The sequence below is a fragment of the Mustela lutreola genome, chromosome 8, assembly GCF_030435805.1.
Source record: "Mustela lutreola isolate mMusLut2 chromosome 8, mMusLut2.pri, whole genome shotgun sequence".
Classification (NCBI taxonomy): Eukaryota; Metazoa; Chordata; class Mammalia; order Carnivora; family Mustelidae; genus Mustela; species Mustela lutreola.
This window is the reverse complement of record NC_081297.1, coordinates 91,430,794-91,502,882: the sequence shown is the minus strand read 5'-3', so window position 1 is coordinate 91,502,882 and position 72,089 is coordinate 91,430,794. Positions and strand designations below refer to the sequence as shown.

At 35.0% G+C, this 72,089-nt stretch overlaps 1 long non-coding RNA gene across 3 annotated transcripts; it reads left to right on the top strand.

The window, feature by feature from the left end:
• Positions 1–25,042: 25,042 nt before the first annotated feature.
• LOC131837968 (uncharacterized) lies at positions 25,043–54,627 on the top strand. Of its 3 annotated transcripts, none has more exons than XR_009356393.1 (7): positions 25,043–25,132; positions 39,416–39,573; positions 40,181–40,273; positions 40,563–40,701; positions 51,544–51,623; positions 53,580–53,688; positions 54,120–54,627. It is a non-coding gene; the product is annotated as an uncharacterized LOC131837968 (long non-coding RNA). The 3 variants fall into 3 exon arrangements; XR_009356392.1 differs by having other exon boundaries at positions 39,416–39,490; positions 51,490–51,623; positions 54,120–54,626; XR_009356391.1 differs by having other exon boundaries at positions 51,490–51,623; positions 54,120–54,626.
• Positions 54,628–72,089: the final 17,462 nt, after the last annotated feature.

The following is a 72,089-nucleotide window of genomic DNA, read 5'->3' as shown; positions in this document are numbered from 1 at the left end:
TGTATGGTCTTTCTTCTCTTTAGTCTATATCATTTCTAATTCTACCAAAGGTGAACGAGAGGTTCCATCATTCTCATCACTGTGTTATATCCAAAGGGTTGAATTATTGTTCTAGCTCTAAATCATTTGTTCAGATTTTCCTAGAAGATACAATCTTCTCTCATTTTATTTTTATTGCATTTCTGCTAAATATGCTCCAATTTTTAATGTTCCCATAAATACGAATTCCCAAATGATAAAGATCATTTTACCTAAAAACCACCATAAGTGATTACTCTTAAAACACTTACTCTTATCAAGTTCACCATTTTGTAACCTATTAAATGAAATTTAACTGAAAAATTTATTTTATATTTTCATGTAAAACAAGTCAGAAAACAAAATCTAAGAGTTCCTTAAAAGAAATGTATTGTAATTTTAGAGGTGCTAGAATACAAATAATTTATATAGAACAAGTTAAAATTGCATTATAAATGAGGACTTATACTCAATAAAATCTTTTGCTAAGTAAAAAATATTTTATGCATAGAAAACATGATTTTATTTTAAACTGATAGAAATTTGCCATGTCTAAGTATATGTAATTTATCAAGTGACTCCTTATAGGTCATCAGAAAGTAGTTTAAAGGACCTGTTGGAGAAAGATTTCTTTTTTTAGATAAAAATGTTTCTTTCTGTGTTGACCTGGTCTCATGTGGTTGCTGAATTCATAGCTCTCATCTCTTTGTCTATATCCATGGGATAAAAGGATGACTTCTACACTTCATGACGCAGACTCCACTAAATGCTTACTGCCTCACACAGGGACCAATTTTTTAAGGCAGTGTGGTCATATAATCTTTGGAAGATTGGATCTCCTTATCTGTTTCACAATAGCCTTTTGAAAATTATTTTGGTTAATTCTTTTTCCTTATTAGATCACTGACTAAAAGAATAAGGTCCCTCTACTCTGTACATTTCTCTTTACCTAGATCAGACATTTATCTATATGATTGGCTATTTCATTATAAGAATATACCAAAACACATTCTAAAAATTAATCAATGAATTATTTTTCTATGTGGCAAAACTTAATTGTATTAACTGTTTTTATTTCTTATTTCACTGTTCAAATATCATGTTCTTAAAAGAGGGACACTAAGAAAAGAAATGGAATGAACCTGTGTTTTGTCAGAAAAATTTCTTCTGCTAAGATATTTTTCTTGGGGAAAAAAAAAAAAAGAAGTCTTGAGGCCTGGGTGGCTCAGTCCTTATGTGTCTGCCTTCGGCTCAGGTCATGATCCCAGGGTCCTGGGATAGAGCCCCACATGGGGCTCCTTGCTCTGCGGGAAGCCTGCTTCTACTTCTCCCACTCCCCCTACTTGTATTCTCTCTCGCTGTGTATCTCTTTCTCAGATAAATAAATAAAATCGTTTAAAAAGTCTCATTAATATGCATCAATTAGAAAGATACTTTGAATTTGTGCATCACCTGAGTAATGGGGTATTTTCAAAGACATCAAGAAGCCATGTGCTCTTTAGAGAGGATAATGAATGAGTCTGTATATCACTTTATCAGGTAAACTAGGGACAATGCAACTAGCAGAATATATTAATTTATGCAAACTTAAGCATTGAGAAACTAATAAAAACTATTTTTAAGAAATGACACTTCCCAGTTTTCTATTCCTAGTCTTTAGCTGTTTCTTCATTATATTATCTGCTTCTGCTACTGGGCAAACATCACCAGTACGAAATTTATAGGGAGGAAAGCATAAAAGAAAAACGTAGGACTTAAGAGAGCATTTACTTTTTCCTGGGAATAAAAAAAAAGAAACAACAATTTTTTTTTTAAGATTTTATTTATTTATTTGTCAGAGAGAGAGGGAGAAAGAGTGAGCACAGGCAGACAGAGAGGCAGGCAGAGGCAGAGGGAGAAGCAGGCTCCCCACCGAGCAAGGAGCCCGATGTGGGACTCAATCCCAGGATGCTGGGATCATGACCTGAGCCGAAGGCAGCTGCTTAACCAACTGAGCCACCCAGGTGTCCCAAGAAACAACAATTTAATTTTATTTTAAGACTACCTTGCGGGACGCCTGGGTGGCTCAGTTGGTTAAGTAGCTGCCTTCGGCTCAGGTCATGATCCTGGCGTCCTAAGATCCAGTCCCACAATGTGCTCCTTGCTCAGCAGGGAGCCTGCTTCTCCCTCTGCCTCTCCTGCCACTCTGTCTGCCTGTGCTCATTAGCTCTCTCTCTCTCTCTCTCTGACAGATGAATAAATAAAATCTTAAAAAAAAAAAAAGACTACCTTGCCTTAATTCAATTCTTAGAAAATTAGCAATTCATGCCAGCAGAGATTTAAAGCAGTTAAACCAAAAATTTAGTTATAAATACACTGTGAAATAGAAACTCCTTTGGAAATGTGATCTAACGTATTGATAAAGAGAACTGGAAATGTCACAAAGAATAACTAGTACTTTTCTTAAATGTCCATGCTTTACTCATATCATCTCATTATATCCAATCAAATATCCAGCAAGATGGGCATTTGGATTCTCAAATATCCAGCAAGATGGGCATTTGGATTCTCATTTTATAGTTGGGTAAACTGAGGCTCAAGATGTACAAACATTAAAATTGTTTATAAAAGATCATTCAAATATTAAAGACCGAAAAAGAATGTGAACAAATTTAGAGAGGAAAAATGTGAGTGATCCATGTATTGGAATCCATTTAATAGGCTAAATAAAATTGATGGTGTTTCAAATATAAGTAGAATCGAAACAATTCATTTACAGACTGCACAAATGGGAATGCCTATGAATCTCCAAAATGTCCATTTAAAATCTTTCAACCAAAAAGAACTCTTCTTAACCATAGCTGACAAGAAGATTCTCAGAGATCTGATGATACTATTAATGAATAGTCAATTGCTACTTCTACAGTTCTAGGCAGTTAAGTTCCTATCTGTAATTGAATACTTTGCCATGAAATCTGGGAATCAGAATTTTGGAATCTGATTATTTTCTTCAAGTGGAATCACGATAATAGCAGTGTGCCCATTACCTTGCTTTATATATCCATTTTATTATTTAACTAAAATTAATAATTTTAAAAACAGGCAATAAGAGAACATTAAATTTTGAATGGAGAGAAAAAAGAATTTGGCTCTCAGCCCCTTGGAATTCATTTGCATGGTCATAGAGTCGAAAGTTTCCTTGAAGTTACTATTCTTTTAACCTATATACCCATTAACCTATGTACCTTTGTCTTGGCCCAGAACCCAACTTAACAATTATGGTTGGTTGAAGTAAAAAATGTTTATGTTTATATTAAATTCCTTGATGAGACAACACTTTGGGTAAGTGACACAGTATTTTAGTAAACAGACACAGTTTACTCCATTACATTTTTGAGTATCAAAAACATCTTTCTTTGTTTCTTATGATTTGAAATTAAAAATATAAATGGAAATGAAGGTAGAGCAAGAAAGTTGTTTAATTACTTTCATGTAAGGATGCATAATGAAAAGCAATGGAATTCTTAGAGTGACTAACAGGAAGTCCCTTTTCTGCTCACAGTGGTTTAGTTTCAGAGCAATGTGATTTTATTAGTAAAGATGATGTTTTAAGAATTTACTCTTAGAATCTTATTTCCATATCTACCTAACACTAGTTTACATGGAATTACAAGATCAACCATCTTTCCTAAACTGAAATTATTTCCGTTTACAAGTGTTTCAAAATCTCTCTATTCCCACTGCTGATTTTTATTTATTAACCCTCTTGTAGGCTATGATGGTAGTGTACAATAATCATCCTGCTTCTCCTCTGCACAACTTCTAGAGAGATTTTCTTAGCAAAGTCAGGGACTATGTGCTACAAAACTGTAACGGATCCCCAATAACTACAGGAAAAAAAAATCACTAATCCTAGGCATGATATTCATATCTTCCTGTGATCTAATCTCAACCTATATTTCCTTTCTTACCCTCTAAGAAGACTATAGTCACTGCTTTCCAATTCTACCATTGACTTTTCTGTCTCAAGAATGTTCTTACACTGGGACGCCTGGGTGGCTCAGTTGGTTAAGCAGCTGCCTTCGGCTCAGGTCATGATCCCAGCGTCCTGGGATCGAGTCCCACATCGGGCTCCTTGCTCAGCAGGGAGCCTGCTTCTCCCTCTGCCTCTGCCTGCCATTCTGTCTGCCTGTGCTCACTCTCTCCCCCTCTCTCTCTCTGATAAATAAATAAAATCTTTAAAAAAAAAAAAAAAAAAAAGAATGTTTTTACACTTTTCCCTTTATGTGGACTAACTCCTCATTTCTATCAGTAATTTAAGGGCACATGATATGATGAACACTGGGTGTTATACACAACTAATGAATCATTGAACACTACATCAAAAATTATTGATGTACTGTATGTTGGCTAATTGAACATAATAAAGAACAAAACATAAAGTAGTTCAAAGTTATGTTGTTCAAAGTTTACATTGGCCATAAAGCCTCCTTTAATCTCCCTTTGTCGCTCATAAATGGAATTTAACTTATGACTATTGTGTTCCCAACATGTTGTTTCTCAATCCAATGATTTAGCTCTTTCTTCTCTGGGTTATATTTATTTATGTACCTTTTATTTCATTCACTAAATTTGAGGATTCCTGAGATTGAGAACTATGTCTTACCAATCTTTAGATTCTCTGGAATATCCAGCAAATGAAGGGAACATGTCATAGTGTAAAGAAGTATGTTTAATTCTGTAATTAAATTTAAATTCATATAATTATTTGGTGTTTTGATAACCTGTTAGCTTCTGAAAGCTTTTTTTAAAATTTTTTTAAATTTTTTTTTCTGAAAGCTTTTTAAAATATAATATTCATAATACATTTTGAGAAAATGTCAGACTATAAGGTATTAATAATTTTCTCAAAATACTGAATTTTTCTCAATGGAAATAACATTACTACTCTCTCCATGACAAATTGCTAAGTATAATTGTGGATAATAGCCATTGGTTGGTAATGCAATACCACATTATATAAAGACCTTTTCAAGTATAATATTCAGTCATACAATAATTCAGTCATACAACTGTGAGTTGTGCTTACATGGGAAAATGAATGTAATAGAAACACAGCTTCAGGGTCTTATTTTTTTTTTTTAATCAAATAACTTCCGTATGGAAGTTTCAGAAGCTTTTACAGAAGCAAAAAATAAATAAATAAATAAGTAAAAGTATTATACAAAAACGAATTTTTTTTAACTTTTTTTTTTAAGATTTTATTTATTTATTTGATAGAGAGAGAAAGATCACAAGTAGACAAAGCAGCAGGCAGAGAGAGGGGGGAAGCAGGCTCCCTGCTGACCAGAGAGCCCCATGTGGGGCTCGATCCCAGGACCCTGAGACCACGACCTGACTGAAGGCAGAGGCTTTAACCCACTGAGCCACCCAGGTATACCACAAAAACAAACTTTAAAGAACTGGATTTGTGATTTATATCTTGTTTTTCCCTTATATATCTTCAGCTCTGTGATGAAGACTGCACTATCAGAGATCCAGTATTAAATGTGGAAGAGGCTTGTTTATCTTATAGGTAGACTGCTAGGAAAGAGTGAATATTCTCAGCTAAAATGGATTTTCTAGCAAAGAGAGCAGTGGTATCAAAATGAAGCCAGGATGGAGAGGTGGAAATCAAGGAAGGGAACAGTCGACAAGGAAAGCAGGAGTGATTTAAAAAGACAATTCCTGTTGTCCATACTCTGCATAGACATTGACTCAAAGTGATCCAATAATAAATAATATTTATACCATCTCTATACTCCATGTGACTTAGAGTAAGACTGAATTTTTGGTCATCTACTGAGCTTATATGTCTTTCTAGTCCCTCTGCTATTAATAGAAGGCTTTTTTTTATGAAAAAGAAAAAGAAAAACAAAACAAAACCAATGTTGAGTGAACAAATTTCAGTCTGTAAGACATTGAGTGATTGAATACTGTCAAATGAAAAAATGTAGGTTTTACAAAGGATGGGTTTAAAAAACTATAAACAAGTGACCTTGACATCGATTTTGAACAAAGTTTTAGAAATTTAGAAAACGAAGTTGTAATCACAAGTAAACTTATTAAATAAAAATTAATTAACAAATAATAATTTATTAAAAGATAAATTAAACTAACCTATCATTTTGTGATAGTATTACTAGGTTGAGAAAAAAGTATAAAGGTCTCAACCCAGACATGTTTCCTTGTCTTAAAGACATCTTCAAGAATCTGAGGACTTTTGAGCCTTCTTTTATTTTTTTTTAAGATTTTATTTATTTATTTGAGGGAGAATGAATGAGAGAGAGCTTGAGAGAGGAGAAGGTCAGAGGGAGAAGCAGACTCCCCAGGGAGCTGGGAGCCCGATGTGGGACTCGATCCTGGAAGTCTGGGATCATGACCTGAGCCGAAGGCACTCGTTCAACCAACTGAGCCACCCAGGCGCCCACTTTTGAGCCTTCTATTTTGCCATTTTATGGTCTTTGTCTTTGGACTTTCCCTCATAGCAAGTAAGGCGGTTGTTGCAGAAAAAGCCCTTGAGTATCCGCTTTAGGGACATTTTTTCATCAAGAAATTTCTTTTCCAAAAATTCCAAGCAAACCTTCCCTTAGGTCATTTTGGCTAAATGACCATGTGTCCAAGTTCTTGCTCCAAAGCAGTACTAGGAATGTGAGTATTTGGAGTTTTTAGCCTCTGTGGAGGAAGGTGAACTCTGCCAGCAAGAATGAAGTAGAGGGAGAGGTAATTGAATGGAGAGGCATATTAGTAGGATGCTGCTGCAAATGAAAACAATATCCAGGAGCTCAAATATGATAGAAGCTTATTTCATGTTTATATAGATTTTTAAAAGACTTATTCTAAATGAATGGTCTGCTCAGTTTTTGAGTTTCAGGGAACCAGGTTCTTTCCATTTTATGGCTCATGTAATTTTAACAGACTTTTAAGTTCACTGTGCTAGCTTGGATCCAGCCAGCTAAAGAGGAAGGAGTGGGGAATGATACTTGCTTCTCAAGCTCTTTGTCCTAAAAGTCATGTGTACCACATCCCGAATCATTCCACTGGTAAAAGCTAATCACTTGTCCTCTCTCTTCCCCACCCAGATGGCGATTTGAGGAATATAAGCCTTGACTAAGCTGAACTTCCCAGCAGCAACCAAACTGTGAACAAGAAGGAAATATGTGAGTAGGATAATCAAATAGTTTGATGGTAGAATGATTACATTTCAAGAGTACTGATTATGAATACATTATCACCCCAGAGGGATGTCTCTAACAGGAAATTGCAGGGTATATCAGCATTTTTACTAATAACTTGTTTGAGGTTATACGATGACATGCTAATCAAATTTTTAGACATCTTGAAATAGAGAGGAAGTGCCAACATATTGGTTGAAAGTTCTAGGATCACCCAAAAGATCTTAAAAGACAGCAATAAGGAATCAAAGTGGAGATAAAATTGTTAGAAAGAAATAGCAATTCCTACGGTTAGGTCATTATATTCAGCAACACAGTTTAATTGGACAAATGTTTATTTAGTTCATATTATATTCAAGGTATTGTGCTAAAGTATGTATGGAATGTTGGAAATAAGAGTTAACATGCAGGAAAAAAAAAAAAGCAGTCTTGGGTGATTGAAAAACCAATATGAATTACTAGTGAAGATTCTTTCTCCATATGTGAGAGTTGTTTGTATATTTGTGTGTACACATATATGTATTGTTTATGTACACAACTTTGGTTAAATTATAACATTCATAATATACAAATATTCCAGAACATTCTAGATTCTGTTTTTCAGATTTTTGTCTCAGATTCTAGGTATAACAATTTAAAAAGAAAAGTGAACAAGCTTGATTGCTTTTGGAAGAGTATGACTGAGTTGATAAGTGAATTTCAAATAATTGATTCCTATTCACTTATTCATTCATTTGGTGTTAGAGCTTCCATTTTTTTCCTTCAAGAAGGTAGATGTATGTACAAATAGCTATGGCATAAGGCATAACAAGATAAATGCCTTAAAAAATGATGTTAATAAAATTAGTGGAGTGAGAGAAGTGATTTCTTCCAGCAAAAATGGTAAGGAAAAGATGTACAGAGTGGGAGATAATTTCGGTTGTTCTTTAAAGGTAGACAAGCTAGGATATCGTCAAAAGGAAAGAGAAGTGGGGTTGTATTTCAAGGAAGGAGGAAGGACAAAAACTAAAACATAGATATTACGAGAGCTGTAAACTCTTTAATGGCAGCCTGAGTTGCAGGAAGGAAAGAATGGGGGAAACAGCCATTAACTTATTTTGAGATAAAGTTGGAGGTGATCATCAATGTTGGTTAAAGCTTTTGGATTTTATTCAGGATATAAGCAGTCAACAAGCAATACTGTATTTTTACTATTTATATCATAGAGGCTATAAAGGTCATAAAGGTTTTACCTGTGTTTATATGAAAAATGGTAAACAACAACAATAACAACATCAACAACAAAATGATGAAACAAAAACCTGGAGATATTTAACTAACTTCAGAAGAGAAAATTTATGGTATGAAGCATTATTCATCTCTTGTCATCTTTTTTTTTTTTGTAAGCTCCTATCCTATCCCATACCCTAAACTAAGACCAACAGTGAGAAATTACAGGAAGGCTATATTTTGGATGTAGTATGTGTGTGTTTATATGTGTGTAAACATGTCATTATCAACAACGTACCTTAAATGTATAATGAACCAAACTTGAAAGGGTCTAAACCCAAGTCTGTGTTCATTTGCTGGACCAATGTAGAAGGGTGATCAGAAGATCTTCTGGAAAGTGAGACAGGGATGTTTAAGATTTCTGTTCCAAACCTACAAACACTATGATTTCATAAAATATGGAAATTTGTTCATCTTTCTCCTTTTTGTGAAAAAATTATCATTTTATGGGATTTTGGAGGGGAATTTTAATTCACTTAAAATTTAGAATTTATGCTATCCAAAGTGATTGACTGAATATTAGCTATTAACTGAATAAGTTTCTGTAAAGAGTTAATATAAACATGAAAAGTTTCCATCTGCCCCTTTCTGTAATCAGTTTTAAAAAGCTAAACATTATAAAACAGAAATACAATATTCAAATCTAAGCTACACAGGATATTTGTAGGGTAGAGAACTAATAACTTGTCACTTTTTTATAAATCTTTTTAAGAGGCAAACACTTGATTTATTTCATTGTTTCATTATCATTTTAATTCTAGTTAGTGAAAAGAGATCATTCAAGGTTGCTCCAAATCAACACAAGCTTCAAACAATTCCTTAACAGTTGCCTTACAACAGACCTTAGCTTATCATACAGATTCTGAAATTTTTCATTATGTTGTTGGAGAGTGTCCATAACTGACACACATCTTGCCTATTAAATATTAGTCTTCCAAACTTTCCAACATAAACTCTCCAGTCACATCAAGGCAGCACATTATTCATGCTAATTCCATTTTTGCCTCTCAACATTTTCTTGGAATGTCCTTCCTCTTATTTCCTAACTATAAAAATTTACTCATTCTATAAATTTTCCTGAAGTCTTCCTAACTAGTTTAGCTTATGTCAGCTTCATCCTTCATTGACCTTGACATAGTAATTATTGGCTGTATTTCATATCTTAATACTTAATCACATCTAAACTTATGCAACTCTTCATTTGTTCCATATTGGTTTTATTTTTCTTCCCAGTGAGAATATATGTTCTACAAGGTCAGAGGACACATCGTACATCAACTTTGCATTCCCTGGAATATGCAGAATGGCACTGGGAATTATGTGAAGTTCTTATGAAATAAGAATGAAGTAGAGTTGGGTTGAATTGAATTTAATAAGTACTCAAATTTTCTTTGACTTTGAAAATATTGTCATCACAAAATAATAATTTTTATTTTATATATTCTTGCCAAATTACTAAAAAAAAACTTTTAAAAGATTTTATTTGTTGTAACTTCCTTCTCTTTTTACCATTATTATTCTTCTTTGCTCTCATCTGGCATCACTGTCTGCTATCTTACTGTACTCTTGCTTTTATGGTGTACTTCCTCACAGAAGACTAGGATATAGTCAAAAGGAAGAAAAGAGGGGTTCACTAGATGAGGAGGTATGGGGTATTCTAAAATGATCTGAAAGATAAAGATAATAATAGAATGCTTACTTATTGTATCCACGGCTATGAAACCCAATACAATTAAGGAAGAGTATTTGGGTATAAGGAGAGATAGGAGGGGGGTCTGAAAATTAAATGTGTAACTTTTTATCAGGTTATATCAGGACATTTTAAATGATATACTGCAAATCCATAATTTTGCTCTCATTTTTGAAATTGAGCTTCCATGGATTTAAATTTCCTGCCATTATGTGATTGTTAATACAAACTCTGTGGCAGACTGTGAGCTCATGGAAACCAGAGCATTGTCTTAACCACCGTGTTTCTATTTTTTTAAAGCTTTTATTTTAAAGAAATTTCTATACCCAATTTAAACTAAGCAGAGTTTAAAGATCAAGAGTCACATGTTCTACTGACTGAGCCAGTTAGGCCCTGCTCTAATTACTTTGTTTGTAGAGTCATGATATCTAATGTATAGTAGGTCCTCAAAAAATATATTTGTTGGGTAAGTAAAGTTTACTATGGCCATCATTGTTCTACTTATTGATTTTCTAGATTACATTCACTTCCTTTTATTGGTTATTATCTTCCTATTACTGGTTTTCTATTTGCTTTCCCATAAGGAAAAATAAACTCATCTTATAAAAAGGTCTTGTGACTCCTTTAAAAATCATATTCTTAGGGTTTTTTTTTTTTGTAAATTTCTTCTATTTATAGTATTTAACTGGACTCGGAATTCTTGAGGACAAAGCTATACATTTCATTCATTATTACATTTACAGCTCCTAGTTCACTATGGGGCACAGATAGGGAGCTACCCAATAATAGGGAATGGAGTAATATTAAACAAACAAGACTCCATCTTCCCAATGTAATCACTGAGAAGTGATAATAAATAGTATTCACTATTTTATAGTCTGATGTAGCTGAAACCGTTACCCAAAGTGTTATAATTCTTATGGGAAGGACTTTGTACTCAGAAGGGATTTTTTCCCCCTCAAAAGTATTTTGGTTTAAAGTCCTGGCTCTGACACTACAAACTATGTGGCCAAGTTAGTTAATCTCTTCAGTTGTAAAACAAGAATAAAAAGAGCACTAACTTCCTAAGATAGTTATAAAGGTGAAACGAGGTCATGCATATAAAGCTTGTCATATACTAATTGCACAATAAATATTAGTTATTGTTTTACTGTTTTCTTCCCATAAAACAAAAACAATGTACAGAAGGGATATCACATGTGAATTCATTTATGTACCAGTCATCTATAAACTTTGTACTTTCTCTACCTCATGATGACATCTTGATTTATAAGAAATATATACTTGGGAACACCTGAATGGCTCAGTTGGTTAAGCAGCTGCCTTCGGCTCAGGTCATGATCCTGGCGTCCTGGGATCAAGTCCTGCATCAGACTCCTTGCTCAGCAGGGAGCCTGCTTCTCCCTCTGCCTCTGCCTGCCACACTGCTCGCTCTGACAAAAAAAAAAAAAAAAAAAAAAAAAAAGAAAAAGAAATATATACTTGGTCTTCTTCACTTTTCCTGACACACAGCTCCTAAAACTCCTGGAATTTCCTAAGTAATAAAAGTGATGAGATGAAGGGTGTGTGGGGGGTGTCTTTTGTTTTCATAAAGAAACCCTTTAAACCACACCTGAGTTTAAGTTAAGTTGGTGACTTTTGGAAGGCACTAAGGATGGGGGCTTGTTGCCAGGAGAACCAACCTGATTAGAGAGCTAGAACTTTCAGTCCCACTCTCTATCTCCTAGGCAGGAAGAGAGACTGAGGTTGAGTTCATCACCAGTGACCAATGATATAATTAATCTTGTTTATGTAATGATACCCCCATGAAATTCCAAAAGGATGGATTCAGAGCTGACTCTGGAGCCCGTGCTAGTTACCATTACACTGATTCTCCTACTTAATATCTATGGCTTCAGACATGCTTGTACTTTACTTCCCTTTCTGGTAGAGGTACTTTGTCTGATCTTCTTCTCTGGCCATTTCTTCCTATAACCTTCTCTCACCCTTTCCTCAACTTTCTATCATTGATACTGGGTCTGGTCTTTGTTTCTGTCCATCTTACTCATGAGGACATCACATCAAAATCCTTCACTTCGGTTACTACCCGCATTGATGATTCTCCCATCTGATCTCTAGTCCTAACTTTTCTTTGGAGTCCCAGATTTCTACATCTAAAATGTATGACACTTTTATTTCATGTTTCTTTTCATGTTAGACTACATAGGACTGCATTATCTTTCCCTCACAGTTAGAGTCCACCGGTTACTTTCTTTCTTTGTAAATGGTCCTGTGCAATCTGGAAGCTTGCCTTCCTTCTTATGAAGACTATTTCTTTGTCTACATCCTCAGTGCTTTTCCCTTAGTTCAGCCATTTGTTGTCTTCCACACAGTTTACTTTATTGTCTTTCCTTCTTCCCAGTACCAATTTTCCCTTTCTGGTTTCATGATTTAGGCCAACTTTAATCCAAAAGTCTGTAAGCAGATATGATGTGTACAGATTCTGACTCATAACTTTAGGGAGCTACCTCCTTCCTCTAAGACTCTATTTTCCCTTTCTGCTGGGAAATAGTAAAAAATGCATCAGTGGCTAGTTGGGTGCCTGCATGACCTTGTGCCGCATGGCTTTCTCCTGCCCTAGACAACCTGCTTGCTTCTAGACTGCAGGTTAAGGGGGGAAGTTCTTTGATCTCCTTTAGAACACTATATTTTAGGATCATTTTAGAGCAGTTTCAACTGAACCCTAAAAACTTCTTAAAATTAGTTCGACTAACTCAAGGCATGTTCCAATCCATCTTCATTCTTTTAAATGAGTATAATGCTTTCAGAAATGCAAATATGGTCAGGCCAATCCCTGTTTAAAATTTAGAAGGGGTGTTTGCTTTGTTTTGTTTTGTTTTGTTTTGTTTTCCCCAAATTGATTTTATAATCATGAGGAAATTAAATAAATCCAACAGTACTCCCTCAAGCCTTAAAAATAAAATTCAAGTTGCTTACCAGGGCACAGAAATCCCTTCCTATTCTGTCTTCTGACTATTTCTAGAGTCTTAACTTTTGCCACACAGTCTCACAGGCCCCCAGGCACATGAATCTTTCAGTCCTTGGATGATGACAAGTTCTTATACATACCTGTGTCTTTATACCTTCTGTTCTCTCTGTCTGGATGCCTTTCCACGTTTTTTGTTTTTTATTTTTATTTTTATTTTTTTGCTGGGTTAATGGCTGCTTGTCCTTCAGGACTTAGATCTAGACTCAGGTCAAATATCATACCCTCCATAAAGCCTTTTCTAACGTCTTAATACCAATTAAATGTCCCTTATCTGTCACCAAATCCTGTCTGTATTTTTATCAGGCATATTTCACATGAAAGTCTGTTTTTCCACTAGATATTGTCTATTCTCCCACAAAAATATACTCTCATTTAACCAGGTTCTGTGCTACTTACCTATGTTCCTCTGTACAGCTGGTATTCAACTTTTTTAATTGAATAATGAGAACATACTTTTTTTAACCACTGAGTCCGAAGGGACCTTATTCTCCATTGTAATTTCTATATTTCAGCCCATAGCAACTCTTTATACAGACAGAGAACAGTAGAATTTCTTATTTAAATGAAATTAAGTTTATACCTAATGTAATTAAAATTATTAGAAATATTTATTTTATTTTATTTATTTATTTATTTTTAAAAAAGATTTTATTTATTTGTTTGACAGACAGAGATCACAAGTAGGCAGAGAGGCAGGCAGAGTGAAGGTAGGGGGAGCAGGCTCCCTGCTGAGCAGAGAGCCCGATGTGGGGCTTGATCCTAGGACCCTGAGATCATGACCTGAGCCGAAGGCAGAGGCTTTAACCCACTGAGCCACCCAGGCGCCCCTATTTGTTTTTTTTTAATGTCAGCTTTCAGTGACTTTTTAAACTTCAATGCCTTAGAAAAATTTAAGAAGTTCTTATGAAACATTACCTTTGATTATTGAAGAAATAACATTTTTATAAGAAATGGGGGTTTTAATAAAAAGTTTGCCGTGTTCTATATAGCAGATAATCAATAAAAACTGAATGAACAAATAATTGTTTTGGCTTTGGTAAATACGCAGTTTATCAAACATTGAAAAACAATTTAGTTTACAAATATTCTCAAAAACCAGTGTTCAGTTCTTTAAAACCCAAACAATAAAATTTAACAATTTTTCATATTCTTTTTTTTAATTTTTAAAATTTTTTAATTTTTAGTTTTTTACAAACATATAATATATTTTTATCCCCAGGGGTACAGGTCTGTGAATCGCCAGGTTTACACACTTCACAGCACTCACCATAGCACATACCCTCCCCAATGTCCACAACCCCACCCCCTTCTCCCAACAATTTTTCATATTCTTTAGAAATCTCTCAGCTCTTTCTTTGGTTAAGACAAAATTTTAAAATACTGCACAAAAGGGAAAATTTTACTTTTTAAAAATATTCATACCAAAATAGTATAAAGACTTTTAATCATGTATTCTAAAATTTCAGAACATGAATACTAAAGGAATTAACATTCCATTATTTAGGATTTTTTGGAGAAATGATGCTTGATAGGCTAACATAGAACTTCATATGAGTTAAATATGAAACTGTCTCCGTATGGGCTATATTAAAAGATATTAAAAGAAATATCTCTATTTTCCTAGATACTTTATTCTTTCCTTATACTTGTACATAAGGAAGAAATGAATAATTTATATGGATTTAATGATTTATATATTTCAATTCAATGATTTATATATATTTATTTGTCAGACTATTCGTATAACCACATTAATATAATTTCTGCTGCGAATTTGTATATGTGTGTTGGCCAAGAAGCCACTGTATTATCATAGAACTCTTCAAGGGTGAACAACCTATATAGTCACAAAGACGCAGATGATATTTATTTTAGAAGGCCTTTCACTTCATTAAAGGCTATTACAATCCTGCAGTTCTTAATCATTTTTGAACAAGGGTCCTGGATTTTCATCATCATGCACTGGGCCCCACAAATTATGCAGCCAGTCCTACATGCAGTTTAAGCAGTCCTCCTGATTTTGAGCTAATTGTCAGAGAGTGTATCGCTAAAATGCCCATTTCTGAACAGCTCCCCATAACAACAGACCTAGGGTCCTAGATGTCTGCCAGGCTCTACTTGCCCAGCTTAGCTGTCAGAAGCAGCACGCAGGTTAAAAGAGAAAGATTCTCCTAAGTGTCAATCCCTCCTGCTGGCTCAAGAGAACAAAGCTGGCAGGCAAAGTGAATCAGATAGCGTACCTTGCACGCCCAAGCTTCAGAATAAAGCCGATAGGTCTAATTTCAGCTTTACCAGCCTTGGTCGTGTCCCTTTAAGTTTACTAAGTCGGATATACCTGTAAGCAAGCAGTCTAATGTTTTTGTGATCTTGCTGCTGTGAAAGTATTTAATAATAAGCCTCAGAAGTTGGAGGTAAGAAGGAAATCTATGATGTCTAATGCCAAGGTGGTGTTCAATGTGTTGAAAGTTGATTAAATTTCCTTTTAACACCCCTTGAAACTGACATTTTGCTACCGTTTAAATTTTTTCCCTCCAAACTATTTTTTATACCCATGATTTAGAGTGATATACAGCAAAGCAGTGGCTATGAATTGGCTCAAAATGATTCGAGGGGTAATGAGCAGGGATTGAAAAAAGTCTGCTCCTGTTCATTTAAGGAAAGGAAAGCTAACTTTATCCTGCAACTGCATGCCAAGGCAGGGTCAAAGATTTGAGACTGCTCAAATAGTGCCATCCAAATTTTATCGGTTTGAAGTGATAACTAGGTTCCAGAATCCCATAGATTGATAAAAGGAAAATATATTTAAATAGATTAGTGCATTCTCAGCTATCAGTTGCAAAATTGCTTGCTATATTCACATGTTTCCATTTTTAAAGTTACATCTGTTTTAATCGAGATAGTCTAAATTTGAAAATTAATATGACATACTTCTCTATTTTATATCTAAAGTATCTGATTTTTAAAGAGGATTATTGTTTCCCTATGTATGTCTATCATAGGAAAATGTGAAAACCAGACCTGAATCCCTGTTAATGCCACTGGTGATGTATCTGTTGACACAGATGATATAGAAGCTTACAATTACTGCCTGGACTAGGTAAGCAATGCAAAACTGAACACCTCATAAATGGAATAACGCACCATCTTCTGTATAATTGACTATCAGCTGTGGCCATTACAAAAGCATTTATTTAGCACCAACTGTGTACATTTATTTTTCTCCACATCATTCTGTATTTTAGCCACATTAGTAGTTAAAAACGGAAATCCAACAAAACTTTCTTATAATAAAAGCTTGAAATATTAACTACCTGTTTTCTTCTGCTTTTGAGCCTCGCCCAGTGGCTCTATTCTACTTAACCGAATATCTCTTTTAATTTTATTCATTATTTAAAAGTATGTATGTAGGTATGTATGATGTATTTATTTATTTATCAGTTAGAGAAAGAGAGAGAGAGAGAGCACACAATAGGGGAGAGCTATAGGCAGAGGGAGAAGCAGGCTCCCCACTGAGCAAGGAGCCTGATGAGGGACTTGATCTCAGGACCCTGGGATTATGACCTGAACTGAAGGCAGATGCTGAACTGACTGGGCCACCCAGGTATCCTCAGTATCTCCTTTTAATAACAAATATTTTAAAATGTCATTCTGAGCAAGAAGCATGTGAAGATAAAGAACCAGGACATCCATGTGGACATTAGAATCTAAAAAAAATGTTAATTATTAACAACTGAGGTTTATTTGTATATAATAATAGAAAGTAGGAAATTACCTTAATTTATGCAGAGCCAGGATCCCTCCAAAATTTAAAGAGAAGGGAGAAGATTTATAAGTATGGTATTCTTGCAAATAATTTTCTATGTTAAAAACAGATGGGCTAATGTTAAAGAATCACACAAAGCCTACCATTTACCTTGAATTCCCAGTACATGACAAGACAGACAGTCAGACCACAGTACCTAAATTGACCTTGGGAATTTTAGCCTTTGACAGGTGACGGAAGATAGAGGGTAGATTGAAATTAACAAAGAATAATATAGGAAGAAGCCATAGTTATGTGGTAGACCTCTATGGGCAGTATCAGAATGAGCGTGGATAAGAGTGGAAGACCTCAGGCCATACACGAGTAAGTAGATAAATCTGCTATATCATCTTCACGGTATTTCTTATCATTGTACAGTGAATTAATGTAATTGTGAATATGAGCTATAAATATACTTTTATTAATGCATTACTCGATAATTTTTCTTATAACATCATGTAGGAGTCTCAATTATTTTTTATTTTGCGTTTCTATAAAACAGCTGCAGAGGAAGAATGATGTAAATGTAGACTGGTGCTCAGGGGCCGTGAATTTCATTGTTGTAGGTGACATAATTTTCAAATATAGTGAATGGTTTTAATAAAATTTCAAGCTAAATAAAGTCGAGTCTTTCATAGATGTACATGACAGTTACACTTCTGAAAAATCCAGTCTATGTAAAAACTGTGCACATGTCAAACGAGGACAAATTCTAGACTCAGATAATTATAAATAATATTTTCCCTATATGGACTTCTATGGTATATTCAAAATTTGAGAAAAACATAAAGGAATTCACATCATTGTGTGGCACTGTCCTACTCATTGCATTGCTGAATCCTGCTCCCCACTTTTTCAATGTCAGTACTACCCCTCCATAACATCCTAGTGACAAGATCACACTTGAGAATTTCCAAAATGTCCCCTAGTGATAGGTACCGCACCACCATCTGTTTTTTTTTTTTTTTTTTTTAAGAAAAATAGCTTTGTAATAAATCATGTAGGTATACCTTCTAGTTGGGGTATTTACATTTAGAATAAAATATGATTACCATTTTTACACAGATTAACTGACCCCTAAATTGCTATACTAATAAAATTGTGGTTCAATAAAGATGTGAAATGAAAAGAAATGAAAAAAAAAAAGAAATAAAAAAATGGATTAATGGAATATTTGTTCATTTAAAAAATCCAACTTCACTACCAATGAATGTAAGAAATTCCAAGTTGGAAATGTTAATACTAACTTAACAAGTTATATGACCAGCCACAGCACAGTCATTGATTAAACAATATGATTTCAAGTTAAAGTACTCATAGTTCAAGTTCAAAATCAGTGACTTTTTTTTTCTTTTTACTAGTTGTGTGAACTAGTACAAAATACTTAACCTTTTGATTCTCTCATCACTTCATTTGGAAAATGGAGATAATGGCATTTTATGTTGCTATATTTTTAACAGGCAATGCAGATTTTTAAAAATCTACTTAACAATTACCAATAGATATCAGCTATTGTTAATGTTGTTATAAAAGCAGTTTAGGTTTGAGCTATATATTTCTTGACTGTTTACTTTGTTTATTTATGAAACAAATATCAGAGCATATTAAGCTGCATTAAAAATATAAGCTCTGTCAAAGTAGATAGTCCAGAACAGGTAAATCTGCATTATAATAAGTGATAAGAAAATGTGTGAGATAGAAATAACCTATTTTTCTATTGTAGAAATAACTGTATTTTTCTGATAATTACAAAAGTTATCCAGTAAATTCTTTTCCTTTTAAAGTCATGATTTTGCTATCCCAATACTGGGAGGTGCCACAGCGAAGCTTTGCTTTTGTCTCAACATCAAGTAGTGACTGATTCATAGTCATTGCTCAGATGTTTTCTGAGAATAGCAAATTCCTTAGTCTTTCCAGAGCCTATCTAGTATTTTTTAAAAACACTTTTTGAGCTATATTGAACACATTTCCACCCTCGAAACAGTTCAAGTTCCTAAATCATATTCATCACCTCAACTTCTAAATTCTAAGTAAACATGTGACACACATATAAAGTACAAATCTATGATTGTTTTCCCTTTGGCCCAGCATCTCTAAAGACTTCTTCCACAAGGTAGTCATTTGGAGGGTGGAAATGAGGAAACAAAACACATTTCCCCAATCAGAACTATGACTTAAACACGGGTCTTCCTTCTGCCAGTCCTCTCTCCTGCCTTTAATTCACTACAAAGCATCTGGGTTTCAAGTTGCTTGTATATGTAAATCTTACAGAATGGTAATATGGTTAGTAATGTATTCTTTTTAACAAAATCTATTACAATAACATTTGAGCATTGTGCCAGGGCTGTTTATCTCTACAACTATAATATATATTTAAAAACTTCATTCTTTTGCTATGCCAATGCCCTTCCCAACCCCACCACTTCATATGATTAATGATTACCCTGGGAACAAATGAACTGGTTTGGCCTGAAAGTTAATTTTAAAAGAAACCTGTTTTTACATAGACAAATTTTGTGGTTGGCTTGGGATTTTACTACAAGATGGGGTTGTTGAAATGATCTGCAGATGGACCTCTTAGCCTGTTTTTGACCCAGCGAAGTATCTATAGGATCAGAGGGTGGCTTTGTGCCCACCTCCTTCCCTCCCATCCTATTGACCCATGTAAAGGGTATAAGCACCAGTCCCTAACGTTCTCAGCTTTTTAAAATTTCAACCTTTGCTCTCCTTCCCCTAATCCCTGAGGCCCCATTTTCCTTATCCTGCTTTACTTTCTTTTCATAGCATTTTTACCACCTGGAAACATGTATTAACTTATTTATCTGTTTATTGCCTGTCTCTTCAATAGAAAATAAGCTCCTCTGGGGCCAAGGCTTTATTTTGGCCACCGCTCCAACCTGTGCCTGGGAAATAGAATACAATAAATATCTGTTGGAAGAACGAACAAATCAAAGCCTTCTCTTCGACTTTATTAATGTAATTGATTTATGAAATTCTTTTGTTGTTGCCTAGAATTATACTTAAATAGAGAAGAGTAGATCAAATTAGAGATTAATTGGGGAGCAGAATCATTATGTTATTTAACTTGAAGTGGAAATCTGGGAACCAAGAAATAAATCTGAGACTAATTGAGGACATTTCTTTAAGCTTTCAATAGACTCTTTTTGCATTCCAGAGAACTAAGACCTAAAAACCCTTGAAAAGCAACACATTCACACTTGTATTTCCATCAGACAACTTTCTTAAATCATAATGTCAATTCTATTTAGGACCCAAACACCCACCTCGTATGCCACTGAAGTATGCCAATTACCGTGGGTAAGTTGGCATAGTGAAGAATCAGTCTACGTGCCATTTCCAGAGCAGCTAAGGAAAACACTACTGTTTTCCTCATTTAGTAATATGATTACTAACTTATATTCTCAAGTCATTAAAGACCGTCAGAAAAGCACATCATGAATACCACCTCCCACATGGTATAATTGGGAAGTTACTAAGCAAGCAGAGAACAGAAGTCAAGTATCTCAGAACATGGTACCTTACCAGTTGCAACATATATTGTCAGAATCAACTGATGCATTCTGTTAGGTGACTGCATTTCCCCGGGAGGACTGATAATTCAAAATTGCATAAGCATCCACATAGTTTACATATATTTGTATGCCAAGTTCAAAATGCCTCTTACATTCACATATGTCACAAAATATCTAATGAAATCTATTAGTAGCTGCAGTCAGGCCAAATGTTCAGGAATTCTGGAAGAGGTAAGGATCTGAATGGTCAGGGGAACAACAGACGAGCTTCCTGACCTTCTCCCTCACATTAGGGACAGTTCTAGAGTGAATCAGAGAGCCAGGCTAGAAAGAAAGATGATCAGAAATAAAACTATTCTTGAAAAGAATTATGTCTGCTAAAGCGAATATGGCGAACATTTAATTGGCTTAAGGCACCAGACTAGGTCCCCTAAGAATTATTTTTGAGATCCTAGATGGTATTGAAGTAGAATTCTGTCTCCACATGGAGTGTTGGTGCCAGCATCTTTATACAAATGAACTGTCTTTTATTCTTTCCATTGCCTTTTCCCTCTTCCAAATAACACCGACATATATACTTAATTCAGAAAAGCATGCTTTGGTTTCAAGTTCTTATTAAAGCTCAGAAAAAAATTACTAGTATATAATCCTGAGGCTCATAATTTCCCTTTAAATAAGCTATAGGTTAATGTGTAAAAACCCCTGTGGATTTTTTCCCTTTGTTTAAATAATATCCTGTAATTCAAGCCAATATACTTTACAATAGCATGTTAAAGGCAAATAGGAAAGCAGTTTAGCTCTAAATTAAGGTTTCTCCATCAGCATTTCTACTCACTCTGGATATTTTCTGATACAAAGCTTTGGTCTCTCCTTTCATGATGTTATTCTGCAGTAGTAAAGCAAGTAACCACAGCTTCATAATGCTAAGCACTCCAGTGGGAAACACAAACAGAGTGCATAAACCAAAGTATTCATTTCATGAGGTTTTATTAAAAGGCTTCACCTCTAAATTGAGCTGTCATACACTGTTGGGAAACTTTTTACCACAGTTTATTTTAACTATGTAAAACATTAAAGGAATGGAATTTCTTCAGCTTTTCATATAATGGGCATGACCCCTCTTACACACTACAAGCAATCTATACTGCATTTAATCAAATTGGCTGGAGAGTAAAATCAGGCCATGTGTTTTTCCCACTTTCCCCAATTCTCAGAAATGACCCCAACCTCGTTAACATGCTGTAGATTTTCATGTATACCCAGCAAGTTCTTTGGCGTTCTTACTGATAGAGTATGCCGCATGATTAAAAGATATCCTTCAGATGAGAAGGACATTGGGTAATTTATAAATCATTCATTTGTGACACAGCTTTATACAGCATTTCAAGGAATTGCATTAACTGCTTTTGCAGTTTCCTCAAATGTTGCTTTCAGTTGATGGTGTCATAGGTCATTACTGATTTTTTCCTTATGTAAGCAATACCAACTTTCTATTAAAAATACTAATTTCCACCCTAGTACAGTGTCTTTTGAAGTAGCATATATATTTTAAAAAATCAAGTTGCTTTGAAATATTAAAGGAATATATTTAACTGAAGGGTTTTCAGACAGGTTGTTTTTCTGTATTCCTGATGACAGAAAGATTTTAGCCTACAAAGTCAATAGTAAATTTTATTAAAGTCATTATTTTCCTGTTACAGGCCTCGTGCTTTAAATAAACTACAGCTGACAATGCTGTCTTACATACTGTCATACTGTAAAATGTCCCCTCTTTATTACCGCAGGGACAACTCATTTAGAACTTTGAAAGTGTTTTCACATTGGAGCTGCTCATTTGCAGAGCTGGCCTATGGCTGTGTTTAAAGAATGTGGTTGATACTTCTCTTTTCCTCTAAATATTCTAGGGAAAAATATAAACTTGCCAACACAACATTTTTTAGATAAATATTAATGTCCCTTCTCCATAGATAAAATATATCTCAATCTTTCCATATTAGTGTGCTTGGACTACTTATGACATTATTTTTCCTGTTAGCTCACTGTGTATATGCAAGAGCAAAGCACCTGATGTGTGTATCACCTGTTTTGTTTTGGGGATTTTGAATTTCCTCCAAATTACATTCTTTAATGAATAACCCACCTCCTTTGCATCATCCTCTTGATCAACATAATCTTGATTATAGAGATGTATAATTGCTGGAAATTGAATAATCATCCAGAAAACATTTTAGGAAAATCAGAAGGAATATGTTTATAATTTGGGAGCCAAGGCGTATCATTCCAAGTTGTGCTTATTTAACTCCTTGTATAATATACATTTTGTCCTACTATCCTTTACCATATATTGCATAATTTTAATGAATTTTTATTTTCTTCTCCAAATGTACCCAAACCTCTATCTACTAAGATTCTACTGTGAAGAAAAAAAGAACAGAAAAAAAGCAGAGGAAAAACCAAACCAAACCAAACCAAAAAAACAACTTGCCTTTACATTGGAAGTTGACGCAATCAATGCCACTAAATCCACAAGTATTTCCTGACCTCTTTTCCTGTTGGAGGGTATTTCTATAAAGTACATCTGTACTGTTTGGGGCTATCAAAATCAAATGAAACTTTACCCCAAAGTCTTCAAACTCATAGCAAGAATGGCTAGAGTCTCTTTTCTTTCATTTAGAGAAAGAACAGAGCAGAAGTGGCCAGAGGCAGAGTTAACTCTCTGCAGAGATATGGCTGGTCCCCTCCTCTGCCCTCCAAATCTGGCATCATTTCATTTTAGCTCATGCTATACTCAGACCCACAGGAAAAATGAGAAGATGTGTGTAAACCCTTGTCCTACACTAATAAAGACTTGATCAATGGCAAGTCTTTGATTTCAAATCCAGTTCTCTCCTGTTCGATCTTCAGACAGTAATCTTTGCTGCTTGTCTGTGCCTACATTCGGATCTTGCTGGTGTCTATTTCTGCAGTCTTTTAGATCAGGTAAAACAGAATGGAGACCATAAAATATTCTCCCTTTGAAAGATAAAATAATTCATTTCATAAAATACCGTAAGTAAGTAGCTAATAAATGTCATCCCTATAAAAGGAGAAATATTTTTTAATTAACAAACATTTACAATTTTTTCTCAGTTTATTTCTTCAGTCTTTTGCTGAGACAGAGCTATATTTAGTTTGTATTTAAATCATCCTCATGCCTCACTACACACACACACACACACACCCAGAAACACTCACACATTCCACATACATATTCAACACAACCCATAACCTAGTCAATAACTATGACAACCTTGAATCCTCCCTATCCCTTCTACACAGCCTAGAATCCCAGCTAAACCACAATCACTGGAGTTTCTTATACCACATGGTGTGAACCTAGATGGTATCAAAATGCCTGATTTGTGATGTGTGTGTTACTGTTCACTTAAAAGTGCTTTTACTACCTTTTCTTATCAATGGAAAACTTTCAAAGTATTTAAAAGCAATGCCTTTAAACATTCTGGTTGCAATAAAGCAAAAATGGCAGGTGGCTATATGAAAGAGGTAGAATACATTTAAAGGAAATCACTCATAGGGAAAAGGTGTAACATTGCTTAGAGTTTATTTATATACTTTCTACTGGGAAGAATGTGTTTTGGGGTGATGTGGGATTCTTTCCATTTGCCCAGTGAGAACATTAGCTGTTTTATAGAGCACTGTTGTTATTTTTAAGAAAGATGGAAAAATGAAACATTAGAAAATCTGCCTAGCAATACGAACTGAGTTCAGCAATGTAAATAAAAAGGCCAGAAGGCTAAACTTAAAATCCACAAATTACTTAAATAGAAAAGATTAAAATGCTTTACCATTAGACAACATTCTGAGGACTAGAGGAGAGGGAACCTAATGTTTATGAAGCAAGACTTCTCACTAATTAAGGAAAAGAAGAAAAACAGATTGTACTTGCTACCCTGAGCAGGTTATCTAATGTGACTAATGCACACTTGTTTAAGGAACAGGAAAATGATGCTTTGACATTCAGAGAAAACAACAGCAGCGACAAGGTAACTGTTCTTAATATAAGTCACCAAGACAAATCTCTAAAACCTGTTACAGTGAGAAGTTAGGTTTGGAATAAAACTGAACAAATAATACAATTTGCCTCCCTTCATCCTGGAAGTTTCCATTTTGCTTTCTTTATGGAGCGTCACTCTCACTCTTGCATTCAGTGCATTCGGTGGCAGTTGGGGACCTCTAAAGGACCATGTGTCAACTAGGTAAAACTTTTAAATTATACTCATTAGAGGTAAAAATTCCCCAAATTTACTCCTCTTTAAAACATAAGTTATTTATATTTAAGACTGTAGTCTTTAGTGCCATCTAAGTATGACAGTTGAATTGATAAACAATTTAGAAAAATGACCAATTTTTACCATGGAAGCTAAGATTGTATCTATAGACAGTAAAACCTCTATTGCAAAATGTTGGACCCATTGTCACTATGTCACAGATTCTTAGAATTTTAGAGCTGGAAGAGAAGCCCTCCCATAATACCTATGAAGAATCAAGACACTGGCTGGAAGCAGAATTTCCCTCAGTGCTTAGTACCCATCAGCAAAGGTACAGATGGTTAAAGTTTTGACATAATTGAATCTCCACATGGGTGTCCAAAATTGTAGGAATTAATTCATTTTTCTATATGATTGTTGTTTCAACCTAAGTACCTCCTAAAAGTGAGAAAATATACCTGGCCCCAGAGACAGGAGAGGAAGAATGAAATTTCTCAGATGTTTTAAAGCAAAAATAATATTGAAAGCTTGTGTTTGAGAATGAAATTAATCCTCACTCAGGCATCCTGTATCTGTAATGAATTCTGAGAACCCTGAAAATTCTACATTTGAAACTTGGGCTTCCAGATTTTCATGTGGGTATATTTGTCAAAGTAGATGGATATAACACAGGGTATTTATGTGTATTTAGGAGTTTGCTAGGTTTATTTTTATTTATTTTTTAGAAGATTTTTTTCTACCTATTTGAAAGAGAAGAGATTGAGAGAACGAATGGAGGAGGGGCAGAGGGAGAAGCAGACTTCCTGTGGAGCAGGGAACGGGACACAGGACTGGATCCCAGGACCCTGAGGTAGATGTTTAACTGATTAAGCCACCCAGGACCTCCCCCCACCCAATTTTATTTATTTATTTGAAAAAATGTTTTATTTATTTATTTGAAAGAGTTTGCTAGCTTTATATAAAACTTTTATTCTTTAGATAAACAGTATATGGGTTTCACAGATGGTAGGGGACAGGCTGGTAAATAGGTTAGAAACTCTAGAGACTCTTTTTATCACTTGTTAACATAGAAAATTACCTCTGAATAATTTTGGACATGATAGATGCACTCTAAAATTTCATTTTAAGGGGCACCTGTGTGGCTCAGCCCGCTAAGCCTAAGACTCTTAATTTTGGCTTAAGTCATGATCTGAGGGGCATGGGATCCAGCCTCTTGTCAGTCTACATGCTCAGCATAGAATCTGCTTGAGATTCTCTCTCTTCCTCTCCCCACTGCCCCTTCCCTCACTTGTGCGTGCTCCCTCTATTTAAAAAAAAAAAAAAAAAATTTCAATTTGAAACAACATGGAGGTGGCCAAGGAAAGAAACTCCTGAAAGGATTTGAAGGTTTGAAGGAATAGTAACTCCTACTTAAGATGATAAACAAAATGGAGTTAACAGCAGATTGAAAATTGCAGGAAAAAAAGAAGACATAGCAATAGAAACTTTCTATAATAAAACAAAAGAGAAACTATAATTTAAAATATATAATAAATGAGCTGAGTGACAACTTCAAATAGCCTATTGTGCATGTAATTGAGATCTAAGAAGAAAAGAGAAGAAGACCTGAATAATTAATAATAATTTTCCAAATTTGAGTAAAATGGTAAAGTCACAGATACAAGAACCTCAGTGAACAAGAACTACAAAATAAGCACAAAAAAATCAAAATCAGGGGCGCCTGGGTGGCTCAGTGGGTTAGGGCCTCTGCCTTCGGCTCAGGTCATTATCCCAGGATCCTGGAATCTAGCCCTGAATCAGGCTCTCTGCTCAGCAAGAAGCCTGCTTCCTCCTTTCTCTGCCTGCCTCTCCGCCTACTTGTGATCTCTGCCTGCCTCTCCGCCTACTTGTGATCTCTGTCTGTCAAATAAATAAAATCTTTAAAAAAAAAATCAAATACCTCAAAACTAGTAATAGAATACACTATACTAGTAAAAGAATACAGACGATTTGTCTCCCTCCCAATCGCATCTTGTTTCATTTTTTCTTCTCCTACCCCCTTAACCCCCCATGTTGCATCTCCACTTCCTCATATCAGGGAGATCATATAATAGTTGTCTTTCTCCAATTAACTTATTTCGCTAAGCATGATACCGTCTAGTTCCATCCACGTCTTCACAAATGGCAAGATTTCATTTCTTTTGATGGCTGCATAGTATTCCATTGTGTATATATACCACACCTTCTTTATCCATTCATCTGTTGATGGACATCTTGGTTTTTTCCATATTTTGGCAATTGTAGACATTGTTGCTATAAACATTCGGGTGCACGTGCCCCTTCGGATCACTACGTTTGTATCTTTAGGGTAAATACCCAGTATAAGTGACTCTTAATCTCACAAAACAAACTGAGGGTTGCTAGGGGGAAGGGTTGGGAGAGGCGGGTGGGATTATGGACATTGGGGAGGGTATGAGTGTATGTGCTATGGTGAGTGCTGTGAAGTGTGTAAACCTGGCGATTCAAAGACCTATACCCCTGGGGATAAAAATACATGTTTATTAAAAAATAAATAAAATTTAAAAAAAAGAATACAGAGGAAAAGACTATCTTATATATGAAAAGCAAAGTTCAAGACAGAAGTTACTCATCAAAAACAATGCAAAGAAGAGTGGAAAACCATGTTTGAAATACTCAAGTTCACCTTTAAAGTATCAAAAACAAAAACAAAAACAAACGAACAAGGGTCCAAACCCTGTCAACCTAGAATTCTAGACCCAACAACACATATTTTAAAAATAAAGACAAAATAAAGACTTTTGTAGAATAAGAATAGCAGAAAGAGAATTTTCAAAGTCGTTTCAAGAGAAAGAAGATAAAGCATAACAGAAATATGGATCTACACAAATGAAGGAAGGAAACCCAAACAGTAACTACATGGATAAATATATAAAAGTTCCTTCTGACTACGTAAAGCTCTTAAAAAGAGAATTTTCTAAAAAGCCATATACAACTTATTTTTTAAAAATCACTGAGAAGACATCAAGAGAAAATTAGAAAGTATTTTAATTGAAATGGAATGAAAACGCCACTTAATCAAAATGTATACGATTCCTTTAAGGTAGTAGTAGAGGAAAATTTACAGCAGGGAAGGCCTACATTGCAGAAATCTCAATTCAAAGATCTCACTTCTGTCATAAGAAACTAGAAAAAAGAACAAATGAAACCCAAAGTAAGCAAGGGAAATGTGGAAGACAATGAGATAGAAAACAGAAAAACAGTAGAGAAAAATAAATTAAACCAACGGTGTTTTGGGAAAACTCAATTAAATTAATAAACCTATAACCAGACTAATCATAAATAAAAAGAAACTAATATTGGGGATGAGAGATATGACATCAATGCAGATTATACATAAATTGGAAGGATAATAAGAGAATATTTTGAACATCTCTCTTTCTTTCTTTTTTTTTTTTTAAGATTTTATTTATCTATTTGACAGAGAAAGAGAGAGAGATCACAAGCAAGCAGAGAGTGGGGGAAGCAGGCTCCCTGAGGAGTGGAGAGCCCCACGGCAGGGCTTGATCCCAGGACTCTGAGACCACGACCTGAGCTGAAGACAGAGGCCCAAGACCTGAGCCAAAGGCAGAGGCCCAACACACTGAGCCACCCAGGTGTCCCAAACATCTTTCTGACAAAAAAAAATTGTACAACACAGATAAAATGAACAATTCCTTGAACAATACTTTTGAATCTCACTCTAGAAAAAAATAAATAAAATAGCCATACATCTATTAGATATTTGAAATTATATCTTAAAATTTTACTACAAAGATAATTCACTCAGGTGCCCCTCATGTTCAGTTTTAGAAGCCTGGGTGGCTCAGTCATTAAACATCTGCCTTTGACTAAGGTCATGATCCCAGGATCCTGGGATTGAGTCCCATTTCGTACTCCTTGCTCTGTGAGAAGCCTGCTTCTCCCTCTTATGCTTTCCCTGCTTGTATTCCCTCTCTTACTGTCTCTTGCCTCTATCAAATAAATAAAATCTTTAAAAAAATAAAAATAAAACCCAAAAATCTGATGAAATCTATCAAAATGTTAATAGAGCTATTAAGGTAGTTTAGCAAGGTTGTAGGACCCGAGATTGACATACAGAAGTCAATAGTATTTTATACCAGCAACTATCAAAAATGAAATTTAGAATTACCATTTCTTTTAAAGACTTTACTTATTTATTTGCCCGAGAGAGAGTGAGAGTGAGAGAGAGAGCGAGAGAGAACACACAAGAAGGAGGGAGCAGCAGGCAGAGGGAGAAACAGGCTCCTAGTTGAGGAAGGAGCCCAACGTGGGACTCTATCCCAGGACAACAGGATCATGACCTGAGCTGAAGAGCCACCCAGATGTCCCCCCAAAATTATAATTTTTAATAGGATAAAAAATGAAATACTTAGGAATAAAGTTGACAAAATGTGTGCAAGACCTAAAAACTGAAAACCATAAAACAGTGCTGAAAGAAATTAAAGAAATCCTAAATAACTAGAACAGTCATTATTATTTATTACAGTCATGGGTCAGGAGACACATTATTGCTAGTAAGTCAGTTTGGTCTGAACTGACCTGTTGATTCAACACCAAATCAAAATCCCACCAAATGTTTTTATGGAAGTTGACAAGCCAATTTTAAAGTTTAAATGGAAATGCAAAGGATTTAAAATAGCCAAAACAATTTTGAAAAAGAAAATGAAATTTGGAAGACTAATACTACTTGATTTCAAGGCTTTTTATAAAGTTACCATAATGGAGAGAGTGTTATAGTGATATAGTGTAGGCAAATAGATCAATGAAACGGAATAGGGAATTTATTAGGAGACACACACATAAGAACTCATTTTCACAAAGATGGAAAGGCAATTTAACAGAAAAAGTATAACCTTTACAAACAAATTGTGTTAAAACAAGGGGTATTCATATGTAAAAACATGAACTGCAATCCATACCTAGTACCAGATATAAAAACTAACTCAAAATTAGTTGTAGACCTAAAATGGTAAAAATTCTAGAGGTAAATAGGAGAAAAATTTTTGATTTTGGATTAGGCAAATAGCTCTTAAATATGACAGCAAAAACAACTCAGAGGGAAAATAATGATAAATTGGACTTTATCACAAAAAAAAATCTGCTCTTTTAAAGACATTGTTAAGAGAATGAAAAAGAATAAGGTTAAGATAGGACTAGCAGAAAGTATTTGGAAAATGTCTATCTGATAAAGAATTTGTGACTAGACTATAGACAGAACTCTTATAAACCAAGAGTAAGAATATGAACAACCCCAAAATTTAGACAGAAGATCGGATGGTAACCTTACCAAAGGAGATATATAGATAATAAACAAGCATAAGAAATGATGCTCAATATCATTACTTATTAGAAAAATGGAGGGGCGCCTGGGTGGCTCAGTGGGTTAAGCCTCTGTCTTCAGCTCAGGTCATGATCTCAGGGTCCTGGGATCGAGCCCTGCATCAGGCTCTCTGCTTATTATTTATAGGCATTAAAATAGCTAACATTAAAAAGATTGACCATACTAAGTGTTGGTGAGGTTATGAAGCAACCGTATTGGTACTGGTAGGAATATAAATTGGTACCATAACTGTGGAAATCAGTTTGACACTTTGCTAAAAGTTTAATATATCACCCATATGATTCAGTCAATTTCACTCTTAGGTATTTGCCCAAGAGAAACAAAACCTACATCCAATGAAATACTTGTGCCTTTGTCTATACAGAATCAAACTGGGAAACAAGTGAAATGTACCATCAAGAGGTAGATGGGCAAACAACTTGTGATATATCCATTCAATGAAATTTATTCAACAATAAAAAGAAATGAACATATGCAACCTGGATAAATCTCAAAACAGTTACACTGAGTGAAAAAAGCCAAACAAAAACTGGTATCTGTCGTATGATTTCATTTATAAAAAAAAATCGAGATCAAAACTAACCTATCATGGCAGAAAACATACACATGGTTGCCTGGGGATGAGAAAGATTGGGAGGGAGTGGTTATAAAGGGGCATGAGGAACGATAGATTTTTTTTTTTTTTATTATTCTGATGATGGTTTTCCAGGTATGCACAAGTGTCAAAACTTATAAAATTAAACACTTTAACTAGATAGTTTATTGTATGTCAATTACATCTTAGTTGACTTGTTAAAAATTATTATTGAGATCAGTTTGATTTATTGCTCAATCTTTTATTGTGTTTTTTAGATAATTGGAAAGTCATAATTTTGTACACTTACTTGTGAAGTTCTTCCTTAAGAGACCTTGCCTTTCCAACTCATCAGAGGAATCCAAGGAGAGTTTATATAGGGAATCACCAGCAATTTTCACTGTACTCTTTATCTTAGTGTTTATATTATTAATGTACCAGGTATTGGGAAAAACATTTTATTTCCACACTTATATCCAATTTTCTTCTTTTTTTTTCCTTTACTGTAGCTCTCTGTGTAGTTACATTTCCCAATTTTCTATATAGTATACAGCCAACAATATACCTAAAATTTAAGATTCTTTACTCATGTTACTTTTCTTGGTCTAAATGTCAGGTCAATGAAACAGGGTTCAGATTTTTTTTTTTTTAAATTCACATGGAAACAGAAAATATTTATGCGTGGAAGTGGAGGAAAAATATAGGATTGCACATAAAGCATTATTATATCCATAGAGAAGTTCAGCATATAGGGCTTTCCATATATATTAATCTGTATCTCTTTACTGTTCTCACTGTTCACTTACTTCTAATAGGTCTTCTAAATGGAAGAGTTATTACTAGTCCATTATTAGTATTAACTCTTCCCTTCAAGAAATTTTGGCATCTTTTTCTGGTGTTCTATATTAGCATCTGCTATGACTTTAATTACTGTCCAGGTGGCTTCCAATCATTTGGTGCTCTCACCTTGGGAGCTATTCACCTCATTTCTATTCTCTTTCTTCCTATTTCAAATGTACAACTTTTGTTTATCTTCTGAGTATACCAAAGTTTTGGTAGTGTACTTTGAAATCCATTGCCCTTATAGGTTCTTCCAAACTCATGCTTTTTTTTTTTTTTTTTTTTCCCTCTTGGAGTTCTTTGAAGATGTATGCAAAGGGTGTCTCCCAATTTGAGTGGAGCAGGAGGATGGTTAAGAATAAAAATCAAAATGTAATTTTGATGTAGGGAAACCTGAACACTCTTATATACATAAAACTATCATAAGTCATCTGTCCAGGAAAAATATTAAAGAATATTTTGCTTTTACTGATTGGTTAAATGTAGCAAAGAAGGCAAGATGTGTTAGAAATGTAGAAAGAATTTTATTTCACTGGAGTTTAATGTGGTATATGGTACCCTAACAAATACTGAAAACTCCAGTGAATTTTCTACTTTACCTGCACCCTGTTGATGAAACATGTCAGTTTGATGAGAAGTCATCCAATGCAACTAGGTTCACAGTTAGTTTGATATAATAATGTAGGAGGTTGCATCTACAGATCTTTTAGCATTTTAGAAGTAGACATATGATTGGTAATTGGTTATTTGAAAATTCAAGTAATAAAATTAAGTAAAAGAGAATGTAAGCATGCACTGCACATGCCTATAGTAACTTCTTCCTATCTATTATCCAGAAATTTTCATCATGGTCTAGGTATCATGCCAGAGTTAAGCCAAGCAATCTAGCAATTCTGATTTTGGAATTGATTAGATCCTGCAAGTAACAACAATTCCCAAATTCCATTCATAGAAAGTTTCTTCTGAGCTGTTATCATGTTTGCATAATGTTATTTTCATACCAATGCTCATTTCACTGGTTCTCCTGGGTTCTGGGTTTATGTCAAGCAAGTGCAAGTGAAAAAAAATCTCAATATCAAGAAAAATTACGTAACAATGACCTAAAAGGCACTAAATACAAATAAAGTGATTTACTAGATTATTCAATAACAAAGTTGCCCTTAATAAGCTAGTTTGAATGATGGAGATTATTGAGCTATCATCTTAACAGATATGATGCTAAAATTCTAGTGAGGCACAGGTTTTGAGTTTATCCTCATCAAAATTTAGGTCGCAATTACTACCTTCAAAGCATTTACCCTTAAATGTAGTCTATATGAAGTTGGGTTGCATCACTGATTACCAATATATTTTTAAAAGCTACTATATTAACTAATTTTTTTAGATTTATTTATTTATTAGAGAGAGACAGTGCATACATGTGATGGAGGCGATTGGTGGGGAGGCGCAGAGAGGGAGAGAAGCAGGCTCCCCACTGAGCGTGGAGGAGCCCAAAAAGGGCTGGATTTCACAACCCTGAGATCATGACTTGAGCCGAAATCAAGAATCTGATGCTCAACCAACTGAGCCACCGAGGAGTCCCTTCACTAGTTTTTATGAAGTCCTTAGATTAAAAGTTCTTCTATCTTTGCATACTTTTAATACTCAGGTAATTTTAGTATTGTCTGTTACTTTGGTAGCTCTTCCATGGTATTCCTTCCTCTTTCCCTTCCCCCATTACCTCCCCATTTTGGCCTCATGTATCTGCACAACTTAAAATTTTGAACTAAGTACTTTAATGTAGTATATATAGACAAGAAAAAGTTCAATGTAACATTCCTTTGTCACTGCAAAATCATAAGTTACAGAGTGATAAGTAAAGATGTGATACATTGCTAAATTCTATAATAAAGTCTATGAAGTCACTTAAATTTTGCAGTATTTCTCTCTGAGAGTTTAATTATAACATTTCTTTAAGTACTATTGTGGAAGGATCTTTTGGTAGCTAAGGCAACTTCACTTTCCATCTATTTTGTCTATATAGAGGTAAAGACAGTCAATCAATCTTTTCTCAGCCTACCTTACTACTAGTAGTAACCATGCTACACATTTTAAGACAATGAGGCATAAACAGAGATATGTTTGTTTGTTTCCTAATAAAAGGGACAGATCTTATTGTCTCATACTCTCTTTCTTTCTTCCCACCTTGATCTGGACCTGTTGAATGGAGCTGAAGCAACTGTCTTTTCAATATGAGGCTAAGCAGTAAGATGTGGATAAAAGATCAAAATGCTAAAGATAGTAGAACACAAAGACATGGAGATCCTGGGTAACTGATGCCATCATTGACCAGTTGCACTTCAACTTATCCTTTTTTTTTTTTTTTAAGAGTTTATTTATTTATTTGATAGAGGGAGTAGAAGCATGGGGAGCTATAGGCAGAGGAAGAAGCAGGCTCTCCTTGAGCAGGGAGCCCACTTCCCATTGAGCAGGAGGCCAATGTGGGGCTCCATCCCAGGTTCCCTGGATGAGAACCTGATCCTAAGGCAGATGTTTGACTAACTGAGACACCCAGACACCCCAAGCTCAACATATTCTTCTATATTTCTTGCAATGTGAGATAAACATCATTATCACTAAAGCCTTTCTTATTTGGCTTTTTCAATTGCAGGCAAAAATACTTAACAATACCACCATTTTAAATTTTTTAAGTAAAAAAAAAAAAAAAACAAACTTCTCTACTTATGAAATTTCAACTTACAAATTTTCTTTCACTTGACCAAAGCTATGACTTAGAGAAAACATAACTATTCAACAGTAAATATGGTGAGTAGTCATGCATGGTTATTTTACCATAGGTTGTAGAATGATTTTTAAGGCATTTGTTTGTTTTACCTGTGCTTAGCTTTGAGGTGTATTATAATGGATATGTGAAAAAGGAATGAGTTATTTAAAGTGTTAGTTGGAAAGGCACATTATTAAAAAGAAGAAAAAATAATAATTTAAAAAATAGGTGAGAAGATAATGTTGTATAAGGTTATATAATAAATAACTTAATATTTATAACTCTCAAGAACAAATAGTGAATAGTGAAAGAAAATGGATTAAAAAAAATGACTAGTGAAATGAAAAAATATCTTGGGTGTGTGACCAGATATTTAACATCAATGCTGGTTACTTATCAAATGCAATTCAATTCATGAGTAAGTTTTACAATTGGCTTCAAAAGGTGATGAAAATATTGCTTCTGGAAATTTGTTAAAGTTAAGGCTGATTCACAAATTCAAGGCAATCTGAATGTTAACTATAACAAAACATGGCAGATAGGGTATTTGCAAAATGATTTACTTCACCGTTTAAATAATAAAAGACAATGAACATGCAATATTTACTTTTTTATCCCACTTCATGAAACTCGTTATTGGGATAACTGGAATTCTAGTTGCTGTCTTGGATCGTTAGGACAAAATAATACCCTTGAAATGATCATAATGTAAACTTGCAAATTTAAGTACTACTAATATACTTCTTACTCTGTCTCTGTCTTTGTCTCTCTCGCTCTCTGAACTTAAAATGAGGAATAATGAAGTCTATTTATTTTTTAAATGCACAGAAAGGAGGTCACTGTGGTTGTATCTTGACTCCGATTTGTCTGGACCAATCTCAGGTGTGGGGTATTCAGCTTCAAAAATTACCAAATTATGCTCTTGTAACATTTGGTAGAATCCCTGCTAGTTGAAGATTGACTGATACCTCACATTAATGTCTGTCAACTAAAGAATAAGTAACTATAAATGCTTGCTGTCAGTGAAAGCAGGTTAAAAAGTGAGGTGAGTATGAGAATAACTTTGCACACATTGAAGGAGGTATAAGAGTAGTATCAGGACCTGAGTTGCATCAACTACCCATAGGCATGTTTCAAACGATTATAAATATACCTGTGTGAAAATTCTAAACATTCTATTGTTGTTCAGTAAATCCTAGTTGTCTTCTCAGCCCTCTTGAGGTGGCTGAGGGGGTGGAAAGGAAAGATTAGAACATCTTCAGGTGCATATCTGTTGTAAAAGTCCTAGTCAATAAACTTTATTTTTGCTTCTCTTGAAATCTGTTGCTACAATTCAGATTTTAAATTAGGAAATATATTCTTCTTAGTTATTTTTGAATCACTGGAGTTATATGCTCAGCATTCCCTCTCAAAGCACATGTGTTTACCTTGCTGAAAGTTTAGCATATAAGACTTACTTTTCTTTATAATTCTACATTCTTAAGAACTTCAATTCCCGGGCACTGGGTGGCTCAGTGGGTTAAAGCCTCTGCCTTCAGTTCAGTTCATGATCCCAGGGTCCTGGGATCGAGTCCTGCATTGGGCTCTCTGTTCAGCGGGGAGCCTGCTTCCCACTCTCCCTCTGCCTGCCTCTCTTCCTACTTGTGATCTCTCTCTCTCTCGGTCAAATAAATAAATAAAATCTTTAAAAAAAAATGGTGATGGTGAATAGAAAATGAGGAAGGACTGGAATCATTATAAAACCAATACAGCAAAGAGCCAAAGAGATAAGACTTTTAGAAAGTAGAGACTTGGGATAAAGGAAACCATGGGAGAGGACAGGCATATAGTCCCATATGATTTAGGTGGGGAAACTGAGATGTCTAAGACAGTTGATGGACTGTGTTTAGGCCTGAAATAACTCAACCAGGACAATCACTTTGTGTTCTAGAGGAGGGAGAGAGAAGAGAAATCTGACATAGGGAGTAAAGCCACTCTATCTCTAGGACTATACTAGGATACAGGAAGCAGTGTCTTTCAATTCTAAAATTAGAAACTTTAAATATTGGTGGGTACAAAAATGGTGAAAACATCTGCTGTTATGTTACCCACAACAAAATTAAAACTTTGAGTATATTGTTGAAATAGAGATAGAATAGAACTTAAAATGAGTGTGGTCATCAAAGGAAAGTAAATTGAAATTGATTAAACAGTACTCATTAACATTAATTTAAGAAACATAAATGGGTATTTGGCAATTGGTAGGCCCTTTGCTTGGTGTGTTTTCTTTTCTGTGCTATATTAGAGAATATAAACTTTCATGTATATTTTAAACATTTACAGACTTCCATTAGGATACCTGAGATCTCTCATCTTCTAACTCAGTTTTTCCCAAGGGTATATAGGCCTTCATTCCAACTTCTCCAATTCTGTGGTTGAGAAAGAATTGATACTACCAACTTAGAAGCATCATATATTCCTACGTCAAATATTCATGCTAAAATTAAGTGCCAAGATATATTCATATACAGAAACACACACAAACATACAATTTTTGTATTCTATCTTGCTCTGGATTATCCAATGTTTTCTTCAATTAGTTCAGAAAGAGGAAAGCTGAGCAAGCCAAAGCTGACCCATATATGACACGTCCAAGTGAAGCTTTTAAAGTATGTTCCCTTTAATAGCAAAAACTATTCTGTTTAAGCCTTCTAAGATCATTCTACTTAGGCTAGAACCTGTTTGCTTAATCAGTAGATAAAGTCTTAAGTGGCCTTTAAAAAAAAAAAAAGCCCGATTTTGTTTTGGTGGGGAGGAGGGGTAAAAGAAGACAGAGCTTAATTAACCAGACTGACAGGCTCCATAGATCTCTCAAGTGTTTAAATTAAGGATTGCAAGTTCTTGAAACTTGACAAGCCAGGCAGGATTGTCACCGCTGCTGTCTGAAGCAGAGGTAAGTACAGATTAGGCTTGTCCTATCTCTATCATAAGCATTTTGCTGGGATCTAAAAACTTCACACTGTGAACAGACTTGCAGGCTTTCTTTATTCCTGGAAAATTTGAGCAATAATTAAAGTCTCAAAATTTTCAAATAAAGATTGTTCATTTGCAATAATTTTTTTTCTCGGATGGAATGGCAGTATTACTGTATTAAATGTTTTTGCGCGTGCGCGCGCGCGCGCACACACACACACACGTTCCTTTATTAAAAAGAAATAGTTATTTGTACCACGCACTGGGGGCTCTCAGGTTTTGTGTATTCACATCAAAAACAGCCTGATGTGCATCGAATCACTGGCTATAGTGCTTAGGGGCTAGTGAATGTTAGTAGCTCCCACCCACCTGGTCAGAGCTTTCCTGTGGAATGAGATGGATCCTTTCGGTTATTTATTTTCTCCGTGTGCATATAGTCACAAATATAAATATATACATATGCTTGGAGCATGTTCCACTACATTCGACATCTGGCAGGTCTCCATTAGGAGACTTCTGATGCTTCCAATGAGTAATAAAATGGAATTACAAGAAGGGGGTGAGAATGGGGAGGAAATAATGCAAATGACGGCCCAGGAGACTCTTTCTTTGAATTTAGGTAAGTTTCAAGTGTGTATCTGCTGTAAAACATCAAATCCTGATCTTTAACCAACTCCTGTTTATATGCTGATTTCTGGAAGATCAAAGGCATTTCGATATTAGAAATACACCTTTCAGATATTTGTGTGTTGATACCTCCTTGCAGAGAAAGCTTTTCTCATGCTTACATAAAACAATGGCCTAACCATATTAAATATTTTGAGGCATTTGCAGAATGGGCATGCACTATATTCCCAAAAAGGAAAAAAAAAAAAGTATTTATTTTCTAGAGGAAAAAAACGTTTTGGCTCTCTCTGTCACCTGGCTGAAGAATAAAAAAAATAAATAAAAAAAGGAAAGGAAGAGGGAAAAAAAAGTTACTGTGTGCAGTTAATATCGAACAGCAGCCATCTCCAGATGATCCCTGCTGCATCCAATTTCTGCCAAAATGCTTTCTGTTAAACCTCCATCAAACAGACACACGGCGCACAAAAGAAAACCTCATCACCAAGGGAAACTAATCCACCGGTGCGCAATGTAAGCCTGTCAACTTTTTATTATAAGAAGTCATCACTCATTTCAGTGAAGATTAAAAGTATGACTAAATTGAGAAAATCCTCTTAGCCATTTGGAATTTTAATAGAGGAGAAAAGGGGGTGAGTAAAATTTAGACTCTGTGTGTGAGTGCGTGTGTGCGTGTGTGTGTGTGTGTGTGTGTGAGGCCGGGTGCATGTATATAAATGGACACACAGTATCTACATGCCTATGTGTGTATGCACATGCATACGGACATTTGTCTATGCACGTTATTTGGGTGAATATTGTAATTATGTACATAACTTCAGCCCCCTCCAAAGGAAAAGCGACTGAAATTCATACATAAACATGTAGCCTTGTAGTAGGTTTTCTCAGTTACCACAGACAAACAGTCTCTGATTCAGAGGAACTTAAGAGATAAGAATGGAAAATGAGTCCTCACAGCTTTAATTACATCGCCACTGGCAACAAGGTGTTACAGTGGCAGAATGACAATTGCTTTTACTCAGAGTATAGATTCAGGGTCAATATGCTATTTCATCCTAGTACACCCGAGCAGATGAGCACCATGTTGTTTCTGTATTGGCCTTGCAATACTTGATTCCTGCAGGAAAAGTTAGTCTGATGTGCAATTAGAATTACAGGAGATACACGCATCCATAGCTAACGGGAGCTAGGTTTTGTAGATTATATTGAATGTGGTGCGTTTCATTTAAGCTGTCACTGAAAATGTGGGTAATCTTTTACATTTAAAGACCAGAACCATCTTGCCTTTCCAAAGATTTTACCTGTGTTTAAGCACAAGTATTTCTCCAGGATGAAGTTTGAAAATGATCAGCTATCATCCCTGAAGTCCTAAGTTACCTTGTTAAAATTCACACAGAGCACTTTAAGTTTGTATAACTCCTCCCATGCCTTGGTGAACTCTTTCCCCCTCTCTTCACAGCACAGTAATAAGGTTACACAAGTCATTTGGTTATGAACTCCACATAAGTCCACCTGATCACTGGAGAACAAACAAGTAAGTCTCATCACTTGCCGAGCAGGAAAACTACAACTGTATCTTACCTTTCTGGAGTTACACAGGCACCAACGGGCAGTGAAGTGAGTTGATATTCTTTCTGCAAATGACTAAAGACCTTGTACGACCAGGAAACCTGCCTCTTAGAGCATAGCAGAGCAGTGATGCTGACACCTTTGGGAGAGGATGGGGAAACCCGTCAGCAATTTCAGCGTCTTCTGGCCTTTTGATTAAAGTCTTCCCACACCCACCCCCACGCCCAAACTAACTAAACCCCTTTGCTAGTGGTAGACAACCACTGAACTGTTTCTGCTTCGAGAGCCTACTTTACTTTCCATAACCTTCCCTTCTATCCAATGAAAAGCAACTGTGGCCTTTTACTAAGTAAATGAGCAAATATTTTCCCAGTGTTCACCAGGTTAGATCCCCATTTAATTAAACTGGCTCATTATGTCCCTATCTGATTAGCAGAGTAGAATCAATTATTCAATGCACAAACATGGCTGCAGGAGCTAGAGGTGTATACAGAGCTGTTCATTTAATTCCAAGGACACTAATTAGGTACAAAGCAAGCAATAACTTTAACAATTGCAGGCACAAGCATACATGCAGTACAGGACAAGGGGAAAAAAAAAAAAAAAAAACAGGCCTTCATTTTCTTAATAAGCTGGATTCTCTTCCCCCTAACAGGGTCAAGAAAAAACAGAAAGCGAGAGAGGATGAAATGTAGATCAAGAAAGCCAAGCATCCAGGAAATAACCCTTGGGATTTGCATATGTAATGGTGTGCTGCTACTTTTGTACTTTATAATCAAACAGTAGGCAATTATCCAAATTATTGACAGCAGATTTCTCATTTCAACTGCAAATTAAGGCCATTAATAAAGCTTTCTAATGCAAAAGTGACTAATTAACTAATGGAATGGAACTCTGAAGCTGTGATATCAAAACCAGTCCACCACATATTGTGGAAACACAGGGGAACTAATTAGTTTAATTATCAAAACAGCTAATTAAAATTACACAGTTGCCTAATTAGTTCTTTGCATTTTTTTCTCTGGTTTAATTGACAGGATGGAGTTAAATAGGTAACCGGTCTCAAAGAGGGAAAGGGAAAAAACCAGGAATAGCTTCTGCTGAATATTTTAGCTGATGTTATCTCATTCATGTGGCAGACCAGTAACAGGAAAATAAATGACTCTCATCCTTTTGGTAAGCAACTCCAAATTTTCCAGACATAAATCTGCCCTCAGAGTAAGCTATCTAAAAAGATTTTCATGAAGTTAAAGGGCTGGGACGTCTTGATGCCTCCAAAAGGTCAGGGCGAACAAATATTTTGGAGGAGGACAGCATGTGGTTTTTCTTCAGGAAGTTAATTTTTCACGTAGTTTAATTTATACTGTACTGTATGTGTGGTTCCCTAATCACTGCCAAGGGACATGTAAAAACGGCTTAGATAGCAGAGTCGCTTCTACGCCCGAGTGCTGAAAGCTAGTGAGTGCTGGTGGTAGCAGTGACTGAATCTGAGATGAAAAACAGGTGCCTCTCCACAAGGTCTGAGAACTTTCTTAAGCTAATTACTTGATTCTGAGAAATAATAACAACAACAACAGTCGTATTCACGCGGTCTCAAGGATCTTTCTTCCTACTCTGCAGAGAAAATACAGCCCAAACAGGCTTTCCCTATCATTTCAGCACTTTTGGTGCTGGTCAGCACCCACAAATCCAAAACCTGGGTTGCCCTGTTCCTAGAACTATTAGAATCATGGAACTTTTTAACTGGAAAAGAGCTAAAGAAACCATAGAGTTCCTTCCCCTAAGTATAAATGAATTGAATAAAAATGTGTCATGCATTCTGATGTCTTCAGGGGATATATATCAGTTACTGGCCATGTGTGGAAAGTATTTCAAAATGATATTTTAAAATATAGCATCGCTCTGATAGCTTTCTCAATGAAAAGCAAATGGGCAAATAAGGTTATCACTGTTGTTAATGATTTTTGCTGGGCTTTTATTAGTCAATATGTGGGCCATGTTTTCAATATTATAAACAAATTTTTTGTGACTCTTTTCTGCCCAAATGACAGCTTTGTATTTAATATTATCAAAATTTGGGGGGTAGTTTGGCTTAAAAAGTGAGGGATACTTAAGTGAGCGGGGTCTTCTTGTTCCTGCCTTTTGTGGTTTCACTTTTTTTCCTTTTGCATATTAACAATTTGTGTCCAACTAAAAATTATATAATTAAAATAGTATACTATATATAAAATAATATGTATAGCTATATACATATATATAATGAAATATAAAATAAAATGAGTATTCATAAATCTATCCTACAGCTTAAGAGCTAAAACATGACAGATATCTTTGAAGTTATCTATGTTCCATTTGGAATGCATTCGCCTGCTCTACCCCAGCGAGTTAAAACACTACCCTGAGTTTTGCATTTATCATTCTTTTAGCACATGTATATACCATTAAAATATATTATTTAGTTTTGCTTAATTATATAAACAGAACATAATTAAGTCAACAGTCATTGGGGGATTGCTTTTATCATCTAACATAATTTCACTAAGACTCATCTATATAGCTGCATAGCAATTTAATGCATTTACTTTCTCCTATATAATATTCCTGTGTATGAATAAACTTTATTTATCTATTCCTTTGTTGATCACTTGGAAAGCAATCTGGCATTATTCTAAAGCTGAGAATGCACATATTTTAAAACCTAGCAATTTCACGTCTGAGAAAACACTCATACATATATGTTAAGAAATGTATAAAACATATTTTTAGTAAAATGGTTATGAGTTTTCTTAATTAGATTATTAATTATAATTAATCTTCACTCCTTACATACTACTGTTGAAACCAACAGAATCAACAGTATAAATAAGAGGGTAAAGAGGGGTTGTAGAGATGCCCTGCAGATAAAAAGGTTATTTGTTCAATGTTATCTAAATTATTTGCATTCAATATTCAATAAATATTTCTGAGTACTCCCATGTATCATGCACTTTTCCATTCATAGAGGATGTAGCACTGAATAAAATTGAGGAAGTGGCTGCTAGCATAAGGCCTTATTTTGTTGTGGAATATAGATACTGAACACAAATAAATAGTATGATATTAAGTAGTGGTAGTAGTACAGGTAAATACAGAGCCAAGTAGAAGCATAAAAAACAATGTGGCTTCTAGTTTAGATGGTATGGCCAAAGGATGTCTCTCTACCTCAATGAAGGTAAGAAAGAGGTCTTGCATGTATCTCAGGGAAGAATATTCTTGGCAGAACCACAAAGACTGTAAGGTGGTATTATTTTTATTGGTTTAGAAAAGCAGTAGAGATGTCACTGTAGGTGAAAAGGAATTGGTAAACCAAAGAAAGCTCAGATAATGTTGGAGAGTTAGACCAAGGCAAGCTCACATAGAGATTTATATCATTTAGTCCAGGTGTCATTGATGTCCTATAGTCTATAGTCCTATAGTCTGGATGTGAATAAAAGGGAACTATTTGATATTTTTATGCAGGAGAGTTAGTTAAATGATAAACATTATTTATGATGTTTAGAAACATCATACTGGATAATAAATGGAAAAACCTGTAGCAGGGGAAAAACAGAAGCAGGAAAACCTCTTGGATGGGAGTGATGGTCATTTAGATGAGAGAGGATGGTGTCTCAGTTTAGGTGGCAACAAGGGAGCTGGTAAGAAGTGATTAGCTGGAGAATAGATTTTAAAATGGAGTCAGAAATGGGGACCTCCATGCTACAATTGCAGAAGCGAATTCTGTTAACATCCAGCAAGTTTGGAAGATGCCCTTGAGAGAGAGTTGCAGCCTGGCCTAATATCCTGTTATCAGTCTGGCGAGACTCTGAGCGGAGCATCCAGCCAAACCCGTCTGAACTTTAAATTACAAAACAGTGAGATTATAACTTAATGTTGCTTTAAGTCACTAAGTCCGTGGTCCATAAGATCTCAGACATTGGGATGCAAAGAAAAGGGCATCTCAGAGAACGAAGAATGAACTGACTACAGAATACAGAATGGTTATGAGACAGAGTGGAGAACTCACTTGAGGCAGTAATAAATTTAAAGTACGACTTGTCAGAATTAGAAACTTGGATAAAGGCAAAGACTGGTTTAGGTGTTAGATTTAACTCAGATAGAGGATGGGCCAGTGAAATACGTGGAAGGAGAAAGGGGCAAGGGAAAGAAAGTTATATGCAGAAGAATGATCTTTATGTTAGGGCAAGTTACTCAAACAGGCTGAGTAAGGGAGTCGGGGAGTGAGGACAAGAAGAGGGGTAACACAGGGAAAACTCAAGTCCAATGCCCTGGATGTCTCAGTGGGATTAAAGATCTGAAGAAGGGGATCTTGTCAAAGCAGTCAAAGCAAGCTGACAAGGAGGAGTCTGCAATTATAAATTGGCCCTTAGATTTTATTTGGATTAGAGACCTTGACCAACCTTGTATCACTTTGCAGTGTCCTGAGTTTTGACCAAACTCTGCAGTAAGCTGACCTCTTTTCTCCTGAGTCTCCCATGTTTGAATGCTATTCCATCATTTATGAGTCTCTCCCAACTTTTGGGGATGCATTTCTCTGAGACTCATCCTCTTCTCAAACATGAATTCTTCTTACAGAAAAGGCTTGATTATTAGTCACAGTACCTTACTGGGATATTAGCAATCCAAATATTCTCCCCAATTTCAAATAAAGCCTTTGTCTTTGGTTTGGAAAAACAAAAAAATTCAGTCTCCGATATTTAGAGTAAGAAGATATTTTGTTGTTTCTGAAAACCACAGCACTTTCTGCCTCATCTAAAACAGACCTGCAAAATAAGGGTTATGGGCTAAATAATCTGTTTATTTACAGAACACATTTTTTATTACAGTCACACCCATTTGTTTACCTATTGTCCGAGTGTGCTTTTGTACAACAATGGCAGAGTTGAGTAGTCCCAATGAAGACTGTACAGCACACAAAATCTAAAATATTTACAAACTGTTTTTTTCAGGAAAACTTGCTGACCCTTGCCCTAATATCACCTTTCTCATGCCCTTTGGGTTTCATTATTGCTCCTCACCTCTATGTTATAAATGCTTAGAAATGGAGGAATAGGAATTGGAAAGATTAAAAAAAAGAGAGATAAAGATGTAGTATAGATTTACTAAATGTTTTTGCCTATAGCCCTGGAAAAGGGGAGGGAATCTAAAGCAAAGTATATATGAACAAATGAACAATCATACTCCTGCCTTTATGCTTTTTGTTTTGTGAGAAGAGAAGGAATTGAACTTTCTCAAGAAAGAGTAGTGCAATCGCAACACTCTGGTATGTTCTGGCATGCCTTTATGATGAAGAATACTGCTAAAGTTTGTTAACCCTTTGTGTCAGAGAGACAGAATTTGTTGTTGTTTTTTTTTTTGAAATTCACTTTTCCATGGTGACTCAGTGAGTCACAGAATATACTTCTGTATTTCTAACTGATATATTTAATTTTTTTCTGTATCCATTGGACCCTGGGTTCTGGATCAAGATGAGCTAATATTGTTTCCTATGACAAGAATATAAACACTAGAGAGACTCTTTCCTTAAGCCGACCTGAGACCAGCCCGATACAATGCAGAAAAACTTCAAAGTCATATAACAGAAAATTACAATGACCTCATCTTTTCTAAAATAAATCAAGAGGGGCACCCTGGTGGCTCAGTCGGTTAAGTGTCTGCCTGGGGCTCAGATCCTGATCCTGGGGTCCTGGGATTAAGTCCCTGCTCAGTGGGGAGCTTGCTTCTCCCTCTCTCTCCAGCTCCCCCTGCTTGTACACTCTCACTTAATAAAATAAAATAAAATAAAATAAAATAAAATAAAATAAACAAAATATAGAGATGTATAATTGTTGTTAACATTACTCTCGTTTTCTATGTCAGTCTTAGAGATTTTTCAGTATTGTACTAGTATCTTCAGAGAAATATCTTTTAGTTTTTGATGATCAACTCCATTGGTTTTTGTTTACTTAGATGTTTACTTTTCATTTTATGAATTTTTGATCTGAGTCCTTATGATTTTCTTTCTTCAACTTTGGGTTTACTATGCTATCTCTTTGAATTTATTGCATTGAGTATTTTGTTGAGTTTACATAGCAGATGGCCAATTTTTGTGAATGTTCTATATATGCCTGCAAAGAATATATAGCCTTTTTTTCTTGATGACAGTGTAAAAAAAAAACTAACAATTTTGATTACATATAAATTGTGGCTTGAAACATAATCATTATATATTTATATTATTTTAATGATTCTTTTCAAAATTTTTTGATGTTTGAAGTCTGCAGTTACTTAACTTTCTCAATACTCTATTCCCCAATAATGTAAAATACTCAAATGTTTTAACTCCAATATTCCTCCCTTCCATCTTCTATGTTTTTTGTCTGGCACTTCAGTTTCATCTTATTTTCTGAACTCCACAAAACTAACTTCTGTTTTACAGTCAAATGTAGAAGCTTCTGTTTTCTTCTATAGTCTCTTACTCTGTGACAGCTGGGAATCTTCTGTGCTTTCTCTCTGTGTCTCTCTCTTTTTCATTTATTCTCATGTTAAGTCAAAATTACTCTGATTTCATTTCTATTAAATACATGTCTTTTACCCCACTGTCACTGCTCTTTCCTCCAAACCAGTGAAGTCTACCATTATCTTACTCTGGACCACAGTTGAGTTTCCTACTTGGTCCTCCTGCCTCCAGCCTTGCTCTTTTCTCCCCACTCTACCCACACTGCAGCCAGAGTGGGATTTCACATCAAAACCTGATTTCTTGCAGAGGTTCCCTTTTTTTTTTTTTTTTTTTTTTTTTTAGAAAAATCTAAATTCCTTGATGTGGCATAACATGATGTTAGCTCTACTTCCACAGCCTAGTTTCTACCCACTTCTTCTCTTAGTAGTCTTTGGCTGACTTAACTATAATTGCTTTTTAAAAATTTTCTGTCTTTCCTGGTAGACACTAAATCTGTGATGGCAGGAATAAAATCTGTAGTGCTTATCATATAAAACCACTTAATAAATATTTGGTTAATTAATATTGAATGGATTTTTGAAAGCATGGAATTATTAAACAAAAGTGTTATTCTGGTAATATGCTTATATTAGAAAACTTCTGATGAGAAATGCATTGGGAATTACCCAAAAGGGGGATTTGATAACAAGTGAGTTTATCTTACATCCTCCAAAGGGGAAATATGGAGACTTTATGAGCCAACAAGGTGGCCAAGTAATCCTGAAATTTAGATAATGACAGTAAATAGAGAACACAGCATATTTTCTACAGTGAAACAATTGGCAAGAGAAGACAGAGTTATAACAAAAGATTGTAGACGAAATGAAATTGAAAACTGAAATTGTAGGCGACTCTTTTCTCTAGAACTCAAGGAATGTTTGATCTTGAGATAAATCACTTCATCTCTTGATGTCTCAATTTAACTATTGAGTATATAATGAATGATTATTCTTAACTACTGCATGGGGTATTGTGAGACTTAATTTGCTAATGTTTATAGAGTGCTTCAGATTGTCTGATTAAAAGTATGAAGTATCATCATTATACTATAAAAGAGCATGTGAAATTTTATTTTAATTTCATAAATATGAAATTACACCTTTCTACTTTCACTTAAAATGGTCTGAAATTCATACACATAGATTGGTGCATGTTTGAATCTAAGTCTCTAGGCACTTATGTTAACTGTTCTTAAAACTATCTTTAGGCCTCATCTGCATTTCTATTATTCAGAAAGTTCACAAGACTTTGACAGAAATAGATGTGAAAGGGCACAACTCCTTTTTTTTTGTTATTGATTTATTGCCCAAATAAGTTGAGATTACTGTATTATGATTATTTTTTCTTTCTTTTCAACCTTTCATTTTTTTGGTGAATGCTTCCCTCATTGTTAAATGTGATTAGTTTTCTATATATGGCAAATTTTTCCTCACATTATTAAATATCCTCTCAAGTACAATTTTGTGCCCAATGAGTGGAAGTCTACAGGTTCAATTATTTCTTTCTGAGACACTTTCTGGTGCTCCATGCTCTAGCTTCTCTCTATCCAGGTGCTCTCCATCCATGCCTGCTGCAGACCTTAAGAATTCAGTGTGACACTCCTCTGGTGCTTCCCTTATTTTCGGAATGTATTATTTTAAACCTCTTGGTTTTCTGCCTGTTCCTCTAGAGTCTTTCTTGGAAATATGTATGGGAGGTGAAAATTTGGTAATATTATCTGCAGAATGTATGTATGTATGCATGTATGTATTCATTTTAGAGAGAGAGTGAGTTAGGAACAAGGAGAGAAACAGAGTGGGAGGGAAGAGGGATAGAGGGGGAGGGAGAGGCAAAGAATCCCAAGCAGACTCCATGACAAGTGCAGAGCCCAGCTTGGGGCTTAATCTCACCACCCTGAGATCGACCTGAGCTGAAACAAAGTGCTGGATGCTTAACTGACTGAGCCACCCAGGTGCCCTCAAACTGTCATTATTTTATTTAAAAACTTAGTTGATAGTTTGAATACAAAATTCCTGCAGGAAGTATACTTCACTCAAAATGTTACAGAATTTCTCCATTTTCCTTGTTTCAGTGTTGCCATTTTTACTTCTGATTTTTCTATTCTATATATATATATATATATAATAAATATAATATATATATAAATACTTATATATTTTTCTTGCCAAGTTTAAGATCTTCTTTTTACCCTCAGTGTTATGTAATTGCATGATGAAACATATTATTAATCTTTTTTTCATTTATTGTACTTGGGACTCATAACTGCTTCTATATTCATATTCTATATGCATATTCACATTCTATATTCATATTCTATATTCAACATGTTATGATATCATATATTATGTAACCACTGAAAAAGAGTATCAGAGTGAATAAGGAAAATAATATTTTACTATAATTATGAAAATGAAAGACTCCTAAAAAGGCTGTGGGACTCCCTAGGACCTCCAGACCACAGTTTAACTGCTGCTGTATGTACAAACCCCCCCACACATGTGCATACACACAAAACCTTTTCTAGTATTATCTGGTTGGGTTTTTTTTTTTTTTTTGTCTTGTTTTATATTTTTTCTCCAGAATTTTTTTTTTTCTCATCTTATTTGTTTCATTTTTTTGGTCTTTCTTTTTTATGCTACAGGCTTTCTCAAACATCTGATAACATTTGACTGACAGTCCACAGTTAAGTATAATATACTGAAATCCTGATTGGTCACTATGGTTGGGGAAAGAATTTTCAACTAATGAGTTCATCCTAGGGAAGTGGCTTTCAATCGTATTAGAAGTAATGACCACTATTTTTTAAAGCAAATAATTAATAAAGCTCCACTTACTACTCTGAAATGAGAAGCATAGTAGTATGACCTACCCTATCAATGCATATAACTTCACCAAAAGTAATATGTCATAACTACAAAGTAAAAAGGAAATATAAAGTATTTAATAATAAAATTATATGCATTTCAATGTGTAAACCATCAGACATGGCTACTCTACACTTAGTGTGGACATAATGAGGTAATTATATGCTTGCACTTACTTGGAGAATCTCTAAAGGGGACAGCTGTGAATACAAACTGATACAGTTGTGCTGCTGAGTAGCACTGATATGAGCGGCACTTGTCTTGGTGATGTGATCTTATGAAATGAAAAATTCTTGACTAAACTCCAAACCAAACAATATTCTATCTAGCTTCAATTTATAAATGCATCCCCGAAATACTGTCTTTGTAAAGGTTATGTCAAAATACATTGTGTTTATATGTTAAAAAAGTGTTGTTTTGTATAAAACGTAGGTAGGTCCTAGATTCACACAGCTTTAAAAACTTTTTCTTTTTCCTATTTGATTGTCTACTACCATATCAGAAAGTCTTTAGGGATGTGGGTTAATTCTCCACTGTGAGGGAGTTTCATACATGAGAAGATGTCTAGAATCTGACTCTTACCCATTAAATCCCAGTAGTGCTCTCCCAATCACTGCAACAACCTATAAATTTGCAACCCACTATTCCAAGAATCACTGCTCTGCCATAGTTATAGCAAGAGCCTGAATTTTGCATGGAGAACCTTAAAGGCTGATTAAACCATCAGTTGCTCACTTAGTTTATAAATCAGCCCTTCATCCCCTGAGACTTCTTTGTGTGGCCCTGAAATTCTCTGGCTCTGAGTCTTCCGAGAGAGGGAAGTGAGAGTGGGCTGGCTGGCTGGGTTGAAGGCTAAAGTTTGAGAAGGCTGGATTGCTGAGAGTGGTCAGGATTTACCTAAATGCCCAAGGGCTTATTACAGAAACTCTTAGCCATCTCTGGTTACATGCCCTGTGGCTCCTGCCTTTTGTTACACTAGGTGCTTTGCAGTATCCTCCAGGGAAAACTGGCTTCTTTCTCCTCACTCTCCTTTTTTCTTCTTCTTCCTTTTTTTATTATTGTAATTTTATTTTTCTCAGTGTTCCAAGAGTCATTGTTTATGCATCACACCCAGTGCTCCATGCAATAGGTGCCCTCCATAATACCCACCACCACCAGGCTCACCCAACCTCCCATCCCTCCCCTCCCCAAACCCTCAGTTTGTGTCTCAGAGTTCACAGTCTCTCATGATTTGTCTCCCCCTCCAATTTCCCCCAACTCACTCCTCTCCTTCTCCCAATGTCCTCCCTGTCATTCCTTAAGCTCCACAAGTAAGTGAAACCATATGATAATTGGCTCTCTCTGCGTGATTTATTTCACTCAGCATAATCTCCTCCAATCCTGTCCATGTTGACCCAAAACAAAGAGGCAACTCAAAGAATGGGAGAAGATATTTGCAAATGACACTACAGACAAAGGGCTGATATCCAAGATCTATAAAGAACTCCTCACTCTCCTTTCAATAGGCACAATAGTCTTAGCTTCCTCTGGTCTTTTTGGCCAGTTAGCTCTCCTCCATTTATTTTCATTTTTAAAAATTTGTTGACCTCTCTTATCTGCTGTTGTCTTTTCCCTGGGTCTCCTCCTCGAGGTTGTAAAGATTTTTATTGCCTTTCACTTTTGGAAGATAATAAAGTTTAAGAAATAGCATTTAATCAACAATATTGAATTGGAAGTCCCTGTATTAATTTTGTAATTAGAAAAATCAATATTGTTTAAGGCATGACCGACACAAAGGATTTATAAAAAGGAAAGCCTAAGAGATTTCTAAACTATTACTTGCATTCTCTCAATTTTAACATCACAAATCTGTATGTCTGGACCACATCATCACAATCTCTGTTCTATTAGAATTGCCTTTCTAACAGAACTATGCCTTAACATTACTATTTAAGTTTTCACACACGGCTGATAAAAGACAACAGCCCTCTGTGGAATGTCTCTGCATTGTCATAAAAAGTGTTATCATGGCACTAATTTATTACATTGAATGTTGTCTCCTCATTTTAAAATTTTTATTTATTTCCACTCAGGGACCAAAAAAACTTTGTACTGTACTAAAATTTCCCTTGGTTTTTTTTTTTTTTTGTTCTGGAGAAAGAACATTTAAAGATTACAGAACTTAGTTTCTATATTTCTCTTTAATCAGGATATTTTGAAATGGGTAGGGCATTTCTCTGACCTTTACCCTTTATGTTTTATGAACTGTCTTGTATCTTTTTCCATACATTTGGTAAATTGAAGGGATTCCATCTTCAGAAGTAGGAGGTGATTCAAACAAATCAATAAAAATAATAAATAAGTAAAATTCTGAAATTGTGTGCAATGTTAAGAGACAAGTATATAAGATGAATTTAGTGTAAACATAAAATTTAAAAATTAAAAATAAAGCAAAAATAAAATTATTTTATTTATATTATTATGATATAATTGCATACAAATGGGTATAATTAATTTAGGAATATTGCTATTGCGTATTGCTATTTGTTAAGGGTCGCATCTTCTATTACCTCCTTTCATTTCTCTAAATCTCTCTGCTTACATTAGGAATGAAGTAGCTATAGTAAGTTGTGACCTCAGCAGCTTCCTCCTCTTCCTCAGGCCCAGCCTTTGCTTCTCTCTGTCTCTGGCTATTGCTCCCTATTTCAGCCATCTGGGCATTTTGTGAAATCAGTGGGGAGGTAAGTATACTTCATCATATGACTCTCATGAAAAATAAAAGAATTAGGCATTTTTTACACATACACTGAAAAAAATGGAAAAGAAAAATTCAGTCAAATTTAAGAAGAAAATAACAGAGAGGCATAAAGGCTTTGCTGATCTTGAAGCCAGTAGAAGTTTGGGATAGTACAAATGTTCTTCCAGTTAATGGAAGATCTTTGGCCAAAAAAGTTATTATCTCTTTAATTCCTTTGTATCTGATCTAGAAAGAAACAAAATATGAAATTATATACATATTACATACATCTATCTTTATCTAAAATCAAGAAAATGTGCTACCTTTATGGTGTACTTCATTATAGTAATGATATATCTTGCTTTTTCATAGGACTTTATTATTTTTTATTTACCAATAGAGGTTAGAATAATATTCTAAATATTAGTCAACAAGTTATTTGGCCTATATTATGTCAAAAAATGAAGAATGTAATGCTTTCATCAAATTGACTACAATTATAAAAGGAAACCTACAACTCAAAAGCAAAAGCAAAACAAAAAAAAAAATAAACACTAAAAAATGGGCAGAAAATTTGAATTGACAATTTTTCCAAAGAAGACATACAGATGACCAACAGATACATGAAACGATGCTCTATAGAATTTTTTAAAGATTTATTTATTTTAGAGGGGAGAGGGGCAGAGGAAAAGAGTCTTAAGCAGGTTCGGTGCTCAGCAGAAGTCAGACACAGGGCTCAATTCCACAAGCATAAGATCATGACCAAAACAGGAACCCAGAGTCAGTCGTCCAACAGACTGTGCCACCCAGGCACCCCAGAATGCTCTACATTTTTAAGCATTGGAAAAATGCAAATAAAAACCACAATAAGATATCATCTTACACCTATGAGAATGGCTCTTACCAAAAAGACTAGAAATAACACATGTTGCCAAAAATGTAGAAAAAAGGAAACACTGGTGTCCTATTGGTGGGAAAGTATATTGGTACAACCACAATAGAAATGATCACAGAGCCTTCTCAAAAAATTAAAAGTAGACCTACCTTATGATCCAGGAATTCCACTTCTGAGTATGTGTTTGAAGAAAATAAAAATATTGCGGTGTCTGGGTGGCTTGTTGGTTATGCTTCTACCTTCAGCTCAGGTCCTGATCCCAGGGTCCTGGAATGAGCCCCATGTTAGACACTCTGCTCAGAAGGGAGTGTGTTTCTCCCTCCCCTCTGCTTGTGCTCTCTCTCTCTCAAATAAACAAATAAAATCTTAAAAAAAAAAGAAAAAGAAAAATACTAACTCAAAAAGCTACATGTATCCCCATGTTCATTGAAGCATTATTTGCAACAGCTAAGATTCATATAAAATCTTTTTTCATTCATAAATGTATGGATAAAGAAATTGTGGCATTTATACATAATGGAATATTACTTGGCTAAAAAAGAATGAAATTTTGCTATTTGTGACAACATGGATGAAACTTGAGGGTATCATGCTAAGTGAAATTACTTAGAGAAAGACAAATACTGCATAATTTCACATAGATGTAAAATCTAAATAAAATAAAAAAAAATTAAAAACAATAAACAAAACAAAACAAAATAAAGTCATAATGAAGAGAACATATTGATGTTTGCAAGAGGGAGGGATGGAAGAAATGGGTGGACTGTTTTAGTTTAGTTTTGTTTTACTTAAATATGTTGAATTTTAAAATCTTATAGCTATGTGAAAGCACTAAGCTGAAAACATAAAAACTATTACTTAAAAAATTTGCCAGAATAAAATCTTGTTTGATTGTGACTCCAGAATACTTACCCCCAAAACACTGACATGAATGATTTTCTAATTTAAAAATTTTAGTGAACTTTAAAAAATATTTAGCACCATATCACTTTATTTGAAAGCTAAATGTCTGTGTTAGTTCTACATAACAAAGCTAATTTAAGTTGTTATTTTTGTGTCGTCTAGGGAAATGTATTAAAGAAAAAAGTCTCCAAAGATTTTTGCATTTATTAAAGGGATATTTAAAGGATGTCAAAGGATGATGAGACCATCATACAGTATCCAATATAAAAAGGTAAAGTTGAATTTTTCCCTCATTATTGTAAGGGAATATTATGCTGGAATTATGCAAAATCTTTCTAGTTCAGCAAACTACTAATTTTATATAGGGTTTTAGGGAGTTCAGGGATTGGCAGATGTTCGAAAGCATGAATGGGTTGTCATCTGTAAATGTATGGTTACTTGGGTGTGACTATTGTTGTTTGGTTGGTCCTCAGAGGTATATTAATTGGGGAAAATTTATTCCTAATTGGCTACTTCAAAAATAAGGACACTGTTGGTTGGCTAGCTTTTAAAGTGTGTTTAATAAAGTAAGTTATTTATTGATTGAATGAAGTTAAACATAGTTCTGATAGCTTCTTATTACCATGGCTAAAGAATATTAGTCTTTTCCTAGGAGTGTGGAAACTTGTAAAACTCTTAATCGTTATTTTTTTCTTCACTCAGTCAAAGCAGCAAGATATCATTAAGAATTGTCCAGACTTTCACCTCTGTTGTTGATTCTTCTTGAAGATGGGATTTCATTTGTGAAGACCTGATTTTCATTTTGTGTCAAATGACAAAATTTCTTTTTTTCTTTTTTTTTTTTTTTCTTCATTGAATCACTTATTGAAACATCTGCCAGGACAATGGTTGTGCTGAAGAATTTGAGACACTGGACAATAAACATTAAATGACTGTGAGACAGGCAAGAATAATTAGAAATACTATAAGAAGGGACTAGAATATACTTTGTTACCATAACCTGAGACTTTTCAGGCGTGACCAAGAAAACAAGTCCCAATATTCCCTAAGCTGCCTTTTTTATTAACTTAGATGTAGATTGTTTTATTCCACTTGTCATGTTAGTTCAGGTAGAACATGAAGTGTTAGTAATGGTTTTGATTGGACAAAAATAATTCAACACCATTCTATCATCTATAACCATAACCAGGATTATGATGGCCTTGGGTGGAAGCTGTCTACTTTGTGTCATCTCTTTGTAAGGTTCATCTTACATTTCTGCTTTAATCATTGTAGCTATAACTATTTAATGATACCTTCCTAAATCTTGTGCCATACCTAACACGTTAGGAATAATTTTATTTCAAGAAAATGAAATTGTAAGATGTAATGTTTTATCAGTTTTTCTTCCATTTACCCTCAGTTCAAGAATTCTTCCTTATTACATTGTGAACGTCCTTGTTATGTATCAAATTATTTTATCAATGGCTATTTATCCATGACAAGTCTCTCCAGGAAAGCAGAAACCACTTCAATTATTACAACACAAAAAATTTAATGGAGTGAAGTGATTACACAGGTGAGGACTGAGCTAGGACACCAAATGTGACATGGTAAGACAATCCACAGATCAGAAACAGAATGAAGCCACTACTACAAGGTCAAAGGGAGCCCAAGCGCTAGTTTCACCTTTAAATACCTCATCAGTGGGACTGCTTGGTAGGAGCAGAAGCTGCTGAGGAGGGAGAGCTGCTGCCAGAGACAACACTTCAGGCAGACAGGGAGGAGGAACACCCTGGCTTTTCTTTTCCTTTCATCAGCCAATATTTTGCCAAGGATGCCCATTGGAGAAGCCAGCTAACATATGATCTTGAGAAATGAAACCCATGGATGTCAGCTTTCCTGTTGAGGGGAGAATGAGACCTGAATCTTATTGGAAAGAGGCCTAGGATCGGCACTAACCAGCCAGGGATCCTCCTGCTACTCATCATCTACTCCCACCTTTCCACCTGCATGTACATCTCATACAACTTCATACCTTAGCATAAGTAAATCGTTTTAAAAAATGAATCAACTTTCTATCACAAGTAGAGACATGCTGTCAGTCTCTCCTAAAAATAAGAGACCCCACTACATACTTTTTGTTCTTCTAATCTCATTCCTAAGGACAGCTTAAGTCACTTGGTGTTTCATGGTTAATCTTCAAAAAGGTACACTAGCGGCCAGAAACCTTTCTAAAAGGAGGGCATTTGTAACCAAAGGAAACCAAGAATTTACTCTAGAATCTTAGCATTATTATTCTCCTTTTGGGGCTTTCTAGATGCTCCCTGTAAATTTTTATTTACTGGTAAACACTTTGAGTATCATTGGTATCTGCTACATCAGAAGTCTTAGGCAGCAAGGCAATTTGGACCTGCTGGAGAGTCTTCTGCTCTGGACTCCATTTAAAAGTAGAAACCATATAGCTTTTCAGTAAATGGGGTAGAGAAACACACAAATGTGTCATATGTATTGTTCATAACCAGCAAAATATCATACTCTTCTCTTCCATAACCAAGCCCAACTGAAACCCTTGTTCTTTTAGGAACGATATTTATCAACATTGGATACTGGGTTATGATAAATTGCATTAGTCTTCCCAATCCCCTATCTTTTCTACAGGCTTGTCCTTTGCCATGGATTTTTCAGTTTTTACAAAAAATACAGAATATACTTTTAAAGGAAGATCCAAATTCTGTTACTGCTCCAGAAGTGTTCATCCTGCAATAAATTCTCTGCATCTTCTGTAAATTCTCTGAATGCAAATCCCCAACACAGAGTTCGTCTTTCTAGGAAGTCAATCAAAAATGATTGGTGCCTGGAGTGGTTTAGACAAGGCAACTGTAAAATGAGATTTGGAGCTGAAACACTGGAGATAGGTAAAGCACGCGCTGTAGCAGTGCAATTGCTGAAAATTTCAGCGGTGAGATAAGTGTAGAGGGATTCAGTGGTGGGTGAAGTATTTCAATATTTTGAGAAATTGAGGAGCACTAACTATCAGGACAATGGAGTCAGAGGCCCTCTTGGAAGGCTAGTGAGGCAGGCATTCAAAAAAACACCCCCCCCAAAAAAAACAAAACAAAAAAAAAAAACAGGGAAGGGTGAGAGTAATTATTCATCAAGAAAGAAGAATCATAGTCAGAGGGCCTCTTTAGTAGCATATAAAGGGACTCATCTTCTGCAGCTGGAGTACAGAAAATGATAGGAACAAACCCAGAATTAACTGTTAACACTAACAAAGCTTCTGAGAAGGTTGAATTCTCAGGCCTGGATAGACTGCTAATTCTTGTGGAGAAAAAAGTGAGAACCTGCAAATTGGAACTGGGCATATCTGGGTCAATGAAACACAAAATTTGACTCTCCAGATACTCTGAACTTTGTGCTTTAGAAGTAGCTCAGTACTTCATGCTAAAGGCCACTGCTTTCTTCTCTATGTTCCTTGCTTGACGGAGGTGCAGAGGACTCTGCTTTGCAAGGAAACAAATACTACCCATTCCAAAATTTGACCTTACCTGCTTCTCTTCTGGCTACAAAACCAATAACTAGGGTTATGCTCCAATATAATTCAGCTGAGAAAATGGTGTGCTTATTAAGGGGAAAGGAACTCCAAAGCAGCAATAGAAACTAGCCAATGCATATTAGCAGAAGTTGGGTATTAGCATAATATACACATATAATATGTGTATTATGTGTATATATAATACAGCCTAAGGGTGCAAGAGGATCAGGGAGCATGGAAAGAAACACTTGAACTGTGTGGCAGTGTTTTGGGTCAAGTGGCAAGCAGTGTGGAAGCTGTTATGGGGTGCTGGAAATGGTGAGAAAACTATTGTAGAAGTTAGGAAAAATGTGTTGTAATATTTGGAATTCTGTGACCTATAATAATCTAGAATATAAAAAATGGAGGTAATGTACAAGTAGAGGTGGGGGATATTTCTTGAAGCTAAATGTTGAAAGCATGACTCTGATCTATGATAAGTCACTGAGAAATGTATAAGTCCAGAAGACAAATAATTAGTTATATGCCCTATATGTACAAGGCATATAAAGAAAGATCAAAAATAGGATTGAAAAACAAAATTGTTTCTCATCTATTCAAAGGTGAGACTATTAAGACGCAGTTTTTAGGAAAATAAGTGATTCATGACTTCAAAATAAAGACTCAGTCATGATTGTTGTTATGAACTGGGAGAAAAGGGAAGCTAAGGGTATGTATGAGGGAAAAAAAAAAATTGTGTGGTTAGAATGAGTGAGAAATGAAAGATCACAAAGTTTGGTTCCCTCCTCATCGCCCTCATGATCACGTCCAAACTTCCTACTATCACTTACAATGCCTTTCACCAACTCGTTTTAGTTCTCTAGCTTCGTCTCTCACCATTCTGTCCTTAAACTTTATGCTGAGCTATCTGCAACTTTGAACTTTAAACTTTAAGCTACCTGCAGCTTCCCCTATGACCATTCATTTTCTTTCATAGTGACTGCTGTCCTAACTTTGGACAGTTCTCCATCCCTTTTTTTTTCTCCCACTCTCACTGTTTTCCATCACTACTTATTCTTGTCTTACATACTTATTTAAGCCACTGATTTGATAGCCAATAATTCTGATAGACTGATTACAGATTCCTGGAAGACTAGGTTAAGGAGCATAAAGTATGTAAGAACAAGTCTAGGGTTCATTGGATAAGCAATGTCCATCATACTGAAAGAACAGTGGCATATATACTATGCATTTTCCTTGTATCACTGCCTAAATATTACTCCTCCTCATAACCTTCCATGAAGTTTCATTAAGAACTGGTAAGTGATTTCCTATGTGCTTCTGTATTATTTTTTGCTTAGCTCTATCACAACACTTGCGTTGCATTGTATTTTCCTGTTACTGTGCATATCTTCCCATTAGTCAGCATTTTACTTGATAAAGAGATAGCTTCTTTTTTATTGGCATATTCTCAGTGTCTGACACAGTGCTTTGAACACAGGAGTCAGTACATAAATACTTATTAACTTGAGTTAACTTGTTAAATGAGTTAATTGAATTTGAGGTAGTTAAGAGATAATGAGGCTTGGTTGTTGGATGCATTGTTCAAATGTACATGATATCTTCTAGGTAAACAGGAAGTATACTTATAGGTATCTTGTAGCAATCTAACATGTAGAATTTAAGCACAAAAAAACCACGAATAGGCCATTGGATCTTTTTGTGTCTTTAATTGTATTTCTCTAATGTCTTGAGAGGAACAAACATAATTGTTTAGAGATGAATTTTGAGTATTATTTTCTCTAACTCATGTCTGTAAGACCCTTAGAAGGCCAGTTCTGATGAAAGTCATATAAGTAACATTCATGAAAGCCAAACAAAGTGTCAGCTTTCTGTCTTTTTTTTTTTCCTTAAGATTTTATTTATTTATTTGACAGAGATCACAATAGGCAGAGAGGCAGGCAGAGAGAGGGGGAAGCATGCTCCCTGCTGAGGGGGAAGCATGCTCCCGATGATGATGATGATGATGATGATGATGATGATGATGATGCGGTGCTCGATCCCAGGACCCTGGGATCATGACCTGAGCCGAAGGCAGAGGCTTTAACCCACAGAGCCACCCAGGTGCCCTCAAAGTGTCAGTTTTCTAATTATTGACTTACTCCCCTTCTCTCTTCTTATCTACCTTTATACTATAATGCTAAATTCAAATATTTTGAGCAAGTAACTAGCAATAATTTAGGTCATGACATCATTTAATTTTTTTCCTGATAAACTGAAAAAAAAATAATGCTCACAGGCTTTAGTAAATTAATTATATTAAAAATAATTAGTAATATATAATTATTCTATATAATTTTATTTTTAATGTAACTATATCTTTTTAGAAAATTGTAATTTTATATTTAAATAAATAATTAATTTAAACAAGTTAAAAATTGAATTCACACTAGGAACTGGCTGTCATTACTAGCTAGAAAAATTATACAGATGCCTTAGCAATGGCCATCTTTCTTTCTTTTTTTTTATTTTTGTAATTAAAATTATAGTGTTTTGAATGACTCTAATAGTTCTTTAGTATCCTATCAAAAGAGCTTATATGCAATCATTATTTTCATGATTTATTAATTCATTATTTTTTAAATGATACTTTCTGAATGTTTATCACAATCCAGGCATTCTTCTAAATGTAAGGAATACAGAGACAAACAAAACCAAATCTACTCTCATGGGGTTAGATTCTAGGTAAGAGATAAAAAATAAACAGATAAACCCTATGTCAGAGGTGGTGAAATGATATGAAAATGCTGTAGTCCACAGATGATCCCAGAAGACCTTTTAGAGGAGGTAACCTGAGCCTACACCTCTGATTATGAAGAGGTGAAGGAGAAGCCAGAAAAATGCATCAGGAAAATAAATGAGATTTAGGTTTTGCTATTTTAATCTGGAATAATTTGATCAACTTGAGTCCACTCTGATAGACCAAGTAAAAATGATGTTTTATTGCATGGTATCCTGCATAACAAGACACATCCGGTAAACCATGAGTTTCTGTAGTTATTTATGTTTCTTACTATGATGTTGATTACAAAGGAAGTCACAGTTTTCCTTATATCCTACTTCAATTATATACTAGATATTTACATTGTTCCATTCAACAGACATTTCTTGGATTTCTTGTGTGTGAGGAAGTGGGAAGGATTATTTAAAAGACAGATTAAAACACAGTCCTAATGTCAAGAAAGTTACAAAATGAGCAGAAAGTTTGACTCCTGTATACAAATAATTGAAAAAGTATACATAATTATAGAAAGAAAATTCTGTAAGAACTTAAAATTAGCACATCAAATAATAATAAAAATAGAAGTAAATGTATTAATAATAGAGCTAAGTAATTATAACCACCATCTATTATTCTATTATTGTGTGTCAGGTATTTACTAACCACTACCTCTAAGTCTCAAGTCTATAAAATTTTTCATAATTTTGTGTAATGTATAGCATTAAAATCATTGCAAATGGTTTTTTTTCCTTTCTTTTGTATAAATTAAAATTTACTCGTGGAAATGGGATGGTATAAACCAATCATAGGGAGGGTGCCTGGGTGGCTCCGTGGGTTAAGTCTCTGTCTTTGGCTCAGGTCATGATCTCAGGGTCTTGGGATTGAGCCCCGCATCAGGCTCTCTGCTCTGTGGAGAGCCTGCTCCCCCTACCCCACCGCCTACCTCTCCGCCTACTTGTGATATCTCTCTCTGTGTCAAATAAATAAATAAAAACTTAAAAAAAAATCTCAGGCACAGATTACCAATTCCACATGTTCATAGAAGAAGTATTGCCATTTGGCACATGGGCAAAAGTATCCATGACCTATTGAGGTAAGGTTGTCGAAGGGTACAATTAAGCATAGTTATTTACCATTTTATTTTTTAAAAAAGGAGTTTAAAATCTGGAGAATTTGTGACTTCCCTCACTTTCCAGTGGCAGAGTGAGGATATAAACCTACATCTGTCTGAAATCAGAACAAAAACTCAATATTTTGAAAGATAATAATGAAATAAAGAAGCTTTATATTTGATATGATAGTGGTGATGAAAGGGGAAAATCTGATCCAAGTTACAGAGAGGAGGAGAAAATCAGGGAGTTTGAGATATCAAAGCATAAGGAGTACTCATGGACCATAAAATGTTTTTTCTTGGTTGGAGTGAAGCGAGGAAGAGGTAGAAGATGACATTGAGAAGCTTTGAAAAAAGATATCTTTAAGCCTAATTTAATAGATTTTGGGGAAGCACTTAAAGGTTTTGAGATAGAATATTGACAAAACAAGAGTTTTCTTTTTGTGGAAATGAATTGTGTATAGAACAGTTAGTGAAAGAAGACATTAGAGGCAGTATGATCAATAAGAAATGCTGTACTGGTGCAGAGCAGTATTCTTTTCTCACACAAAATCAGGAAATTCTGCTTTGGTTCTGGTGTATGTAGATTTGTAATAGGTGGCATCTCTTAAATATAAAAATGAGTTGTCAACATCTCTGTGCTGATTTTGTAATGTGTGACTTTACTCAAACTATATTGAAATGATTTTTTAGTCTGATACAAGGCTGATGGTTAGATGGTTCCTTAGTCAAACTGCTAAGTGAAATAATTCTAAAAGTTATTTACCCAAGTCTCAAACTGTTAAATATTTCAGAGTTTTATGACCAAGTCCATAGTAACTACATTCTTATCTTCCATGATTTAAAAAATATTGCTCAATTGTTGCTTGCCTCAGTTCCCTTCTTTTTCATTACTCTTGCATGCTGAGAAAATCTTGTATACTTTCTTTCTTTTCTTTTTTCTTTTTTACTTTTTATTTTGTTTTAGTATGCCTACTTTTGGTTAATTAGAGCTTTAAATCCGAAACTCTGATGGTATTGTCATCTTGCAATTTTAACACCAAGAAAAATCCAATGCCATCTGAAAATATGCAGATACTAATATTAGATAACACTCCTACTCCTTGAGTACCAGTTTCTGATGTAAAAAGATCAATGTAGGGGCGCCTGGGTGGCTCAGAGGGTTAAGCCTCTGCTTTCAGCTCAGGTCATGGTCTCAGGGTCCTGGGATCGAGCCCCGCATCGGGCTCTCTGCTCAGCGAGGAGCCTGGTTCCTCCTCCCCCTGCTGTCATTTCCTCTGTTTGTGCTCTTGCTTTCTGGCAAATAAATAAATGAATAAATAAAATCTTAAAAAAAAAAAAAAGATCAATGTATCCATTGTTTTAATCAAACAACATTTACTGGGTGCCTATTATCAGTTGTATTGCAATACAAAGGTAAATAAAAATATCCCCAAGGCAGAGAGTTATAAGGAAGAGGAAACTGACACATAAATTATTGTAATATGCCATAAACATTGTGATAAGAGATAAAGAAAATGCTGAGAAATATAGGAATGGAAATGCCAAAGTCTCCCAGGAGATGCCAACAGAAACTTCTCAAAGGAGATGATCTTATCTTAAAGTATAAGGGCAAATTCATGAAGCAGAAATGTAGGGTAGGATACACAGAAGGGAAATAGTATATATAAATTTGTAAATGTCCTGGGAAAAAGACATATGTTGAGAATTGGGGAAATGGTAAAAATTTCAGTGTGAAAGCAACATGGAGATTACCCAGAAGAGAAAGGATTACCCAGAAGAGAATCTGAAGGAGAAGCTATGGCGAAGGTCTTTTGATTGACCTTGAACTTAATCCTAATTGATGCAGAATTAGTAGAAATTTGAATGGTTGAGTAACAAGATCATATTCTTTTTAAAGGAAGATAACTTTGGAATCCATTTGGAGACTTAATTGTAAGAGATTAATGAAAGTATGTCAATTACAAAGCTATAGGAACACACCAGGTAAAAAAAAATCGTGAGGACTGGGGTGCCTGGGTGGCTCAGTGGGTTAAAGCCTCTGCCTTCGGCTGGGGTCGTGATCCCAGGGTCCTGGGATCGAGCCCCGCGTCGGACTCTCTGCTCAGCGGAGAGCCTGCTTCTTCCTCTCTCTCTCTCTGCCTGCCTCTCTGCCTACTTGTGATCTCTGTCTGTCAAATAAATAAAATAAAATCTTAAAAAAATCATGAGGACTTAGGGAGATGGATAAAATGAAAGAGGTGTGTGGAAAAGGAAAAAAAAAAAAAACACATTGATAGGATTCCATCACCACTTGGAAACAGAGGGAACAAAAGGATAACATTTCCAGGATGCTGCCAGCATTTTTAGATTAAAATATTTAGATGGCAGTGCTTTGGGTGTAAGTGTAAATGTGATGTGGGTAGAAAAGATACACTTTTACTGAGACACATATGTGCATGGTTTGCAAGGAGATACAAAATAAGTAGTCAGAAATGCATCATGGTTGAAGCAGAAAACCTGGTTGAGATCACTAATGGAAAGCAGTATTTGTGTAGCTTTTATTATTTTCTGTTTCATAGTTAACGCCGAATCTATGATTAAAATCCTTCCTAAATACCTAGGTGACTATTAATTTGCCCTGTTCTCTGAGATTCTTTTTATACATGGCCTACAGAAAAAGACATATATGACATTGTATGTCTTTCACAGTGGATTACTTTTGGTGGAAGTTTTATATTTTATACTAATCCACACCCATAGTCCAACTTGATTGCTCTTAGAACAAACATACATACATACACAGTTGGCTTGAAGTAAAGGTTCTGACCTATGACTAAATAAACTTAAACTAGCAAGCTCATGTGGAACTTCTAAACAGCACTTTACTTTTATTAGTGCCTTCCTCCAAACAACTGACTTTGTTCATCTCAGCATAGTCAGTAATGATTAAGAACAACAGACTTGAGGTTGAATTCTGACTTCACCATTTACTACTTATGTGATTTGGGATAGCCACTCACTCAGCATTTCTAAGCATGAATTTATTATATGCAAGTGTGTATATTTTATAAGATACTCATATAAAATGGACATTTATTTCATAGTTGATTTTGATATTTAGAAGGAAATTAATTTTGAAACTTACATTTTTGTCTTTTTTTTACTGATTGCTAGTTTAATTCCACTGGGGGTGTGTTTTATGGTCCATCCAGCATATTGTCAGTTTTAGTAAATCTCTTATGTATACTTGAAAAGAATATATTCTATCATTTTGGGGCTCAAGTTATCACATTTGTCTCTCTAATTCAATAGCTTGTTTCAGACCTTTTTTTTTTTTCTTTTTTCTTTTCCTTTTTTTTTTTTTTTTTTTTTTTTTACTGAGGTAAAAATCACATAACATACAATTAATCCTTCTAAAGTATATAACTCAGTTGCATTTAGTACATTCACAATATTGTACAACCATCACCTCTCTCTAGTTTCAAAACCTTCATCACTTAAGAAACTCTGTATCCATTAAATAATCATTCTCCATTCCCAATTCCCCCATCTCATGGTAACCACTAATCTGCTGTCTCTATAGATTTGCCTATTCTGGATATTTTATAAAAATGGATTCATACAAAATATGACCTTTTCTGTTTAGCTTCTTTCACTTAGCACAATGTTTTTAAGGCTCATCCATGTGGTAGCATTATCAACATTTCATTCCTTTTGTGGATTAATAATGTTTTATACTACAGTTCATTTATCCATTCATCCATTAATGGGTGGTTTGGTTGCTTCTACCTTTTGGCTATTATGAATAATGCTGGCCTAAATATATAAGTATAGTGTTGAAAATATGAAATTTCAATAAAGGGGGAAATTATAAAGAGGAAACTAAACATAAATTCTAGAGATAAAAGTTACAATAGTGGAGAAATTCACAAGAAAAATTCAATGATTGATTTAAACAGGCAGAAGGAGTAATCAGTGAATATGAAGAAAGGCAACTGAGTTTATCCAGTTTGAGGGAAAGAAAGAAAGAAAGTAAAGAAAAATGAACAGAACCCAGTGGATCTGTGGGACACCATCAAGTGTGCATATATATGCACCATGGTAGTTCCAGAAGAAGAGTGATAGATAGAAAGAGACAACAGCAACAGCAAACAAAAACAAAAACAAACCTATAAAAAACAATGGCCAAGAATTATCCAAATTTGATCAAAGATATGAATATGCACAATCAAGAAGCACAATAAACTCCAAGAAGGATAAACTCAGGAAAGCTACACTGTGACAAATTATAGTGAAATTGTCAAAAGATAAAGACAAAGAAAAAAATCCTGAAAGCAAGAGAAAAGTGAATCATATCATGCAAGAGATCTTCAATAAGATTAACAAGTGATTCTTTTTAATCACTAAAAATGGAGTCCAGAAGGCAGTGGGATGGCATATTTAGTCCTGGAAGAAAAACCGTCAACTACTAATTCTGTATCTGCAGAACTATTCTTCAAGAATGAAGGAAAAATTAAGACATTTCAAGGTAAACAAAACTGAAGGAGTTTATTACTAGAAAAGCTGTTCTATAAGAAATTCTAAAGGCAGTCCATAAGAGTGAAATGAAAGAACATGGATAGTAACTTAAAGCCATATGCAAAATATAGGGCATTGGTAAAGTGACTACCTAAGTAAACAAAAGCCAAGTATTACTGTACTTTTGATTTGTAACTCCATTTTTCCCTATTTAATTAAAAAGGTAAATGTAGGGGCGCCTGGGTGGCTCAGTGGGTTAAGCCGCTGCCTTCGGCTCAGGTCATGATCTCAGGGTCCTGGGATCGAGTCCCGCATCGGGCTCTCTGCTCAGCGGGGAGCCTGCTTCCTCCTCTCTCTCTCTGCCTGCCTCTCTGCCTACTTGTGATCTCCCTCTGTCAAATAAATAAATAAAATCTTTAAAAAAAAAAAAAAAAAAAAAAAGGTAAATGTATAAAAAAATAAGTTTATGTTAATGGGCAAACTATGAATAAAAATGTAATCTGTGACAATATAAAGGGGGAGGGTCAGAAATGTATAAAGGCCAAGGATTTGTATTCTATTAAAATTAAATCTGTATCATTTAAACTGGGTTGTTACAAGTTTAAGATATTAATTATAATAGCCAAATTAACTATTAAAGAAATATCTGGGGGCGCCTGGGTGGCTCAGTGGGTTAAGCCGCTGCCTTCGGCTCAGGTCATGATCTCAGGGTCCTGGGATCGAGTCCCGCATCGGGCTCTCTGCTCAGCAGGGAGCCTGCTTCCTCCTCTCTCTCTCTGCCTGCCTCTCTGCCTACTTGTAATCTCTCTGTCAAATAAATAAATAAAATCTTAAAAAAAAAAAAAAAGAAATATCTGTAAGACATACAGAAAAGAAAGGAGACTAAAATGGTATACTACAAAATAAAACATCCCACAAATAACTAGATATTAAAAGAAGGCAGTAATGGAGAAATTGAGAAAAAAAGACATATGACATACAGAAAAGAAACAGCTAAAAGGCATAATAAGTAAGTCATTCCTTAGCAATTATTTTAAATGTAGATGAATTAAACTCCTCAATGAAAGACTGGCTTAAAAAAGACTGGATTAAAAAAAAAAAAACCATGATCCATCTCTATGTTATGTACATATATATGTTGTGTATGTAAATACAAAGACACAAAAAGATTGAAAATAAAAATATGGGAAAATACATTCCTTGTAAATAGTAACCAAAAATGAGCTGGACTAGCTATGCTATTATGGTACAAAATAGCTTTAAGTCAAAAAGTTTATAAAAGAGATAGAGAAGGATATCTTAGATTACTAAAGATTCAAGATATAACAACTATATATTCACCTACCAATAGAGTGCAAAAATATAAGAAAACTGACAGAATTAAAGAAAGAAATGAACAGTTCTACAATAATACTTGAGGATTTCAATATCCCACTTTAAGTAATGACTAGGGTGGGGCGACTGGGTGGCTCAGTCCATTAAGCGGCTGCCTTCAGCTCAGGTCATGATCCCAGGGCCCCACATGGGACTCGCCTGCTTCTCCCTCTCCCTGCTGCTCTGCCTACTTGTGCTCTTTCTCTATCTCTGGAAATAAAATAAAATCTTTAAATAATGAGTAGGGCAACCAGACAGATAAATAGAAAGCTTCTATAATAAATATTAATCAATTCAGCCTACAGATACAGACAGTAGAGTCCATCTAACAACAGCAGAATATACATTTTTTTCTTGAGTAGACATACAACCTTCTTAGGATAAATTATACCTTGGGCCACAAAATATTTTAATAATTTAAATAAGTTTGAATTAATATAGAGCATATTTTACAACCACAACTGAATAAAAGTAGAAATCAATAAAGACCAAATACTGGTAATGTGATGCCCCCAGTTTTATTTTTGTTTTTCAACATTTCCTTAGCGATTTGGGGTCTCTTCTGATTCCATACAAATTTTTGAAAAATTTGCTCCAGGTTTTTGAAGAATACCGGTGGAATTTTGATCGGAATGGCATTAAAAGTATAGATTGCTCTAGAAGGCAGTATAGACATTTTAACAATGTTTATTCTGGTCCAAGGGCATGGAATGGTCTTCCAACTTTTTGTGTCTTCTTCAATTTCTTTCATGAGTGTTCTGTAGTTCCTCGAGTATAGATCCTTTACCTCTTTGGTTAGGTTTATTCCCAGGTATCTTATGGTTCTTGGTGCTATAGTAAATGGAATCGATTATCTAATTTCCCTTTCTGTATTTTCATTGTTAGTGTATAAGAAAGCCACTGATTTCTGTACATTGGCTTTGTATCCTGCCACGTTGCTGAATTGCTGTATGAGTTCTAGTAGTTTGGGGGTGGAGTCTTTGGGTTTTCCATATAAAGAATCATGTCATCTATGAAGAGAGAGAGTGTTAGACTTCTTCATTGCCAATTTGGATACCTTTTATTTCTCTTTGTTTGATTGCTGTTGCTAGGACTTCTAATACTATGTTGAACAAGAGTGGTGAAAGTGGGCATCCTTGTCTTGTTCCTGTTCTCAACGGGAAGGCTGCAAGCTTTTTCCCATTGAGGATGATATTTGCTGTGGGTCTTTCATAGACAGATTTGATGAAGTTCAGGAATGTTCCCTCTATCCCTATACTTTGAAGCATTTTAATCAGGAACGGATGCTGGATTTTGTCAAATGCTTTTTCTGCATCAATTGAGAGGACCATGTGGTTCTTCTCTCTTCTCATATTAATTTGTTCTATCACATTGATTGATTTGAGAATGTTGAACCTTCCTTGTAGCCCAGGGATGAATCCCACCTGGTCATGGTGGATAATCTTTTTAATGTGCTGTTGGATCCTGTTTCCTAGGATCTTGTTGAGAATCTTAGCATCCATATTCATCAGTGATATTGGTCTGAAATTCTCCTTTTTGGTAGGGTCTTTGCCTGGTATGGGGATCAGGGTAATGCTGGCTTCATAGAAAGAGTCTGAAAGTTTTCCTTCTGCTTCTATTTTTTGAAACAGCTTCAGGAGAATAGGTGTTATTTCTTCTTTGAAAGTTTGGTAGAATTCCCCAGGGAATCCGTCAGGTCCTGGGCTCTTGTTTTTTGGAAGGTTTTTGATCACTGCTTCAATCTCGTCACTACGGAGTATTATGCCTCCATCAGAAAGGATGAATACCCAACTTTTGTAGCAACATGGATGGGACTGGAAGAGATTATGCTGAGTGAAATGAGTCAAGCAGAGTCAATTATCATATGATTTCACTTATATGTGGAGCATAACAAATAGCATGGAGGACTTGAGGAGTTAGAGAGGAGAAGGGAGTTGAGGGAAATTGGAAGGGGGGGTGAATTATGAGAGACTATGGACTCTGAAAAATAATCTGAGGGGTTTGAAGTGTCGGGGGGGTGGGAGGTTGGGGTACCAGGTGGGGGTATTATAGAGGGCACGGAATGCATGGAGCACTGGGTGTGGTGAAAAAATAATGAATACTGTTATGCTGAAAATAATAATAATAAAAAAGAACAGATATTGGAAAAAAAATTTACAAATACCCAGAAATTAAACAACATAATTTTAAACTATCAGTGGATGAATAAAAAAATCACAAGGGAAATTGAAAAATACCTGAGATAACCTAAAAATGAAAACACAACATACCAAAACTTATAGGATGCAGTGAAGGCAGAGCTACAGGGGAAATTTATAAATTTAACATCTAATCAAATCAATAACCAAACTCTACACTTATAGGAAGTAGGAAAGCCAGAGTGAGCTAAACCCAAAGCTAGCAGAAGGAAATAAACAATAAAGACTAGATCAGAAATCAATGAAAGAGAGAATAAAAAAGCAATAGAGGAAACAAAACTGAGAGTTGAATCTTTGAAAAGATCAACAACATTGGTAAAACTTGAGTTACACTGACTATGACAAAAAGAAGGAAGACTCATTACTAAAATCATAAATGAAAGAGACATTACCATGAACTTCACTGAAATAAAAAGGATTATAAGAGAACATTACATATAGCTTTATGCCAATAAATTAGGCAACCTTAAAAGTGGAAACATATCTAGAAAGACATAAGTTATCACAATGACTCAAGAAGACAGAAAATCTGAATAGACTTATAACATGTAAGGATATTGAATCGGTAATCAAAAACATCAAAACAACAACAACAAAGGCCTAGAGCCAAAGGTCTCACTGGCAAATTATATCATACATTAAAAAACAAAAACAACAACAAAAAACCTAACACCATTTCTTTTCAAACTCTTCAAAAACTTTGAAGAGGAAGAATGCTTTCTTACTCATTCTCTGATACCAGCATAATCCTGGTATCAAAGCCAGACAACAATACTATAGGAAAAGAAAACTACAGGCCAATATTTCTTACAAATATATATGGAAAAGTCCTCAATAAGATACTAGCAAACTGATTTCAGTAACATATTCAAGGGATTATACACCATCACCAGGTGAGAATTATATCAGGAGTGCAGGAATGGTTCAATATACAAAAATAGATTGAAGGACCACGTTATTATTCCAGCTGATGCAGCAAAATCATTTGAAAGAATCCAACATTCTTTCATGATAAACAACTCCTAAATTAGGAAGAGAAGGAGGCTTCTTCAAAATGATAAAGGCCACATGTAAGAAACCCATGGCCAGCATCATATTCAACAGTGAAAGACTCAAAGCTTTTCCCCTAAGACCAGGAACAGAACAAGAATATTTTCACCACTTCTACTCAACATAGTACTAGGAGTTCTAGCCAGAGATATTAGGCAGGAAAAAGAAAAACTATTCAAATCACAGGCTTGGCTTGGAGCTGCTCTGGCAGATGCAGGAGAGGTTGTTGACTATCCTGTAGCATTCCACCTAGCACTTCTGGGTTGGTCTGGTCAGCCCCTGCAATCAGCCCCAGGGCTCCTCAAGGATGGAGGAGAAGCAGCAGCAGCAGGGGATGGAGGGAGACAAGGAAGATGATGAGGATGATGTGCCCAAATCGCAGCAGTATGAATTTGATGAGGAGCTGGACAGCGACAGCTTCTCCTATGAGGAGAAGTCTGAGAACCTGGACCAAAATACCTACTTCTTTGGTGCTAAGGAGGAGGCTAATGAGACCTATGACTGAGAGGCAGGATGCAGGGAACTTGAGGAGCCACCCAGAGTCATGGGGGCTGTGAGGAGGTCACCCTTCCCACCATTCTTGGGGGAGTTAATTCCCAGTGTCTGCAGTACTTTCTGGTTACTGAATAAACTTTTTCCCCTCCATTTAAAAAAAAAAAAAGAAAAAAAAAAGCTGTGCAAATCAGAAGAAATAAAATTATCTCTATTTGTCAATAACATGATCTTACATGTAAGAGAGCCCTAAGAAACTGCAAAACCACCACCAATATCAACAACAACAAAACAAGAAAACAAAGCATTAGAGTTAGTAAAAAAAAAAAAGCTTCAGCAATGTTGTAGGATACAAGATTAACATAAAAATTAGCTGTATTTCTATACAGTAGTAATGAACTATCCAAAAAGAATTTAAGAAGCAATTCAATTTACAGTAGCACCAAAAAAGAGAGTACTTAGAAACAAATTTAACCAAGATTACATAAAACTTGTACATTGAAAACTACAAAACTCAATAGAAAAAACTAAAGAAGAGTTAAATAAGTAGAAAGACATCAGAATTTAATGTATTACAATACTTAATAACTGTCAAGACGACAATATTACCCAAAGTGATCTACAGATTCAATGCAATTCCTACAAAAAATCTTAGGGTCATTTTTTTTCAGAAATAGAAATACCCATTCTAAATTGCATACAAAAATTCAAGGGAACTGAGATAATCAAAACAAACTTGAACAAGAACAAAACTGGAATCTTAACCTTGCCAATTTTATACCTGCTACAAAGCTACAGTAATCAAAACAGTATGGTAGTGCCATAAGGAGAGACATATTGACAAAGAATAAAATTGGAATCCCAGAAATAAGGCCTTAGCTGCATGGTCAATTACTTTTCAACAAGGATGCCAAGATGATTCAATGGGGAAAGAAGAGTCTCTTCAACAAATGATGCTAGGAAAGCTAGATATGCACATGCAAAAGAATTAAAGACACAAAAGAATTAGACACTTGCTTTATACCACATAAAAATATTAATTCAAAATGGATTTTGAGGACTAAAACTATAAAACTCCTAAAAGAAAACATGAGGGATAAAATTTATGACCTTGGATTTATCAATGGCTTCTAAAATATGCCATCAAAACCACAGGTAGCAAAAGATAAAACACATAAACTAAATTTTTTCAAAACTTAAAACTTATGGCATCAAAGGAAATTGTATATATAACTAATGTTACTGACATGTATACTTAAAAATGGTTGAAATTGTAAATTTTATATTATGTATATTTTATCACAATACTATATAATTTTTCTTGATTTTTTTTTAACCCATGGCTATTAAATTTTTGTGGTGATTTGCTAAGTATTAAGATTTTTAAAATACATTTTTTTTTTACTGATTTTTAATTTACTCGTTTTTGGTCAGAGTTGGTCAGAGTACAAACTCTTTGTTTTCAATCCTTACGTATTTAGTCAGAATTATTTTATGGTCTAACATAACATCCATCTTGATTCAAGTGTCCATGGACACTTGGCAAAGATACTCTTCAAGTGTTGAATATAGTGTTATATAAATGTCAAATTAGTGCATGTTATGTTAAAATCTTCTACATATTTAACTGCTTTTTTTTTTGGTATCTACTTATTCTATAATTACGTGG